General features: G+C 44.4%; 2 protein-coding genes, 3 long non-coding RNA genes and 1 other non-coding gene across 9 annotated transcripts in view; 2 read left to right on the top strand and 4 right to left on the bottom strand.

Moving 5' to 3' along the window:
• Msh2 (mutS homolog 2) overlaps positions 1 to 3,543 on the bottom strand; it is an 80,676-nt gene extending 77,133 nt beyond the window's left edge. The window contains exons 1-2 of one of the 2 annotated variants that reach the window (XM_087216419.1): positions 3,224 to 3,530; positions 2,408 to 2,511 (exon numbers count right to left, since the gene is read on the bottom strand). Coding sequence is in view for 1 of the 2 variants with exons in the window: in XM_004839408.3 (XP_004839465.1) it covers positions 3,224 to 3,434 (211 nt within the window). In the remaining variant the exon portion in view is untranslated. Of the gene's footprint in view, positions 1 to 2,407; positions 2,512 to 3,223 lie in introns of both variants that reach the window. The other variant, XM_004839408.3, reaches the window with a different exon arrangement.
• A 10,427-nt stretch (positions 3,544 to 13,970) lies between these two features.
• Epcam (epithelial cell adhesion molecule) lies at positions 13,971 to 29,026 on the bottom strand. The gene is given in 9 exon segments (NM_001310250.1): positions 13,971 to 14,413; positions 15,897 to 15,941; positions 19,113 to 19,313; positions 19,971 to 20,072; positions 20,866 to 20,929; positions 23,029 to 23,094; positions 25,189 to 25,429; positions 25,888 to 25,995; positions 28,910 to 29,026. Coding segments are annotated over 9 exon segments (945 nt in total). The 5' UTR covers positions 28,986 to 29,026; the 3' UTR covers positions 13,971 to 14,371.
• LOC147826982 (U6 spliceosomal RNA) lies at positions 21,188 to 21,291 on the bottom strand. The gene has a single exon (XR_015453311.1). It is a non-coding gene; the product is annotated as a U6 spliceosomal RNA (small nuclear RNA).
• Positions 28,909 to 50,216, top strand: LOC101706693 (uncharacterized). 3 transcript variants are annotated; one of them, XR_001183110.3, is made up of 4 exons: positions 29,218 to 29,377; positions 36,305 to 36,426; positions 36,766 to 47,126; positions 50,121 to 50,216. It is a non-coding gene; the product is annotated as an uncharacterized LOC101706693 (long non-coding RNA). The 3 variants fall into 3 exon arrangements; XR_204986.3 differs by lacking the exon at positions 50,121 to 50,216 and having other exon boundaries at positions 29,223 to 29,377; positions 36,766 to 36,938; positions 39,756 to 43,202; XR_015453121.1 differs by lacking the exons at positions 29,218 to 29,377; positions 50,121 to 50,216 and adding an exon at positions 28,909 to 29,047 and having other exon boundaries at positions 36,766 to 43,202.
• On the bottom strand, positions 50,159 to 51,014 carry LOC110347978 (uncharacterized). Its single transcript, XR_015453122.1, has 3 exons — positions 50,944 to 51,014; positions 50,716 to 50,858; positions 50,159 to 50,344 (listed from the first exon to the last, which is right to left on the bottom strand). It is a non-coding gene; the product is annotated as an uncharacterized LOC110347978 (long non-coding RNA).
• Positions 51,015 to 51,694: 680 nt separating this feature from the next.
• LOC110347977 (uncharacterized) lies at positions 51,695 to 60,721 on the top strand. Its single transcript, XR_015453124.1, has 3 exons — positions 51,695 to 57,530; positions 58,814 to 58,932; positions 59,364 to 60,721. It is a non-coding gene; the product is annotated as an uncharacterized LOC110347977 (long non-coding RNA).
• Positions 60,722 to 60,948: the final 227 nt, after the last annotated feature.

Here is a 60,948-nt window from a genome sequence, read left to right on the forward strand (position 1 = left end):
CACCGCACCTGCCTCAAAAGTGCAAGGTCCTGAGTTTGATCCCCAGTACCAAAAAAAAAACAAAAAGAAACTTAGGGAGAGAGAAATAATTGTTTGGTCAAAGGATACGGTAAAAGGCCAGAACAAATTGTATGAGGATTGAAGCAAGCAGAGATTAGCTGAACTAAAGGTTGGAGAAACACCAGGCTTGGTGGTGCACGCCTATAATCCCAATACTCGGGAGGCTGAGGCAGAAGGATCACCTTGAGTTTGAGGCCAGCCTAGGCTACATAATAAGTTTAAGGCCAGCCTGAACTACATAGTGAAACCCTATATAAAAAAAATAAAAAACAAAAAAATATTGGAGAAGCAACACGGGAAGTTGGTCTCCTGGTAGAAATGATATGGAGGGATCTTAAATTTGGTGCCATATTTTTTAGAAATATTCTCTTCTGCTCATCTTAAATTTCATATGTTTAAGGTACACAGTATGTTTTGATATACATAATCCATGAAAAATGATTACTACAGTCAAGCCAATTAACTCAACCATTAACTCAGTTACCTTTGGGAGAGAATAGCATCTAAAATCTACTTTTTTTTTTTGGTACCAGGGATCAAACTCAGGACCTTGCACCTGCCAGGCAGGCGGTGGCAACACTAAGCTAAATCTCCGGCCCTAAAATCTACTTTTAAAAGCCAATTTTCAGTGCATAATAGTAACTGTGATCTTCATACTGTACATTAGGTCTCTAGAGTTAATTCATTGTACTGAACCATAACTTCATCCCTTCTGACCTACACTCCCCATTTCCTCCCTCATCCCTGCCCCTAGTAACCATAGTTCTCTGTATCTGACTTGTTTCTATGTATCTGACATTTTGAGGTTTATATATAAGAGAGATCATACAGTATTTTTCTTTCTGTGTCTGGCTCATTTTGCTTAGCATAATGTCCTCAAAGTTCATCCATACTGTCGAGAATGACAGTACCTCCTTTTTAAAGATCAGGGGTCGGGGATGTAGCTCCGTAGTGCAGTGCCTGCCTGGCAAGCACAAGGTCCTAAGTTCAATTCCCAGTACAGGGGAGGGGGATTCAATAATATTCCATACAGAAATTTTACCCTGATGCAATCACCAGCTTTTGGAAAATATGGTACATTTTTGGTTTTGAGTCCTTCCCTTTCTCAATTTTTTTTTTTGTCAATTTGTAGTAACAAAGTACCCATCATTTTATGACTACTCAAATATTCAAATAAATATTAGGACAAACCTGAAAATGTACCTTTGGATTAAGGATCTAATGCAAGAAGTAGATGCTTGGCAATAACACATTACCTTGCTAATGTCTCCAAAAAGTTAAATTCATCTTTAACCACATTCTCTATGTGATCAGGATGAGGTGAATATTTAGGTTACACCATTCTGAGAAATAGGCCTGCAAAACACTCATTTTAACATAAGGGCAACTAAGGGAGCATTATGTTTTCTAAAAAACCTATGCTTCAAGAGTCCTTTGGGCCAGGGATTTAGCTCAGTGGTTTCACTGCCTGCCTCACAAGTGGAAGGACCGAGTTCGAACCCCAGTACCCACGCCCCGCAAAAAAGTCCTGAATGTTCATCCTACATTTTCTTCCCAATAAACACATGTAATACTTAGCATCCACAATTCCTTCCATAATCTAAATTAGAAAAATTAGAAGTATGAGAATTATTATAGGTGCTTAGAAAAATCAGATGCAAATTATATAAATATACACAATTTATGTTTAGAACAATTTACATCACTTTAAATGCTCACACTATTCTAATGTGAACACACAAATAACAGAGCTATGTGTACTTGAATAACAGGACTCATATAACCCCTTTAAAATAGGACAAGTTAGACCATCATTAACTATGCAGCCACCCTAAGTATTTCTGGCTGATCCTAACTGTTCCTATAGCTCTACACTTGTCCCCTTCTAACTCATCCTCCACAAGATAGACAGTGATCCAACATTCCACTGGATATTTACTTGAAAGTCTTCAAACCTCACTGCCTACAACAGAAAAAGTCCTTTGTGGGCTGGGAGTGTAGTTCAGTGATAACAGTGTGTGCTTGGCATGCAAGACACCTTCGGTACCATCGCTAGCATCATGCAAAAAAAATTTCTTTAGGGCTGGGGATTTAGCTCAGTGGTGCTATCGCCTGCCTTGCAAAAACGCAAGGTCTCAAGTTCGATCCCCCGAACCAAAAAAAAAAAAAAAAAAGACTAGAACAAATTCTTTAAATAAAATGTCTTTTGTGATCCTATCCCACCTCATTCATCATTTTCTACACCAACAATATCTACCTCCTTTCTAACAATCTTTCTCAGCAAACTCCTAGTCCTCCAAGTCTCTCATGTGGAACTTGGCATCTCATGAAACGCGCCTCAGTCTACCTTCTTCAGTCCTTGATCCTACTTCTGTGCTTCTTGACCAACTGGTTCCGCATTCACACTCTGAACTGTAATGACATCTGCATCGTTTTCCACTAGAATGAGCTCTGTGAGAGAAGGACAGCCTCTTTAGCTCACACGACCCTGCCTGACAGACACCACACTCTCGTCTCACGAATGAAGCATCTTTTCTCAGTAACAGCCGGGCTGCAAGAGGAACCCCCTGGACCAGAACCCCCAGCTCCTTAATTTCCTTAGAATGCTCTTCCCTTTATTGTCATCGAAAGGAAAACATCAAAGCCCGGGAAGAGAGAGATCAACGAGTACCAGCTAGAGCACCAAACCCACGCAGATTGAAAAGTCTGTAGCTCTCCGGGGAGGAAAGGTGCTGGCCAGGTGTGGCCAGGTGACAGACGCACAGAATGCCAAATTGAAGCGCCTACGGTTGGCTAGAGGTCCCACAGCAAGTAGGAAAACCCGACTTGAATCTGCCAGCCGGGCTCCAGGATGGGCGCCGGGTCCCATCTGCCTAGCCACAGTGTCGCGCGGGCAAAGGAGTGGATCTCCCGCAGGTGTCTCCTGCCCCCGATACTGTCCACCCTCCACTGTTCCCGGACTAGTTAGGGGGATTCGGCTGAAGGCGAAGATGCGGCGCCCTGACCGCCGGGCTCCGCACACTCCCAACGGAGACTGACCCTGAACTCAGGCGCCGGCGCCCGGGTACGGGCAGAGGAAGTGGGATCCCACCCCGCACCGCGGCCGCGCCCCCGCACTGCAAAGCCCCGCTGCCCGCCGCCCAGGCCCCGGCCCGACCCGCACCTGCCGGCCCCAGGTACTTGATCACTCCCTGCGTCTTGAACACCTCGCGGGCCGCCAACAGCGCGTCCTCGCCGTGAGCCGTGTAGAAGTCGCCACGGTCAAAGAGGCGCACCGTGGTGGTCGGCTTCCCCGGCATGGCCTGGAAGAAACGCACGAAGCCGATCTCGGCCGCGCTCTCCAGCTGCAGCGTCTCTTTGGGCTGCACAGCCATTTCGGAACCTCTTCACAGCCAGACTGAAGGCACCAGGCGACCCCGCACGAGGAAAGCTATTTCCCTCCTCCTCTCCCCGCGCCCGGCGGCGTCCGGCCTCTACAGATACACCCAATCACCACCCAGCCCTGCGCTCCGGTGGGCGGGAGTCCGCCGCGGCAGCAAATCAGAAAGGGACGCGGCCTAGTTTCCCGCGCACGCCAGGACTCTGTCTACTGCGCATGCCTGCGTCTAGGTCGCAAACTGACCCGCAGGCACGCATCCTTAAAATAGATCAAGTTTCTGGGTTTTCTCTGCTGTGCTGCTGACGACCAGGTAGGGGGTCGACTTGGCTCTTTGGTAACCAGGTGGCAATTCCCGCAAGTACTAAATTTCTATACCCGGAAGTGAGAGAAATCACAAAGAACCTGGAAAACAAAGGAAACTATCAAACTCGTGTCCCTCTCTCTTCCCTTTTAAGCAAACTGCCAATATTAGGATTTTCAGGGTTATTCTTCACAGACTCTCTGCTGCTCCCTACTAGCCAAATTCTCGTTTTGTCCACGATTGGTTCATTTATTTGTTTAAAAACATAGAGGCTGGAGATGTGGCTCCATTGGTAGAGCGCTTGCCTAGCACGTATATACGAGGTCCAGGGTTCAATCCTCGGCGCGGGGCGAGAAAAGAGAGCAAAACCATAGTAATTACGCTTGCAATGTGCTGTACTGTTCTTGGCTCTGAGGATCAATTAGCAAAAGAAAAAAGAAAACAAAATAACGAGAAAAATCACAGCCTTTGTCCTGCTTACATTCTAACAAGTGGATTCAGATAACAGATAACTAAAATGGTGCCTTAGAAGATGACTGAGGGGGTGAAATTCTTTTTTTTGTTTGTTTTTTGTTTTTTCGGTACCGGGGATAGAACTCAACCTTAAGCTTGCGAAGCAGGCACAGTGCCAATGAGCTCAATCCCCGGCCCTAATTCTTTTTTATTTTTAAAATGTATTTATTTGGTTTTGATGGCACTGGGGATTAGACCCAGGCCATTCAAATTGAGCTGCATCTCACGCCCCCCTCCCCGCCCGTACTGGGGATCAAACTCACGACTTTGCACTTGCGAGGCAGGCGGTGGAACCACTGAGCTAAATTCCTAGCCCCTTTCTTTTTTTGAGACTCGGTATCACTGAGTCGCTGAATTGTCCAGGCAGGACTCTCCTTAAACTTGCCAGCCTCCAGCCTCAACCTCTCAGAGTGCTGGGATTACAGACTTGCATCACCACACCTGGTTAAGGAAGTGAAACTTTTAAACTGCTGAGCAAAGACCTGGAGGAAGTAGGTCCATCCTGAGGATTTAACTCCCTTAAGAAAGGTATTGCAGCCGGGGATTTAGCTCAGGGATTACGTCGCCTGCTGTGTGTAAGCGCGAGGACCCGAGTTCGATCCCCAGTAACAAAAAGAAAGATAATGCATTCTCCTGTTTGGTTCACCCTTCCCCCACTCAAGTGGCCAAAATTTCAACCACAAGCAGGGGGTAGTGGCACAGGCCTGTAATCCCAGCATTCAAGAGACTGAGGCAGGAGAATCACTAGTTTGAAGCTAGCCTAAGCAATTTAATTCAATAGCAGAATCACCCCAAGGGCTTTTCAAATACGTTTCTCCCCCCCCCCCCGTGCACTGTAATTTCTGGAGGAATGTCTTCCAGTCTTTTTTTGTTCTTATTATTGTTCTTATTATTTTTTATTCTTATTATTTTGTTCTTATGTTGTTCACACTGGCCTTGAATTTACAGTGTAGAGGACAAGCCTCAAACTGGTGGATCCTCCTGCCTCAGGCATAAACTATCACCAAGCTCAGTTCCCTGTTCCAATCTATTCAAATACTGTAGCTTCCTGAGTATTCCGACAATTAGCTCAATTTAAAAATCATGGACCTGCAGGCTAAAATCCAATTGTTTTAGACAAGCAAAGAAAGTTTGGACAAAGTAACCGAAGACTACCTTTCCAGCCACATTCTCCATTCTCCACTCTGCCCCAACTGTGATCTGGAGCCCTGAACTTCCTTCCCTCTTAATTCAAGGCTGCTGCACCCTTGACCCTCAGCTCTGGATCGGCCATTTTGCCCTTTGTTTTGCCAAGTGGGTATCCTTCAGCCTTGAGCTCAAATCTCTCCTCTGGAAAGCCTGCTTAGTTTCCCCAGATGTAGTTACTTGCATTTTCACCTGATAATCTTTATTATATTTAACACTATATCAGTTCACTTACCTTTCTTACTAAACATTTGGAAAGATAGGGGTGGATACTTACTATCTGTTCATAGTTAACAATATGGGCTAACATTTGTTAGCATTTACTGGTTGTCAGATATATATAAATATATATATATATATTTTTTTTTTTTCTGGTATGGGGGATCGAACTCGAGTCCTTGCGCTTGCACAGCAGGCGGTGAAACCACTGAGCTAAATCCCTGGCCCTATCAGATATTTTTTTAAGTCATTACACGTGTTTGTTGTTTTGGGAAGTTATTGCCATTTCTGATAGACTTTAATAGGCATGGCTGTCTTGGCAGAGGACAGAAATCTTTAATTCAGAAGATAGCTAATGAAGCCAGGTATGGTGGTACATTCCAGTAATCCTAGCACTGGGAGGCTGAGGCAGGAGGATCTCAAGTTCAAGTCTAGCCTTGACAACTGAGCAACTTAGACCCTGTGTCAAAATTGAAAATACCAAAAAAAAAGTGTAAGAGATGATATCACTTGTCCAGACCGAAAGAAAAAAGGAAATTGGACTCCAGAGGCAGCAAAAGTGAGGCTTTTAATCCAAACTCTAGTAAGAGTGGTGCCCATACAGAGATAGGCCTACATGTGAGAAGCTCTGTGTTTTTATTCCTAACTTACAGGAGTCCATCGCCCATCTCGCATGGTCTGGGATACAGGCTCACAGTCTATCCCAGGGAATCTATTTCATCCCACACCTGTTGCTTACACCCCCATCCTGCTTTCCCTTTTTATCCCTTCTTCCCTCTATTTCTCTTTATAGTAATTTTTAGCCTGAAGATCCCCACCCCCCGCAGCACAGGGGATCCAACTCAGGGCCTTGCACTTGCCAGGCAGGCGGGGTGACGCTGAGCTACATCCCCAGCCATTCGAGAAGACTCTTATCTCTGGAGTGAGTCTTTGTACAGCCTGCACATCCTTGTCCAACAGGTTGGCCAAGCTGAGTCTAAGAATAAGGGCTTATTAGAGTGGTTAATGAAATATGGACCAATTTAAAATACTTTTACCTCTTACAAAAAAGGTTAGGGATGTAGCTCAGTGTGAAGTCCCTAGGTTCAATCCCTAGTACCAAAAACACAAAACAAAACAGATTTTAGACATTCTTTACTTTGTCTGCACTAGTAACAATGAACCTAACATACTTTTTTCTAGAAAATATCTTTGAGAAGAATCTTTGGCCTCTTTGGAGACCAGCTTGAAACTGAAATTGCCTATGTGCTTATAGTTATTTTGTCTGACAGGTTGTGTCAGCAATATCTTTTTTCCAATCACATGCACATATCAACTTTCTTCTTCTTTTTACGGTACTGAGGAGTGAACCCTATGGTGATCTACCGCTGAGGTATATATCCTTAGACTCTTTTTATTTTTTGTTTTGAGACAGCATCTCACCAGGTTATCCACGCTAGCCTGGAACTTGTGATCCTCCTGCCTTGGCTTCCAGGTAGCTGGGATTACCGCATGCACCACCATACTCACACACATAGTCACCTGTGATATAATAAATTTGTGTAAATCCATGTCAAATAGTTGTGTCTTTCTGAAGTTTCATGTATTTTCCAGTCCCACATGGGGAACTTAAATTTCTAAAAGTAACTACCAAGGAGCTGGGGATATAGCTCAACATTAGAGTGCTTGCCTAACATCCCTGAAGTTTTGATATCCAGACTGGGAAAAATAAAAAGTAGTATGATCAACTTGAGGCAAATAATTTTGGGGTCAGTGTGATGTTTGGGCTGGAGAAGGAATACCCTGGTGCAAAGAGAAAATATGCAAGAGACTAGAGGAACATTTATTTCTGAGAATTACAGCCTGGTGACTAAAACAATGGAGGTGAGAGACATTTAGGTCTTGGTTCATGGTGATGCCATCAGTGGATCCCAAGAACATGAGACAAAGTGGAGCCAGGAATGGAGTACAGTGGTAAGTGCTTGCCTACCACGCATGAGGCCCTGGGTATTCCCAGCACTGGAGGAAAAAACAGATGAAATAGGTTTGAAGAGGAAAATGATATCACTGAAGGCCAGTTACGTGACCTTAGAGTTTAGTTTTAAACTCAGGGTGAAGGACAGAAATGGGGATGGTGCTTCTGTTATCTAGGCTTAGAAGGCAACTAAGGCCAGGCAATGGATGAAATGCTCTAGGAGGAAAAATAGAATGAAGAACAAATCCTGGGAACATCATTTTTTTCAGAGCCAAAATAAGAAAATAACTAGGAGAAAGCAATGAAGATAGTTTATAGACAACAGACGGGGGCAGGTAGTGGGTAGACTTCACAGTGAAGGGCATTGTGAGAATTCATTGGCAATTAATAGGTCAGCCTTGACTTTAGCAAGAATAGCATCAGAAACTGTGGTGCTAAATCCTAGCTTGAGATGTTTTTTTAAATTATATGAAAAAATGTTTTAAGTACTTTGCAGTTTTGCTTTGGTTGAGTTCTGTTATATTTGAATATTATAGTTTTTTCCCTTGCACTGCTTTTCTTTGAATAATTTTAATTTTTGTATATGTGTGTGTTTAGTGAATAATAAAGTTATATTAAAAAAAAGGAAGGATATCAGAAGAGCAGCTAAAAGGCAGTGGGGTTGAAGAATGTACGGGTTAGTGGCTTATTCACCCTTTTAGCCTTTTCTGGGAAAGTAGATCTGAAGTTTTGCCAGCAGAGGGCACTGGAGAGGCACTGCAAGAAAACAGTTGGAGGATGCGCTTTAGACGTTTCTAGTTTAATGGATGCACCTTGAGACCACACTCTTAAGTGAAGTAAATCGGACATACATGTTTAAATATCGCATTGTTTCTCTAGTGTGAGAGACTGAAAGTGTAAATAAGGATGAAGATGTATAAAAGATACTGAGGAATGAGAAGAAAATGTTCAAATGAGAAGGAAGAAGGTGGTGGAGGGAGGAAAGGGGACAAGAAAAAATGGAAACAAGGCTTTTGTAAACAAGGAGAAGAGGGGTTGAAGGGAGGGGAGGGGAATGGGAAAAAAAAAGCAAGATATATCATGTACAGGTACAAATTCTCTATGATGAATGTTATCATTATGTATATCTAAAATGTACCAATAAAATTTAAAAAAAAAAAAAGAAAAGGTTGTTTCCTGGTTGAGGTGTGCCAGCCAGGCAGGCTCCTACGGTGCCCAGGCTGCTTCATCATCTGGTCCTTGCAGCTTGGGTGACGCCCCCAGCACACTGCCATGACTGCAGCAGACAGCAGCTTCCCTGGGTACCTCCCCCACACATGCACTGGGGGTGGTTCACAGAGGGCCTTGGGTGGCTGATGAGACCTCTGTCTAATTAGCTTTCTCCCAGTACCCTGGGGCAGGGGTCAGCAAACTTTCCCTGAAAAGAACAAGAGTAGGTGTCAGACTGTCAAAACTTCTCAGCTCTGCTCTTGTAGCATAAAACAGCCAAACACAATTTGTAGCTGTGCTCCAAAAACTTTGTGGATGCTGAAATGTATTGGTGAGTACTGAAATGTATTTGTGGATACTGAAATTTATACTGAAAGTGCCTCAAGAAATACTCTTCTTTGGATTTTTTCCCCTCAACCATTTGGAACTGCAAGTGCCATCCTCTTCGCCTGATCTATATAACAACAGGTGGAAGGGCAGGCATGGTGGTGCAGACCTGTAATCCCAGCACTTGGGAGGCTGAGGCAGGAGGATTGCTGTGAGTTCAAGGCCAGCCTGAACTGCATAGCAAGACCCTGTCTCAAAACAAAACAAAACAAAAAACAGGTGGAGGGGAGGCTACTTAGGAGGCCAAGGCAGGAGGATGGGATATTCAGGGCCACCCTGGGCAACTTAGTGAGATCCTATCACAAAATAAAGATAATAAAAAGGGGCTGGGGATAGTACAACACATGCCAGCATATATGAGGTCCTGGGTTCAATACACCGTATCACACACACATAAAGTTTTCTTTGCTGTTCACTGAGTCATGGTCCCCTATCCTCACAAGTCAAGTGTTGGCTGGGCAGAATGGGGGTGCTGCGTCAATCCTGGGGCAACCATTTGAGAATAGCTGCTGAGTCTGATTTTACAATCTTTAAAATTCTCATTATTTTTACTAGCTGCATTAATTTCTAGCATTTTGTAACAAATTGCCATGAGTTTGCCATCTTAAAAGAGCAAACACTTCTTACCTGTTTTCCATAGGTCAGGAGTCTAGGCTTGCTAATGGGAACTTTGTTCAGGGACTCATGGCTCCAGTAAAGGTGCTGCCAGGGCTTCCATCTCATCAGGGCTCAGGGTTCTCTTCCAGCCCCGCTGGTTGCTAGCAAAATTCAGTTGCTGTGGTTGTGGGACCGAGGCCCTCTGCTCCTAGGGCTCACCTCTGTTCCCAGACAGCCAATCCTCCCCACAACCTAAGTGTTCTCCAGGGCCATGAGGGAGCAACTCTTGTTTTTGCCCATCTTTTAGTTACTTTTGCAGTGCATGAGATTGAACACAGGCTTCGCTCATGCTCATCAAGCTTTCTGCCACTGAACTACTGTTCTGCCTTACCTTTGCACACCCTTTTAAGAGGCTTACCTGGTCAGGTCAGGCCCACCCAGAGTAATCTTTTAATTGAAAACCAGATTATTACAGATCTTAATTACATCTGCAAAATCCTTTCAGTTTTCCCACAAAATCTTGGAACTTATAGGCCAGCATGTTCACGGGTCCTGCCATGCTCCAGAGGAAGGGATTATACAGGTCATGTGCATCAAGGGTAGGAAATCATGGAATCCTGCTTACCATAGAAGGGTTAAAAAACAAGTAACTGCTTAAATTTAGCTTTCCTACTTTTAAAAACATTTTTTCATAACTAGTAGAGTGCTTGTCTAGTATGCATGAGGCCATGGCTTTGACTCCAGTATCTCAAAATTAGATAAACAATTTCAAGATTCTTTAACTTCATAGTGACAAATCTAAGCAACTGAAAGTAAAATGCATTTGCACTATAATTGTTCATTAAGATATGTACTGGCCAGGGATGTAGCTCAGTGGCACTGCTCCTGCCTCGCAAGCGCAAGGTCCTGAGTTCAATCTCCAGTACCAAAAAAAACCAAGATATGTACTGAACACTGCTGTACCTCAAGATAAAAATATTTTGCCAAAATGCCAATTTTTGTCTAAAACAGAATCTTAAGATTCATTTGGAATAGAATTTTTTTGGGGGGGGGGGTGTTTGAACTCAGGACCTTGCACTTGCCAGGCAGGTGGTAGAACCACTGAGCTAAATCCCTGGCCCTAGAATTCATTTTTCTATAGAGGCTTGTTTCATTTGGGGTGTTTTCTTTTTTATTTAAGCCTTGCTGTGTTACCCAGACTGGCCTTGAACTACTGAATTCAGCCTCCTGAACTGCATGAACTACTGCCTCAGCTCCCAGGTGCTGGGACTATAGGCATGTACCACTCTAGCATTCTGGCACACACCTGTAATCCCAGCAATTTGGGAAGCCGAAGAGGATTAAAAGTTTGAGGCCAGCCCAGGCAACTTTGTAAGATCCTGCTTCAAAGTAAGAAAAAAAAAGGGGAGAGGAACTCTGGACTTGATCCCTAGTACTTATCTATCACCACACCCAACTTGTACAGAAGTTCTGTATCACTGGTGGTGAACCTATGGCACGCATGCTGCAGCAGGCTATTTATATCTGTTATAGCTGTGCCTAGATATCCCCCAAAGCCTCATGCAGTCATAGCTGGGGCTTTTTCAGAATCTACAGTGTGACTAATTCATGGTGCAATGCTAAATTCAAGGGCACTAGGATTACGGGTGTGAGTGCTACCTGCTCTAGGTAGTCTGGATAAGATACAAGGGGCAGAAAGATGGTGTTAAGGTCCCTTGTTGCTTTTGCTGTCTTCTGCTGCCTTGAACTGTTGCCCTTCTGCCATGTGCCACCCTGTCTTGGACCCAGCTGATTATGGACTGAAACCTCTACAAACTGTGAGCTAAATAAACCCTTTAACTTTGGGTGTTGGGTATTTTATCTCAGCAATGAGAAAAGTAACTAAGACAGTATCATTGAAAGCCCTAAAGGGCCGGGGATGTAACTCAGTGGCCTCACACCTGCCTGGCAAGTGCGACCTGAGTTCCAGTCCAGTACGAGAAAAAAAAAAGTGAGCCGAGTGTGGTGCTGCACACCTGTAATCCCAGCATTCAGGAGGCTGAGGCAGCAGGATTACTGCAAGTTCAAGGCCAACCTGAACTACATAGTGAGACCCTGTCTCAACAAACCAAAAAAAGGGCCAGGGACATAGCTCAGTGGCATTGTGCCTACTTTGCAAGTGCAAGGTCCTGAGTTCAATCCCTGGTACTGAAAAAAAAAAAGCCCTAAAATTTTTGCCATCACTGCCCTATATTATAATTTTATATTAAACAGAAATGATTATGAGTGCTCATGCAGAACTAAATTTGTAGTTACCATTCAAAGCCTTTTTTTGGTTTTGTGTGTCCTAGGGATTAAACTTGGGCTTTATGCATGCTAAACCACTATGGTGTACCAACAAAGTATCTACCTCTGAGCTTTTTTTTTTTTAAGCTACGTCCCAGTCACCCCCCTCCCCATCCCACCCCAACTCCTTGCTGCCATTCTTTTTTTTTTTTTTCTTTTTCTTTTTGGTACCGGGGATCGAACTCAGGTCCTTCCACTTGCAAGGCAGGCACCAGAACCACTGAGCTAAATCCCCGGCCCTTGCCATTCATCTTTATACACTGGAAGATAAGCCCAAGGCCTTCACACTGAGCACATCCTCAGCCCTCCCCCTCCCCTTTTTCTGGTACTGGGGATCAAACTCAAGACCTTGCACTTGCAAGGCAGGCACAGTGCCACTGAGCTAAATCCCTGGCCTGCTTTTTTTTTTTAATTTTGAGACAAATTTTCATTAAGTCACAAAGTTGCCTGTGGTGGGCTTGAAGTTTTTTTTTTTTTTTTTAAACTTTAACCACTACTATTTATTTTATTTTATTTTGGGGGTATGGGGGATTGAACTCGGGTCCTTGCACTTACACAGCAAACGGGGAAACCACTGAGCTAAATCCCCAGCCCTTCAACTTTTGATTCTCTTGCCTCCACCTCCTAGAATGTTGGAATTAAAAGTGGACCCTTAACTTACAAACTCAATTCATTCACAAGGGCTGGTTGTAACTCAAGTTGGTCAACTGAAGACTCAGGCTCCCCTATGCGGCCTTCAAAGTATCTCTCCTGTATCCAGGCAGATCTCAGTGTCCTTAGAGACATTGGCCCAGGATTTCTCAACCCCATACAGGAAAGGATGTTATAATGTTCCTTCCAGAACTCTTCAAGGGTTAAATCTGTATCTGAGACTATCTGGAAGCACAAGCAGCCAGCATTTGGGTCTTAAGACTTTGTTTGTAAATTAAAACTAAAATTCTGGTCCTAACCCAATTTGTTCATTTGTCAGGCCAGTCATAACTTGAGGCTCTACTGTTTAGGCATACAAAATACCATGCTTTTTTTGCTACCGGGGATCAAACTTGGGTCCTTGCGGTTGCGGGGCAGGCGGCGGAACCACTGAGCTAAATTCCCAGCCCAACCATGCTTTTTTTTTGACACAAGGTCTCACTATGTAGTTCTGACTGGGCTTGAACCTGCTGTAGTCCAGGCTGGCCTTGAACTTGGAGTGATCCTCCTGCATCAGCCTTCCGAGTGCTGGGATTACAGGTGTCTTAATTACTTTTCTCTTTGCTTAGATAAAATACCTGACATCCAAAGTTAAAGGAAAAAAGGTCTACTTAGCTCACAGACAGTACAGCTGGCTCCAAGGCAGGGTGTCATGGCAGATAAGCATCACAGAGGAGAAACAGTTCATGGCAGCAGGCAGAAGGTAGCAAAGCAAGCAAGGGATGACCACATCTTTCTATCCCTTGTATCTCCCCCCGTCCCCGTACGGGGGATCAAACTCAAGACCTTGCACTTGCAAGGCAGACGCATGCCACTGAGCTAAATCCCCAGCCCTTCTTATGGTTTTTTGAGACAGGGTCTTGCTGTGTAGTTCAGGCTGGTCTTGAACTATGTAGCCCAGGTTGGCCATGAACTTGCAGTAATCCTCCTGCCTCAGCCTGCTGATCCTCCTAAGTCAGCCTCCGAAGTGCTGGGATCACAGGCATGTGCCACCATGCCTGGCCTCACAGCAGTTTTTTTTTGTACTGTGGATTGAACTCGGGACCTTACACTTGCAAGGCAGTTGACAGCACCACTGAGCTAAATCCCTGGCCCAGCAGTTTTTAACTTACTAAGTATATAACTAGGAAATTTGATCCAAAGTTAGGAAGTTCAGTTTAAAAATGTTTTATTTCATACTTCATAAAAAAAGTTTATATGTACAGAACAAGACTCAACGTAACTAGAAAGGCAGCTTTCAATAGCAAACAAGACAGTGATCTTTCAGACTCTAGTGTGGAAGCATACTGAACGCACTGTTCAGAATTACACATATTTAATTATTCAGTCCAAGTTCTGGGTTTTAACATATATAAGACACTTATGGTCAGACTTTAAGATTGATAATGCCAATTTCAAGCTGCTTATATTTTGAGTACAGGTATCTCTATTATAAATATATGATGTTAACTAACAACATGGCAATACTCAAAGATTTTTTTGTCCCATGTTCATGCATTTGTACTCCTTTTGCTAATTTCCCTTTTTGTGGTTAATCTTCAAATTACAGCAGTTATGCATTGAGTTCTCTATGTATCTCACCCATCTCCTTTATCTGAAAGAGAAAAAAGTATAGAAGAAATTTTTAAATAAATTTTTAAAATTTTCAATCTTTTGTTCATTCTGAAAAGCTTTTAAAAAACTAAAGTGAAAACAAGATGAATCTTTTTCACATTTTATAAAACGTTTAAATAGAGACTGAAAGTTTTATTACAAAGAAACACATATTGAGTGCATGATCCAAGCTGCTCCTTGAAACAAGATGGCCAAAGAGACTGGGGAAAGTAGCAGTAAGCTAGATCTTTAAGAACAGATTCATACTAAATGCGTGCTGTTTTTATACCTAGCAAGAACAAATTCACTATTATCAATCTTTCACTTTATAGGTGAAAAAATTGAAGTTCGGAATTAAAAATCACATAGTTACAAACAGAACTGAGACAGCGATGACTACTATTGTTGGGAAAGTTCTCACTATGTGGCAAGCACTGGACCAACACTTTACACAAACGATTTTGTTTAATCCTTACAATAGGCTGTACTATTATCTCCATCTTGCAGATGTGGAAACAAGAGGTTTATAGAAGTTATATTACTTGTTTAGCTGATAAATGGTCAAACTCATGTCTATATTGCCTTAATACCACATCAGCATTCTGCCTGTCTGTCACAGTTCGGTTCGGGGGTAGTCAGTCCCCTAGTCCTGCGGCCATCAAATCAGGTAAGCCAGATGATCTATAGAATGGGAAGAAAATGTTACTTTCAGGTTCTATTAGCTTTTTTTAATGTTCGTTCATATTTCTGTGTTTTTTGTTTTTGGGGGGTTTTTTTTGGTACTGGAGATCGAACTCGGTTCCTTGTGCTTTCGAGCCAGGCACCAGAACCACTGAGCAAAATCCCCGGCTTCTGTGTTGTTTATTTATTTTTTCTTTTTGGTACCAGGGATCGAACTCAGGTCCTTGCACTTGCAAGGCAGGCGGTGGAACCACTGAGCTAAATCCCTGGCCCTTCTGTGTTATTTTTTAAAAATATTAGTTAAGTGGCACATACACAATTGGAAATAAATACACATAAAATGGTTGAGTACGTAAAAAATGTTATCAATAAAGTTAAGGGCAAATGTGTTCATATCCAATTCTGAGTGACTTAAACACAGTCTAACACTGATTTCATGCCAGTATACAAGAAGTTAGTATGTGACAGATGTACTACAAGTTACGTTCATCCTAAATAATTCTTCACTGCCATAGAGACAACTATAGCACTTCATTAGTCAGCCTGAGTTTCTCTAAAGCAACTCCACTAGAGTATAAAAGATTCGATAAGTGTTGAGATTTATGAAGCATGATTCGATACCAGGTGGACCACCATGGAACTCATGCAGTAAGAGGTAGGTATAAGCTCATTCTAACACCAACCCTGAGACCCTGAGGACTGGAGCATAAAGGGGCTTCAGTATAACCGAGACCCATCAGTGTCCGATTACCAGAAGTAAGATATTAAACAGGGCCTTTTTATAATGTAAGTAATCCATTTACCTCAGCCTTCTCGTACTTTGCTGTTTTCTTCTTTCTGGAAATAATCTGAATGAAAGAAAAATGATTACCATTTTAAAACTGCTACTCAAAAAAGTTGGTCTAAATTGACATACATGCTTTTAAGGTACATATCTGAACAGTTTTAAAATCTATCTACAAACATTTGTTTCTTAAAATTTCACTACTAAACTAAAAAAATTCTACCACAACCAGTGAATTAAAACAAAATTACCTGCCGGGCATGGTGGTGCACACCTGTAATCCCAGCACTTGGAAGGCAGTGGCAGGAGGATCGCCACGAGTTCGAGGCCAGCCTGGACTACAAAGTGAGTTCAGAGCCAGCCTGAACACAAAGAGAGACCTTGTCTTAAAAAAAAAAAAAAAAAATTACCAGGCATGGTGGCACTCTCCTGTAATCCCAGCACTCAAGAGGCTGAGAAAAAGAGTATCACTTTGAATTAGAGGCCAGCCTGAGCTATATATAGTTGAGTTCCAGGCCAGACTGAAATACAAAATGAGACCCTCTCTCAAAAAACAAAAACAACAACCAAAAAAAAATCGTGAGGCCAGCGTGGGCTACATAGTGAGTTTAAAGCCAGCCTGCACTACAAAGTAAGACCCTGTCTCAAAAAAACAAAACAAAAACACACATGAAAAACAAAACAAACAATGAATAACCCTCAATGCAATTTAAGTGTGATGTGCTTCCTTTTTCCACACTTATATAAAAATCTGTAAACACATGCAGTATCAGTTTCATCTATGAATAGCCATATGATCATAGGAACCCTTCCACATCAAACATAGATCAAGAGCTGGGCATGGTGGCACACTCCTGTAATCCTAGCATTCAGTAGGCTGAGGCAAGAAGACCATGAGTTCGAGGTCAGCCTGGGCTAAACAGCAGGTTCAAGGCCAACTGTACACAAGACCTTATCTCAAAAAACCAAAAGAAGAAAAAAAAAAAAAAGATTGAACTTATTCAAAAAATTCCATATAGCATGGATACACGGCTCTTTCCTCATTCTTCAGGCAAAATACACTCTGTGCTGCAATACATAACCTTAAACATGCTTCCTCTCTGCACCTGTACTTTCATTTTCAAAGGACAATTACATTTATATGAATCTTCTGTGTCTGTCATTTGAAACTCCTCTTCTGTAAATTGTCTATCCATCCCTACAGCCATTCTGTAGGTTTCCTCAATATTACGCACGATATCCTTTTTTTTTTTTTTTTTTGGGTACCAGGGATCAAACTTGGGTCCTTGTACTTTCAAGCCAGGCGGCAGAACCCCTGAGCTAAATCCCCAGACCTATCCATTTTTATTTTATGCATCATGAGTTTTTCCTATTATATAATTGATTCTTTTTGATTTACAATATCTTTGCCATACAAAATGTTAACATGTTTAATTTTGGATAGGTGTGGTAGGACACACTGATAGTTTGGGTGAGATAGAAAGATCACTTGAGTTTAAGAGTTCAAGACTATGCTGGGGATTTAGCTCAGTGGTTTCACCGCCTGCTGCGCTAGCGCAAGGACCCAAGTTCAATCCCCAGTACCAAAAAAAAAAAAAAACAAGAGTTCAAGACCAGCCTGCGTAACATTCCAAGACCGCATCTTTAAAAAACTCAGCTCCTTGGAGGCTGAAGTAGGATGATCCAGGCCAGACTGGGCAACTTTGCAAGACTCTGCCTCAGAATATAAAAAACACATAGGGCTGGGGATTTAGCTCAGTGGCACTGTGCCCACCTCACAAGCACAAGTTCCTGAGTTTGATCCCCGGTACCGAAAAAAAAAATTTTAAAAGCATAAAGGACTGAGGACGTAGCCCAATGGCAGGCTACTCTCCTAGCATGTGTGAGGCCCTGGGTTCAAACCCAGTATACCTCTCCCAGCTCCCAAAAAGTTTTTCCTAGGGCCAGGGATTTAGCTCAGTGGTGCAGCCGCCTGCCTTGCAAGCACAAGGTCCTGAGTTTGATCCCTGATACCAAAAAAAAAACAACTTTCATGGGTTTTGGTTTCTTGCCTAACATGGTTTCTGCTACCACAAAGTTGTAAAAACATTTCTTAAATCGATTTCTCGAAATTGACCTTTTTTAACATTTTACACACAAGTCCATCTGGAATTCATGTTTGAGTATGAGTGCAAAGCCTTCCCATCGCAGTGCTCTGGACCTGTCCGTGACACAGTGCGACAACATGGTCACCCTTCTGGGGTCACACAGGAATTCACCTTCTGTTTCCTTCAGATGGAGAGACAAGTGCAGTAATTCCACTGATCTAGAAATTAAATTCCCACATACACTCAAATCTCTTTCTGAAGCTGGGATGGTGGAGCATGCCTATAATCCCAGCTCTTGGGAGGCTGAGGCAGGAATATTGCTGCAAGTTTGAGGCCAACCTAAACTACACAGTGAGACCCTGTCTCTAAAAACCTCTTTCTGAATTCTGTTGTGTTGATGAGATTTTCTGATGCAGAGCATGCTCACATTTCTTGGCTAAACCCCATTTCTTCAGGTGACACTTCCTTATTTTATTTGTTTGGGATTACAGGCATGTGCCACCACACCCGGCTTCACGTGATATCTCTAAAGCACTGCTAAATTCAATTTGCTAATCTTTATTTTAAAATTGTTTCAAATTTAGCACTTTTAACTTTTTTCTACACTAACTTAAATCTTGTGATCTGGAGCTGGGGATGTGTCTCAGTGGTACAGCACTTACCTGGTATTGCCAAGGCCTTGGGGTTCATTCCCAAAAACAACTCCACCTCCCTCAAAAAAATTGTGTCCTGTTATTCCATCTCACTGCATGCTTCGGGAATGCAGATGTTTTGCACTAACACTGGCAAGAGTGTTGAATGATTTACAGCAGAAAGGAGAACTGAAGGGTATTTGCTGCTTGTGGGTAATATATATAATTGGCCTGTGACATGTGCTCAGCTACAAGCTTTTTCACTCTTGCTTCCTTCCTCAAGTGCCTGTTATGTAAAAAGGAACTGGAAATGCAATAGATTAATTTGCTATACTTATTTAAAAAATGAAGATTTTGGGCCGGGGATTTAGTTCAGTGGTTCCACTGCCTGCCGCGCAAGCGCAAGGTCCCGAGTTCAATCCCCGGCACCAAAAAAAAAAAAAAAAAAAAAAAATGAAGATTTTGCTTCATTAATGTTTTGGAACATGAAACTGGTTTCCTTTGTTCTGTACTCACCAGCACAACAATTCCAGCGATAATTGCTATTATCACAACCACAATGACGGCAATAACACCCGCTGCTAGACCTTGCATTGAAAATTCAGGTGGTTTTTCATCAACATAGTAAATTAAAGTTTGACCAGGATCCAGATCCAGTTGTTCCCCATTTACTCTCAGGTCCATTTTCTTAGAACGGAACAAGGATTCACCTTTAACCTATGTTGAAAAGGAGTAAAACAATTTAAAATATTTAAGAAAAACAATCATGGCCACCTATAATTACAAACCCTGCCTCAAAAAAAGAAAAAAGAAAATATGAACCCAGGATCTTCCCACTGAGCTACATCCCCAGCCCTGTAAATCTTTTTTTTTTTCAGTTGTGAGATAAGGTCTTTCTAAGTGGCTAAACTGCCCAGGCTGGGCTCAAACTTTTGCTCCTCCTGCCCCAGACTCCCACAGTGCTGGGATTATAGGCCTGAGCCACCACACCTAGTTATAAAGGACAAACTTAATTGCAGAAGTGCCACATAGAAATATGGTTCATCTGTATATGGAGAATAACGTAATAAAAGATCTTGAATCCACTGAAGAATGACAGCTGAACGAAGAGTAAAATATGGAAATTTAAGCCAGGCATAGTGGCACATACCTGCAGTCCCAGCACTAAGGAGGCCGAGGCAGGAAGACTGCTGTGAGTTCAAGGCCAGCCTGAACTATATATCGAGACCCTATCTCAAAAAGCTAAAAAGAGGGCCGGGGATTTAGCTCAGTGGTTCCAGTGCTTACCTCGAAAGTGCAAGGTCCCGAGTTTGATCCCCAGTACCAGAGGAAAAAAAAAAAAACTAAAAAGAAAAAAAGAAAGTTTATACTTACATCTTTTTCAAAATAATAAGCCACATCAGCTATGTCCACATCATTCTGAGTCTTCAGAGAAGAATTTTGCATCAGATCAATAATGATAACATCATTCTCATACTGGGAAGGGATGAAAAATACAAATTAATATCAATATAATCAAAATTATATTAAAATATCATTAATAGGATATTCAGGGGTTTTTTTAATTTTTATTTTTTGGGGGAGGTACCAGGGATCGAACTCAGGTCCTTGCGCTTGTGAGGCAGGTGCCGGAACCACTAAGCTAAATCCCCGGCCCAGGGTTTTTCGTGTTTTTTTTTTTGTACAAGGGATCGAACTCAGGACCTTGTGCTTGCGAGGCAGGCAGCAGAACCACTGAGCTAAATTCCCGGCCTAGAATATTCAGTTTTTGATTTTCTATAATGTACATGCATCAGTGATCTTCTCCAGTAGTGGATAATTAAATTCATCACTAATTATTGAAAAATCTATCCAAGGTAAAAAGAAAGCAATGCAAACAACTATAATGCATTTTTTAAAAAAATCAAAGTGGAAAGAGTTAAGAAGGACTAATTGGGTAAAAACTAGCACCTTAACCCACAGTAATGGAAGAAAAGAAAGCCAAAAAAGGGGAGGACAAGAGCAGCATCCTAGAGTATGTGCAAAAAACAGTCACAGAGGGGTTCTTGTGGGTACAAAGACACGTGTTTTAGGGATACTAAGAGACACTATCTTTTCTACAAGGGCAGAACTGGGGTTTTCAAAGGCTATGATGGAAGAAAGGAATTTCACATTAAATGCCCAGGATTTAAACTGCTACTCAAATGCATTTAACCACTACTAAAATCACTGGCTAAATCATGCTACCCCATCAACTTCCTGCTAAATCTTATTTACCAAAAAATCTTACCAGAATATTTGTAATAAATTTTGGATTCAGCTGGTAACGGGTTGTGATCATCTCCTTAAGTGCCCTGTAAATAATTTTTTAAACCTGAGTTAAAAAATATATTTGTATCACACAACAGTCAGAAGCTCTACTTTTGTTTCAGGATAGGTTCTCAGTATGTAGCCTATATTGGTCTCAAACTCACCATCCTCCCGCTTCAGCTTCCAGAGTGCTGGAATAGCAGGTGCGCACCATCACACCAGGCTAAGAAACTACTTTTTAACAAAGCAGATAGCTCAAGATATAGAACTGTCATTAGTAAAGTTGTTTAAAATAATTCCTTTAAAACATAGACTGCTTCACAAATTTGCATATCATCATTGTGCAGGGACCATGCTAATCTTCTCCGAATGGCTCTAATTTCAGTAATGCACTGCCAAAGCAGAGCTGAAGTTGTTAAAATTTTTTTTTAGGGGCTGGGGATTTAGCTCAGTGGTTCCACCGCCTGCCTCACAAGCGGAAGGTCCTGAGTTCGATCCCTGTTTTTTTTTGGGGGGGGGGGTAACCGGGGATCGAACTCGGGTACTTCCGCTTGCGAGGCAGGCGGCGGAACCACTGAGCTAAATCCCCGGCCCTGTCGTTAAAATTTTTATGCCACTTTGCAACTAACATAATAAAAATCACTTTAGACTAGAATATTATATTGATACTAAAACTGCTGAGTGCCATTTCAATTAAAAATAGAACATTTTGCCGGGTGTAGTGGCACACTCCTGTAATTCCAGCACTCAGGAGGCTGAGGCAGGAGGATTGCTATGAGTTTGAGGCTCGCCTGGGCTATACAGTTAGTACAAGGCCAGCCTGAACTATACACCAAGACCCTGTCCGGAAAAAAAAAACCATTGCCATCAGTCCCTCTCAAAATACTTCTCCTCTCTTTGAACACACTTATCTCATCATTCTTGCCACTTTATTGTTTGTTTTTTGCTTTTTTTGAGATAGGGTCTCATTAAGTAGTTCAGACTGGCCTTGGAACTCACTGTGTAGTGCAGGCTAGCCTTGAACTTGTGGTGATGGTGCCTCAGCCTCCAGAGTTCTGGGATTACAGAGGTGTGCCACCATACCTGGCTATCGAATTCTTGCCACTTTCTGCAGCAGTTCTTAAAGTCCTCTTTCATGAGTATCTTTATGAGGTGTGATAAAAAATATGGTGAGTGCTACTGCCAAGTGCAATTTAATGAAAAGCCAGGCTCATAAAACATTATGTTGTGTCCTCATCCACCTTATTCACTGGATCAGGCATCGTGTGACTCCTGGCTCTTCTTCAAATTCAAAATGACCATGAAAAGTAAACGTTTTGAATCAGTTCAAAGCAGCCAGGACAACACAACCAAAGACATAAAAGAGGAGTTCCAGAACTTCTGTAGAATGTAGCAAGAACAGTAGGTGTGTTTAAAGTGAGGAATATTTAAAAAAATAAAAAATTAAAAAATAAAGTGAGGACTATTTTGAGGGGAATTAATTGTAATGCTTTTTTCACTACATTTTTTTTTTTTGGGGGGGGCGGGTGGTACCAGGGATCGAACTCTGGTCCTTGCGCTTTTGAGTCAGGCAGCAGAACCACTGAGCTAAATCCCTGGCCCTACAATATATTTTTTAAAAAATTAACATTCACCATATTTTTTATTACACATTGTAAAGTAAGTATACACATAAACACAAAGAGAAAATATGGCAAAATGTTAACTGGTGAATCTGAGTAAAGGGAATATACAGGAATCATCGTTGTGTTTTGGTTTTTTTTTTTTCTGAGACAGGGTCTCACTTTGTAGTTCAGGTTGGCTTTATGTTGACCCTGTAGGCAGGCCTCAAACTCATGGCAATCCTCCTGCCTCAGCCTCCCAAGTACTGGGATTATAGGCATGGACCATCACACATGGCTCATTGTACTATTATAACTATTTTTTTTTTTTTGATACCAGGGATTGAACTAGGATCTTTGCACTTTCGAGGCAGGCAGCAGAACCACTGAGCTAAATTCCCAGCCCTAAATCTATTTTTTTTAAAAAAATCTATTGACAGAAATAAGAAATGGCATTTTAACTTAGTTTTTCTAATGGTGCAGGACAGAAGATTTGAAAAGCAATTGTGCGAGGCTAATAGGATGCATGTAACTGTACTTACATCTGTAGGCTTTGAAGGTCGTAAGGCTGTTGTCTTTCCTTGTGTTTTAGTTCAATGATGATCCAGCTGTAAGTAAAAGGACAAAGATAACTGTCTATAACTGTTTTACACTGTTTTCCCAATAAGCTCACACTATAGTTCCCAATGAAAGACAGTAGAGATGACAGGACAGGGACTTGCAATAAGTGTGCCTGTGGTTTCTCCCTCACTCTAGCTCCCTTAACAGAGAACCCCTTTCTAATCCTGACCCGCTGGCCTCTGGCTGTCACACCTACGGGGACATGAAGTGAGGCAGAGTGGCCATGTTGGACTCTGTTCAAGTAAGAAGAAAAAAAGATCAAGAGAACAGAAAACTGAGTGAGGCTCCAGAAGATGGAACTGGAGAATAGGACACACATGTGTAAATACCCAATAGTTTCTCCAATGTGAGAAACTGAAAGTGTAAATAAGGACTAAAAGGTATAATAGATAATGTGAAATAGGAAGAAAAGAGGCAAAGGGGAAGGGGAAATGGGAGGGGTAGGGGAAAAGAAAGAAGGGAATGGAATTAATATGAGAAAAAGAAAAAGAAAAAATGGAAACAAAGATTTTGTAAATACAGAGGGATGGAGGTGTTGAAGGGAGGGCAGGGGAAGGGGGAAAAATAAGAACCAAGATGGATTATGTAAAGGTGCAAATTTCCAATGATGAATGCCATTATATTGTATACCTTAAATGTACCAATATAATAATAATAATAAAAAAAAAAGATGGAGGGCTGGGAATTTAGCTCAGTGGTTCCGCCACCTGCTTCGCAAGCACAAGGACCCGAATTCGATCCCTGGTACCAAAAAAAAGATGGAACTGGAGAGTGCACTCTTTGGGCCTGACCCTTCCAGTAAAGTCTTCTTTGCTTAGGGTGGCTTGAGTGGGCTTCTCATTTTTTTTTTTTTTTTTTGGTACCAGGGATCGAACTCGGGTCCTTGCGCTTGTGAGGCAGGCGACGGAACCACCGAGCTAAATCCCTGGCCCTCGAGTGGGCTTCTCACCATGTAGCCCCCCAGACAGTATCTCTCACCATTTTTTTTTTTTTTTCCGGTGCTGGGGATTGAATGAGGGCCTTACTACTACTGAGCTACATCCTCAGCAAGGTCTATGCAGTTCAGGCTGGCCTCAAACTCACTATGTACCGAAGGCTGGCCTTGAACTCACAATGATCCTTCCGCCTCACTCTCCTGAGTGCTGAGATTACAAACCTATGCCACTACACCCAGCAACGCCTGGGACCCTTTTTTTTTTCTGCACCAAGAATCAAACTCAGAACCTGGCACTTAACAGGCAGATGCTGCACCACTGAGGTACATCCTCGGCCCCTCACAGCTCACTTTTATTTATTTTTTGGTACCAGGGATGGAACTCGGGACCTTACTCTTGCAAGGCAGGTGGCGGGATCACTGAGCTATATCCCCAGCACACAGCTCACTTTTATTTTATTTTTTATTTATTTTTTGGTACCAGGGATCGAACTCGGTTCCTTGTGCTTGCGCAGCAGGCGGTGAAACCACTGAGCTAAATCCCCAGCCCAGCTCACTTTTTTTTTTTTTTAATTTTTATTTATTTATTTTTGGTACTGGGGCTCAAACTTGGGTCCTTGCGCTTTCACAGTAGGCAGCAAGACCACTGAGCTAAATCCTCAGCCCTCCCAGCTCACTTTTAAAACACATGAAGTAATCCCAGCACTCAGGAGGCTGAGGCAGAAGCTCAAAGTGAGCTAGAGCTAGCCTGAACTATATAACAAACCCATCTCAAAAGAACAAAAACACCCACTAAGTAAGTAGATATATATAAATAGCTTAAGTCATTCACATATATTTAACATTAATCAAACTGTAAAATACTGAATTGTTCAGTGAAAATATGAAAGGAAAATTTTATCTAGTATGCTACCATGTATGTGAAGAATACCTCTACATAGTACTTTCAGAATGTCCCCTGGAAGGTCACAGAATAAATCGTCGAAGGCAGTTCTATGGACTACCTGTGTCCAGGGAGACTAGACAGGCTTTCACTGCGCATTCTTTCCTTTCTTCAGAATTCTAACCCATAACCATATCACTACCCCCCGAAAACCTGAAGTGAATGAGAGAAGCATGGTGACAGTAACACTGACAGCCCACTCACTAGGTCCGCACGGTCTCGGAGCACTGGATCTCTGTGTCCTTGTTGGTCCTCCGGACGCCAGCACTATTCACACACCAGCATGTGGCTGTGCCATTGCACTGCTTGGCTTTGAAGAGCCCATGCTCATCACAGTCGGGATCGTACAGTCCGTCATTGTTCTGGATCGCTCCCTCAGGCTTCACTCTCCTCCCAGACTTTGAGTGAGTCATTTCTGCCTTCATCACCAAACATTTGGAAGCCACTGAAAAGCAAAGCTCAGTGTCAAAATGAGAAAAAACTGCAGTTTCATGTGCACAGGGAAACATACTTTTAACTCCTTACTTCCATGCCAAACATTATTTCATACTTCCCTCTTCCCACACTTGATTAGTTGAAGGAGCCTCAGATTGAGATTATTTTGACAAAATAATATGATTCTGATTTGAGCCAATAAGATCTTTCCAAATTCAAGGCACATCAATTAAGAAACTATAATCAAGGGCTGGGGATTTAGCTCAATGGTTTCGCCACCTGCTGCGCAAGCGCAAGGACCCGAGTTCAATCCCTGGTACAAAAAAAAAGAAACTATAATCAAGATAAATTTTTAAAGGGATGGGGATTTGGCTTAGCGGCACAGTGCCTGCCTGGCAAGCACAAAGTCAAGTTCAATGCCTAATACAAAAAAAAAAAGATAAATTTAAAGGCAGTAAGAATACTCACGAGTTGTGCAAATGACAGGATTCTGTGTACCATAGGAGGTACACTGGCATTGACCATCTCCGTTCAAAAAACAGTTTGTGGTCATCCTGTAGTTTTCACAGTCACATCCTAGAAAATTAAAGTTTATATATTTGAAAATGTGGATCCAATTCTGAACTCTGATGTCCCTGCTAAATTATGTTCTGATAATACTGCCCAAGTTAAAGGGACACAAAGCCTTTAAAAGTGGTCCTGAGTGTTTTTTCACCTGTAACTTAAGTGTTTCCTAAAGGCAGGCAGCTGTAACTTACCTGCCTGGCACTTGCTAAACAGTCTGCACACATCACATAGACACATGGTCTGATGTGTATGCATCCCAATTTTTTTTTTTTGGCAGTACTGGGGATCAAACTCAGGACCTTGCACTTTCAAGGCAGGCATGGCACCACTGAGCTAAATCCTGGGGCCTCCCATTTAAATTTTGATAAACAAGTTTGAAAAAAATGTTTGTGGACATTGGACTCAAGATCCTACATGTGGGGGCCGGGGATTTAGATCTGGTTTCACCACCTGCTGTGCAAGTGCAAGGACCTGAGTTCGATCCCCAGTACCAAAAATAAAACCAAAAAAACAAAACATAATGACAAAAGGGTCAATCTATCAAGAAGATCCTATATGTGTTCTTTACCACTGAGCTGCACCCTTCCCAACAGTGTTTGTAATGCAACCCTGCAAAGGTCATCACCGGCTCTGCCTCTTTGAAATGCCCACAACCTTCAGCTCTTTTCCTCCTCTGCCCTGTAGGTACACCTGCCTCTTTTCCAGAAAAAAAAATCAGCAGGTCTAATTCTAGGACCTTGAATTCACAGGTCCCTTCTCTCCTCTACCTTTTTTTTTTTGAGACAGAGTCTCACTATGTAGTCCAGGCTGGCCTCAAACTCACAGCAATCCTCTTGCCTCAGCCTCCTAAGTGCTAGGATGACAGGTGTGCACCATCATGCCCAGCTTTTCTCCCCATTTCCTTAACAGATACTTCCTTTGTAGATTAGTAGGAACATACTGACCTGTAGAAGATTTTATATCTTTCATTATACATACTTTAGACTGAATTTGAGGGTATCTTTATATGTTTCCTAATTACATCAAATTTTAATGTGATTTTTAAAGTGATACTAAACACCTATTCTAAGTATTAATATAATGTCAACTCAAGAGTTTTATTCTTTACTACCTCAAAAGTTCATTTTAACTTCAAATTGGCAAGATTATATCTCTCTTATCTGGGGATTTAGTCCAGAGCCTTCATATTGAGCTTTTTTAAAATTTTGAGACAGGGTCTAAGTCGCTAAATTGCCCAGGCTGGGCTCAAACTTGCAATCCTCCTTCTTTAGACTCTCATATCGCTGGTATTACAGGCTGGTACCATCAAGAGGAAAGAGTGCTTTTTATTTTTAGGGGGAGGTTTTGGTTTGCTGAGACAGGGTCTCGCTACGTAGTTCAGGCTGGCTTTGAACTCACAGCGATCCTCCTGCCTGCCTCAGCCTATAGAGTGCTGGGATTACAGGTGTGTGCCACTATGTCCCATAAAGAGAGTGCAATTATTTAAAAAAAAAAAAAAAAAAAAGAACACAAAAAAACCTAGCAGGACAGTTCAAATGGTAAAGGGAACAAGGGTGGGGGAAGGGAGGACAGGAGAAGAAAAAAAGAAAACACGGAAACAAAGCTTTTATAAATACAGAGGGGAAAGAAGGTTGAAGGGAGGAGAAGGGATTGGAGGAAAAAGAATCAAGATATATTATGTACCGGTATAAATTCCCTATGATGAATGTGTTCTTATGTATATCAAACATGTACTAATAAAATTAATTTTTAAAAATAGCATGACAAATCAAAGAATTTTTATATTGATCTTTTGTTAACTTATGTATCCTAAATTGGCTTTAAATTTCGTTTACACTGCAATTTTTTTTCTTTTTTGTACCGGGGCTCGAACTCCGGTCATTGAGCTTGTGCAGCAGGCAGCGAAGCCACTGAGCTAAATCCCCAGCCCTACACTGCAATTTAAGAGAAAGTATTTAGTCTCAGATTCAAGCCAGAAAATACGAGCCGATTAAACCTCATTACTTTGAAAGTGTAATGAATGTAGGCTTCCTCCTGTTAGTGCGAGTATAAAAGCTTTTCCAGAGAGTTTGGACCAACTCTCTCCACTTCTAGGTACCTCCTTACAAATTAATTAAAAGGGCCATAGCCGAAGGGTCTATTTCAGAATAAGAAGTGGAATCAAACGACTTTTTCTTTCCCTTTTTTTTTCTTTTTTTTTTTTGAGTGTCTTTGCTACATAGGCTAGGCTGGCCTTGATTCCACAGTAATCCTCCTGCCTCAGCCTTCTGAGTGCTAAGATTGCAGGTGTGCACCACAGTGTCAGGCTCTAAAAGTGTTTTTAAAGACTAAAGGAAATGGAAAATTCTGGACGTTATGCAGGCGGGAAAAATTAAAATACAAACCTACATGTTTAGGTTAGGACAGTGTTTAGAACAATGTCTAAAAGAAAAATAGACCCATTTATTAACTTTGGGAATCTCGAAGTGGTAGAATTATAAGATTTTTATTCCCTGCGGTTATCTTTAGTCCCATGTCCCCTACGATTAACCTGGCATTACTCATGTTTCTTAGCAAAAAGAAACCCAGGTGCGGAAGTGAGGTCCCGGGGGCCAGATTCCCGCGCGCAGGTGCGCGGAGTCCGCCAAGCCACCTGCTCCCGCCCGCTGGCACATCCGGGGCCAGACGGTCAAGGCGCGGCGCAGTCGCCTGGGAGGGATCTGGAGCCCCAAGTCGGTGCGCCCGGGAAGGAGGCGCGGGCCCTGGCCGCCGGACCCCAAGGTGACCACTCGGGTGGCCGCCTGCGCTCCCGTCCCTGGGGCCTGCCTGGGAGCGGCTTCTTCCCCGAAGCCCCGTCCCTCCCCTCTCCACGGTGCCGGCCCGGGCCCCCAGGCCGCCGCCCCCCCCACCCGGCCCCGCCGCACCTCCCGCTCCGAGCCCTCACCTTCCTGGGCCGTGCCCACCGCCGCCGTCGCCGCCAGGAGCAGGAGCCCGAACGCGAGGACCTGGGAAGGCGCCATGCCGCGCGCCGAGGGGCCCGGGAAGGCAGGGGTCGCGCAAGCCGTGAGAGGTGCGGACTCAGGTGCGCACTCGCCGGCGGGCTGAGCTTTCTGGACCCGGCGCCAGGCCAAGTGTGGACCTGCCCGGCCTGGCACCGCCCCTTGGCACCGCCCGCTGCGCACCTCGGCCCTTGGGGCGGGGCCGCCGAGTTGGCGCGGGCGGGGGCGCGGGGGCGCGGGCGGGGGCGCGGGGGCGCGGGCCGGGGGCGCGGGGGGCGCGGGGGGCGCGGGGGGGGCGGGCTGGCTCCAGGCACCGCTCCCGCCGCTTGGTTCTTCCCTGCGACGCGCGACCGGACTCTAGGTGGCCCTAGAACTTTGAAAATACTGAGACTTCTATTTTCCTCTGAAGAAAGGTGAGGGGACTTGGAGAGGAGCATAGAATATAAAGTGGACTAAAACAGAAACTGAACCGGCCGCACAAAGCAGGATAAAGAGTGGCCTTTGAACTTTACCATGTTTAATTGGATTTCTTTGCAACTAGGCAACGGGCAAAAAGACAGGGAGAGGGAGGGGGAGGGAGGGAGAGAGAGAATTTCTCTGGCTGTCTGAAAATAACAAATTAATGTGTTCTTTATAACTCACTCAATTCTTTTCTCTTTTGAATAAGAATTTTGGGAGATTGATGTAAGAAAAGGTGTTCCTTTGGAACCAGATGTTGGGAACCGAAATTAAGTTTTGGTTAATATTAGAGAAAATGTTGATGAACCAACATTTTATTAAAATTTAGCAAAGTAGAAACAAAGGATAATTAGTACAAATGAATTCAAAGGACAATACACTATTACTAGTCTTACAATTATCAATATTTGAAGCTTTCAGGAACTAAAAATATTAGATGTTGGGTTTGGTTTCGTGTTTTTTTGTTTGTTTGAGACAGGGTCTCACTGTGTAGCTCAGGTTGTCCTCAAACTCTGTAGCACAGTCTGGCTTCAAACTCATCTCCTCCTGCCTCAGACTCCAGAGTACAGGAGTTACAGGTAGATGTTTTTAATGCTATTTTTGTTAGGTATAAAACCTTATAACTTGTTTTAATTTGTTTATGTCATGGATGTAAGAATTCAAAATAGGCCAGAGATTTAGCAGCACCGAGCCTGGCTTCCAAGTGCAAGGTCCTGGTTTCAATCCCCCATACCAAAAAAAACCCAAAACAAAACAAAAAACCCTTTCAACATTAAAAAGAAAAAAGGGCTGGGGATTTAGCTCAGTGGTTCCGGCACCTGCCTCAAAAGTGCAAGGACCCAAGTTCAATCCCCAGTACCAAAAAAAAAAAAAAAAAGAATTCAAAGTGGGAAAGATGCAATCTTTAAAAGCAATTTTAAGATTCAACTAGATTTCCCCAGGCTTGGTGGTGCATTCCTGTAATCCCAGCGCTCCAGTGGCTGAGACAGGAGGATCATCAAGAGTTCAAGGACAGCTTGGGCTACAGAGTGAATTCAAGACCATCCTGGACTACATAGGGAGACCCTGTCTCAAAAAAAAAAAAGGGCCAGGGATTTGCACAGTGGTTCTGCTGCCTGCCTGGCAAGCACAAGGTCCTAAGTTTGATCCCTGGTACCTCAAAAAAAAAAAAAAAAATTCAGCTAAATATGATTAACTTTACAGATCCATGTCAAATCAAAGATTATGCTTTTGTTGAACAGTACTTTAAGTGTGCCATACTCTCCTGGTGAAGTATAAGCAAGTTTGTTAATGTAAAGAGAATACCACTCACAAATCAGGAACAAGTTAACCAGATTTTTGTTGTTTGCTGAATTTGGAACGTTTTCAGGAAGTTGAATTTTTCCAGTCCCTAAACTACACATACTTTTCTTGAGAATAATCTAAATGGTTATTGTGGCTTTATTTGCAAATTGTTCCATTGTCCTGTTTAAATCTGTTGCCTAATTAGGAAGACCTCATCCTCCTGTAACTTGACAGTTGTTTACTAAGGTGTTCATTATCATAAAGTGAACTGAATGAATAAGATGATTAAATATATGACAAAATGCCACACTAATCTCTGATTCATAGCATCTGAGTATACATCCCAGGTACTGTTTGTTTATTTATTTATTTATTTATTTATTTATTTATTTATTCTGGTACTGGGGATCGAACTTGGGTCCTTGCACTTGTGAGGCAGGTGGCAGAACCACTGAGCTAAATCCCCCGCCCTACTGTTTATTTTTTATAGCACCTTAATTCTTTCTCTATTTGCCATTCACCACTCAAAATTACTTTCATTTTATGCTTTGATTGTGAATCTTACGTAGTTCCAGCATCATATTTAAAACATTTGTTAAATTTTTTATAAGATTTCATCCCATGTGTATTCCTAAAATTATTCTCAAATTTTATGGGTAGTTGGTTTTAAATTTGATAGTAGACAATTTGAAAAATCATATTTGACTAAGTAAAAATATGACAAGATTAAAGCTGTAGTTAAACTTTTCTAACCCAATTACTGCAGTCCACCAAGTAAGAACCCAATAGAGAGGCCAACCCAAAACCAAAGCTGGATAGGAAGTAGAGAAACCAGTTAGAAAAGATGACATGGGTGGTATAAAGTGGTTGTTGACAGACTGGGGATGTTGGATATGTTCTTCTTTCCCTTTTTTTTTGAGTGGGGGCGGTTTGAGACAGGGTCTGGTTTTGTAGTTCAAGCTGACCTTGAGCTCACTAGGTAGCCCAGGCTGGTCTCGAACTTGTGGCAATACTCCTGCCTCAGCAGTGCTGGGATTACAGGCATGTGCTACCACACCTAGCTACTTGTGTTTTTAAAGAAAAATTTCCAGTGCATCTTTTTTTTTTTTTTTCCTGGTACCAGGAATTGAACTCAGAACTTTGTGCTTGCCAAGCAGGCACAGCACCAGCTACATCCTCGAGTCCCTAGTGCATCTAAATTGTCCAATTTGGTGAATTGGAGATTTAGCTTGGTGGTAGAGTGCTTGTGTAGCAACCTCAGGTTCAATTCTCAGCCCCCAAAAAATTCTTTTGAAAATTGTCCAATTTGGGGGGGCATAAAATTGTTTATATTTCCTCTATTTTTGAACTGTCTATAGAATAGACATATATGTCTTTTTTGTTGTTTTTGTTCCTGCTATGGGTAATTTGTATCTTCTTGCCTTTATTACCAGTCTAGCTATAGATATATGAATTTTATTGTTTTTATTGACTTTTTTTGCTTTTATTGGATCTCCTTTATTGTGTTTGTTTTCTATTTCATTAATTTTTCACTCTCTCCCTGCCTCTTGGTGCTGAGAATTCAACCCAGAATCATCTGCATGCTAAACAAGTGTTCTACCACTAAGCTACACCCCTAGACCCACTCCTATTTTTTATTATTTCCTGTCTTGTATTTACTTTGGATTTAATTTTCTCTTCTTTTTCTAACTTCCTAAGGTGAAAGCTTGGGGTAATTTTTTAGACTTTTCTTCCCTTGTAACGTAAGCATGTAAGCCTATATCACAGCTTTAGCTACATCCTCTAAATTTTGATATGTTCTTTTATAATTATTCAGTCCAAAATACTGTTTTAAGGTGTCCCAGCCTATGAATATACCACATCTAATTTATCTTTCCTCCTGTTGATGAACAACAGCTTGTTTCCACATAGGAGCTATGATGAATACAGTTCCCAAGATTTTGTTGTTGTTCCTGGGAACCTTTTTGCCTTTTTCTGGACACACGAATGCCTTAGATGAGATACCTCCACCAGGGTAGGGTACTCTTCATAGCATTGCAAGGAGATGAGCCTCTACTCACTTAAATCCCCTGGTTATTACCCTAAAAGCCTCCACCATCTCCAGCCCTCCGGTGAAGACAGCAGCACTTCCGATTGACAGCTGCTGCCTTAAATAACAGCATACCTTGATGTCAGGAATGTGTTTGACCTAACATCTCAGTCTTGCTGTTAAGAAGAGAGAAATGTGGACTGTGTGCACAGCATGCTCGGAGAACAGAAGGTGGTCGGTGGGGCCGGGATTTGATGCACGAGAGGGGAGGAACTTGAGGCAGAAGTGAGCTCTGGCAAAGCCAATCCAGGGAGAGAAGCAAGGGATAGACTTGTCTTGCAAAAAGATCCCTTTCCAGTCTCTTGTAGAGAATGAATTGTAATTGTGAGAGTGGAGAGGAACCCAGAGGGTACCGCAGTGCTCCGGGGAGACATTAGGGTATTTGAAAAGGGCAGGGTGTGTGAAGATGAAGAGAGACATCAGTGTATAAGAGATGTCGTTTTGGAGTTAGAGCAGATAGGACAGGCTAATACCAGTACGAGGGTATAAAAGGAGGAATCAGAGATGACTTGTAGATTTTTAGCTTCAGCAGCTGTGGGAGGACACTGGTGTCATTTGCTGAAATGGGGAGGATTACGGAAGGAAGGAACTTGGGAGGCAGTTTGACCAAGCCATTAATTATCCACAAATAGATGTCAAAAAAGAGCATGGCTGTGAAAGTTCAAGCCCCGAGGAGAGTCATCTGTAGTAGGTGGTATTCTACTCATCTGTTTATCCATTTTGTCCTGAGGATTAAACCTAGAGCCTCGAACTTGCTAGGCGAGAGCTGCTCTATCAACCCTGTTAGGTAGTACTGTATGTTTGGGCTTGGGGTGGGGGTTGTTTTTTGTTTTTTTGGTACTGGGGATCGAACTCGGAATCTTGTGCTTTTGAGGCAGGCAGTGGAACCACTGAGCTAAATCCCTGGCCCTTAGGTAGTACTGTAAAACTGAGGGAGTGTTTGAGGTAACTGGGAAGATAGAAAAACAGAAAGATGGGAAGATAGAAAGAGTTCGGGACAGAGCAGGAGGTATTCCCTCATTTACAGGGTGGAGGAGGCAAGAAAGTAATGGAATAGTGGCCAATAAGTAGGTGTAAACTGGGAGAAGAGGTTTTCAAAATACCCCCTGAAGCCAAGAGAAAAAGCAGTTTTGAAAATATAGTTAATGGGCCGGAGATTTAGCTCAGTGGTTCTGGCGCCTGCCTCACAAATGCAAGGTCCCAAGTTTAATCCCTGGTACCAAAAAACAAAAAAAAATATAGTTAATTATCTGTGATGCTATACACTGCTGAAAACCAAGTCAGATGGCATTTGTTTAAGTTACTTTGTGTATCTCTTCATGCAAAATACATTTATTCCATTGCTAGAGTTGCCAGAGTCCTAACAGTTCCAGCAGTGCTGAAAAGTCCAAGTCCAAAGTCTCCTCTGAGACTTATGGCAAACTCTTAGCTGTGAGCCCCTGTAAAAATAAAAAAATTAAACACTGACAACATAGAATGATTCCCATTCCAAAAGAGAGAAATAGAGGACTAGAAAGTAATGATACCAAAGCACGACTGAAATCCAGCAGGGCAAACATTATATCTTGTAGCTCCATGTCCAGCACAGGGACACACATGTGAGCTCCAGAGAGCTGGGGAAGCCCTCAGGCTCTTCTCCCTCTGCCTTTCCTCAGATGTTGAAGGTTGTAGGGTATGGTGCTGGGGATTGAACCCAGGTAGTGGCACACGTTAGGCACAGACTCTACCACTGAGCTATGTCACAGCTCAGAGAGTTGTTATTTTATTTTTTTAATTGTATTAGTATACATTTGCAGTATAAAATGACTACATTCATCATGGAGAATTGGTACATATGTATAACATATCTTTTTTTTTTGTACCAGGGATCGAACTCGGGACCTTGCACTTGGGAGGCAGGTGGTGGCACCACTGAGCTAAACCCCCAGCCCATATAACATATCTTAATTCTTTTTATTTCTCCTTCCCTTCTCTCCCCTCATTCTCTCCTCTCTCCATCTCTTGGTCCCCTTACCATCAGGGAGTTATTATTTTAATTTTTATTTTTGAATAATTTCATATTTATAAGAATTGCATATACAGTACAAAAAGTTTTCATGCCTTTTAAAATCTTACATGACCATGATACTTTTATCATAACTAAGACAGCAGATTACATATTTGTAATCCCAGCACTCTGGAAGGCTGAGGCAGGAGGATGACAAGTTCGAGTCCACCCTGGGCGACTCAGTGACTAGTGAGATCCTCTCTCAAGGTAAAAAAAATAAAAACCCCCCATGAGATAGTTCAGGTCACTGTGACAGGAAAGGAAGGGACAGGTTGTCAAGGAAGGTGTTTGCAAAAGCAGGATGAAAACACTGGAACAACCAGATGTAGTAGCACACACCTGTAATCCTAGCACTTGGGTGGCTGAGGCAGAAGGATTGCTGTGAGGTTGAAGCCAGCCTGGGCTACATAATGTACATAGTGAGTTCAAGACCAGCCTGGATAACACAGCAAGACCCTGTCTCAAAAAATTAAAAAACAAAACAAAAAAACTATACTGGGCTGTGGGCACTAAGTAGGTTTTGGAAGTGAAGAAAAGAGAGGGCTAGGGATTTAGCTCAGTGGCACCACTCCTGCCTTGCAAGTACAAGGTTCTGGGTTCAACCCCCAGTAGTTTAAAAAAAAAAAGAGAACTGGGAGCAGTGGTGTCAGATGGAGTTGAACTGTGACAAGGTGTCCTTGAGTATAGGAGCCTGAAGGACAGGAGGTGACAGCAGGGCTTCCAGAGAGCTGAGCGTTTGAGGGTGGAAAGAGAAGAAATCATGGCAAGTGGCAACCAATAGACCTACAGTAGCCTCTGACCCTGAGTGCCTACCCTGTTGGAGGAAGTAAAACAGCTTCAAGGAAACAGCACAGTGGTAAAGCTACAAGGAGACAGATCTGGAGTGGATCTGGGCCCAGTGGAAGGGTTTGGGAAGGGGAAGGCAAGGGGTTCCATCAGAGGAAAGGCTGGACTCAGGGGTGTCAGGACAAGCACCCCATGTTCACATTGGAAGACCAAGAGGGTTCATTCTTTCAGCTGCGCCTGAGGCTGATGGGAACAGGCTGTCTGGGCTGTGAGGGAGAGCACTCAGCTGCCACAGTGCAGACTTGCAGGAGTTGGTGGAGGTTAGGCCTTGGGTGGCTGCTCTCTCCTGCAGCTGTCATGGGGCTCGGAATGGCCTCTCTGGAGCACATGTGACGTGGGGGCTGTGGGGTAACTGGCCTGGCCTTTATAACTACCAGAATGGTTGAGTCATGATCATTAATAACTGCTTATTGGGCATCTACAATTTAACCATGGAACAAAGTTAAAGGAGACAAGAGGGTGGGGAAGGGGGAAGGGAGAGTAAAAATGATCAAGATGCCGTATGTATATGTACCAATTCCCAAGATGAATGTAATTATTATGTATCTCAAACACATAATGATAATAAATAAAAGACCTGAAGACTTAAAAAACTTTTTTTTTTTTGGAATGCAGTGTCCTTTGAGCCCACTGAGAGAAGAAACAGTTGGTTGCAGAGACTAGTCTGACTTAGAAGGAAGCAGAGTGTGACAAATAGAGCCGGACTTTCACCTTTGCCTTATCAGGATCAGAGCAGGGTGAGTCTTTATGATGGGTCATTTACAGAAAAGCCCAGAGCTTCTTTCAGATTGGCAGTGTTTGTGTTTAACATCTCTGAAGCCACTAAGTATATATGCCTAATTTTGAATAAATTCCTTGCCTGGTAACCGGATGGGGCAAACGGTGATACCTGGGGGTTCTCAGATCCTGATTGAGGGCTAATGAATTGGCCACTTGCCAGTTACATGCTATGAAAACTATACACCAAGATGACTTTCCTTTCTGGAATGATCTGTGCGTCCCAACTCCTGAGAGGTCCCTGGGCAATCAGGCCATAGGATTAGAATGAACTAAATGTCGCAAACTGAATTTCACAGGTACCCCTGCTCAGGATGAGTGACTTATCAGATGTCATAGTCTGACTGAGCCATACATGGCACATCCTCCCGGGACATGAAACTGACTCAGAGTGTACCCAGCTGATAATGTTCCTGCCAGTTTGGCTGTCCCCGCCCTCTAGCACTAAGGATCAGCCTGTGTGGAGGACAGAGTGAGTAAAAGGAAGAATGACTGCAGTGAATTACACAAGGAAGTGAAAGAAGAAAGAAACCAAGAATGTGGATGGAGGTGCAGGGGAGGAAGGACATGTCATATCTTTGTTGGTTCTATTTGCCTATAAGGGGGAAATTCCAGGAGGGAAGTGTTGTGAACAGATAAAGTAATGACCACATTTCCAATTCCGTGCAGGTGGACTAGCAGCTGATGAAAATAGTGGTGACAGTGCGATGCTAGAAAGACCTGTAGAAAGTAAATCTGCAGTTAGCACCCACTTCTCTGTCACCTTACAGAACTTCCTAGAACTCACCTAGCAGCTAACAGGCACGGAGTAGTCACTCACACAATTGGAGCAATGTGAAGAGCCAAGTTTTCACCGCTTCTTTCCTTCATCAAAAATGCCAGGAAATGGGCTGGGGATTTAGCTCAGTGGTTTCACCGCCTGCTGTGCAAGTGCAAGGACCCGAGTTTGATCCTTGGTACCAAAAAAAAAAAAAAAAGAAAAAGAAAATAACCACAGGTAGCCATTCCTGCATGTTGGTGAGGATGAAATGTAGCCAAAATGGGAGAGCTGGTCAAGGCATGACCACTAAGAATTACCTAAGCGGACTGGGCTTTCAGAACCAGTCAGCAGGGAGAGGAGTTTTTTTGTGATGTGTGGTACTGGGGATTGAACCCATGGCCTTCACATTGGCTACAGCCCCAGCCCTTTGTTTATTTTGAGACAGGATCTCACTAAATTGCCTAGATATAGACTATTTTTTAGATTCTTCCTGCCCTGGAGGATTTTTAGAGCCTTATTTCACTACTGGCTGGAAATCCTCCTTAGTAATTAATTCAGCTGACCATTTATAAAGAAAGAGAAGGGAACAGACAGTGTTTGGTAAGCACTCACAATGTGCTTTCCTTCACATCTCATATAATGTTCACAGAGACCATGAGCTAGATGCCACCTGTCTCCAGTGAGTTACAGAGGGAAGCCTGGTTAAAGTTCAGTAGTCCTGAGATCCCACTGCTGGAAAATGGTGTCCAGGAGCCTTAGGCTTAGGAGAGAGGACCCTAAAGCCTGGCTTCTCTTGGCGTACCATGTAGCCTCCCCCTGTCCACCCAGTAGTTTATGTCTCGTAGTCAAAACTCAGAGAAATGCAGTGCTTATTTGTGTATCTGATACACTCTGGCACAGCTGATTCCCAAAGAAGCTTGAGGGAAGTTCTGGTCTTTAAAGGAGCCTTCATTCTTCCCCGTGGGTGTCAGTCTTTCTACTGAAATGGCTATAAAGTGGTATGTACTTGGCTTACATCAGGATGAAAGGTATAAAGCAGCCACGCCCTAGTAACCATAGGAACCTTCCCAGTTGGCTTCTCCCCCTGGGGATTGCTGGAGGGCAGAGGATCTGTCCTGGTTGCTGTCACCACCTCATTCACCATGGGATCCTGCTGACAGCTGTCTCCCCTCCATTACCCTAGCTAACAGTTTATAGAAAAACACACTGCAGTTCTGCACTTGGCCCTTCCCAGGTAACATAGGCAAAGGTGTGTTTGTGTACAGATAACTCAGAATTCAGAAGCTCTACTGATTATGCATCAAGGACCATGCCACTGTCACTCATTCCCACTCAGTTGATCGATCGATCGGTTTATTCATTCATTCATTCTGGGGATTGAATGTATGATACACAAGTGCTCTACTACTGAACTACACATCCCCAGCCCTCCTACACCTTAGAAAAAAAAATTTTTTTAAATTTTGATATAGGGTTTAACGAAGTTCCCCAGACTGGCCTGGAACTTGTGATTCCTGCCTCAGATTCCAAGCAGCTGGGAATACAGGTGTGTGCCACTACACCCAGCTCCAAAGGATTCTCAAAGGCACTTCCAGTAGAGAACTTGTGTACAGGGCTGGGGAATGTAGCTCAGTGGTGCTGCACCTGCCTGGCAAGCACAAGGGCCTGAGTGGGGGGCGGGGAGGCAGAGACAGTGAGAGAACTTGTGTACATAAAACTCTGATTATCACAAAAATTGTTTCTTTCTGCCCCCTGCTCTGGTGTCCAAATCCATTCAGAAAGGGGTTGCTGAACTCTATAACCTCCCCAAGTGTCTTTCTGGGAAACTTAATTGCTTTTCTTTCAGGGATCAAAAGATCAGTAAAGATACTGATCTTAAAAAAACAAAAAGATACTGATCTTTTCTTTTTTTTTTTGATACTGATCTTTTCTTGAACAATTCTTATTTAAAAGCTTTCATGGGGGGCCGGGATTTAGCTTAGTGGCGCCACACCTGCCTCGAAAGTGCAAGGTCCTGAGTTCAATCCCTGGTATCAGAAAAAAATTTAAAAATAAAAATAAATAAAAAATAAAAGGGCCGGGGATTTGGCTCAGTGGTTTTGCTGCCTGCTGCGCAAACGCAAGGACCTGAGTTCGATCCCTGGTACAAAAAAATAATAATAATTTTAAAAATAAAATAAAAAATAAAAGCTTGCATGGGGCTTGGTGTAGTGGCACACACCTCTAATCCCAACACTCGGGAGGTTGAGGCAGGAGGATTGCTGCAAGTTTGAAGCCAACCTGGGCTACATAGTAAGTTCAAGGCCAGCCTGACCTCATTGCGAGATCCTGTCCCAAAAAGAAAAAACAAACTTTCATGGCAGACCAATGAGTAAGCATTTAGCACTTAAGCATCATTATTATTATGTTTTAATTTTTCATGCAAGTCTATTCTTAGCAACTTGTAATAATTTGGGCATGAAACTACAACATTTCAGCAATTTATGACTAGCTACCATATATGCATTAACTTTTTTTTTTTTTTTGTAGGGGACTGAACCAAAGACCTTCACATCGAGCTACATCCCCAGCTACATCCCTGACCAATTTTTAATTTTTATTTTGAGACAGGGTCTTACTAAGTCACTAAATTACTCAGGCTGGGATTGAATTTGCAATCCTCCTGTGTCACTCTCCAAGCATGCTGGTATTGCAGGTATGACCATCACACCTGGCTTAGGTCTTTGTAGTAGTCAGGGTTTGCAAGGGAATGGATTTAATACAGGACACATAATTTATAGGACTATTTTATAATATTCTCCCAAAAAGTCAAATGCAGAGGAGTGCAAGAGATCTGTCCACACACTAGAGACCTGAAGAATCCAGCTGAGGGCCTGTATCCCACTGAAATGTCCTGTACAACTCTAGCCAGAGGCCCAGAGCCCACGGCAATGTCTCATCCAAATCCTATCTTGGCTCTGCACCAGGAAGGGCCAAAGGCCAGTGGTGGAAGCTAGAAAGCCTGCACCAAGGCGGGCTGATGGATCAGTGCCACCAGGGTGAGGGATCTGGACCAGAGGCAGGAAGTGATTTTCATGGCAAAGATCAGAGCTCCCCAGAACAGCAGCCGTTGCCAGCGACAGCAAGGACCCTAGCTCCTCCGATAACAACAGCTGAGTTTGCATCAGGAAAACCAGCTGTGGCAAGCTTCTCCCAGAAAAATCAAATGGTCTTCCCCTCCAATTCTCTTTTTATGCCTTTGGCAACAATTCTCAGGCGCATCTTCCACACCCAGAACGATACTGATTCAGTTCCAGGTTGACCATTAATTAGGAATCTTCATTTTATTGGAAAGAGATGGATAATTCGTTCAATGATATTTGAAAACTAAGGTTTTTTCTTACAATTCTCTCTCTCACTCTGTTTTGTTTGTTTGTTTGCTTGTTTGCTTGAGATAGGGTCTTACTATATGGCTGAACTCACTATTATGTAGTCCCGGTGCCCCTCAAACTTGAGGCAATATTCCTGCCTCAGCCTCCCAAGTGCTAGGATTACAGGCATGCACCGCCATGCCTGGCTGGAAAAATAGGTTTTTTAATTTTAAAAAATATTTTTGTTTGTTTGTGGTGCTGGGAATCAAACTCAGGGCCTTGCACATGCTAGGCAGACATTCTGCCACTGAGCTACACTTACCCCAAAATGGGTTAGTTTTGTTTTTTTTTTTTTTGGTACCAGGGATTGAACTTCGGACCTCGCACTTTCAAGGCAGGCAGCAGAACCACTGAGCTAAATCCCCAGCCCTAGTTTTAAAATGCATTAAAGTCCTGATTCATGCACAGATATCTCATGGTTCCTCTTCTATGTGAAAGCCAAACAGGCCAGGGATTTAGCTCAGTGGTACCTGCTGCTGCCTGCCTAGAAAGCGCAGGGTTCTGAGTTTGATCCCAGGTACCAAAAAAAAAAAAGCCAAAGGCCAGGCATGGTGGCACGTGCTTGTAATTTCAGCACTTGGGAGGCTGAGTCAGGAGGATCACTACAAATTCACGGTCAGCCTGGGCTACATAAAGAGTTCAAAGTCAGTCTGAATGACATAGCAAGACCCTGTTCCAGAAAACTGAAAACAAAGAAACAAACAAAAAGTAAATTTCTTGACTAGGCTTTTCTCCCCCTGCACTTAACTGTTTTCCCAATCAGTGTTTATCAAATCAGCTGCAATGCTGGGACACTGGGTCTCTTTTTTTTTTTTTTGGTACTAGGGATCGAACTCCAGACCTTGAGCTTGTGAGGCAGGCGCCAGAACCACTGAGCTAAATCCCTGGCCCAACATTGAGTCTCTTAAGATGGCTAAGACAAAGGCCCTCTGCCCATAGCGTTCACAGGCCAGGACTCAGGCATGAAGCCACAGCTACTGGAGAAGGTGAGGAGGGCATAGGGTAGGGATCTCCAGCTGCCTAGAGAGCATAGGAATAGCAAGACAGTGGAGAGAAGAGGGAGTCCTGGGTGTGCTCAGGAATCTAGGAGGCTAACAGGAGGGAAAGGTCATTTGGATACAGCAAACAGCTTATGTCACGGTGTGAAATGGGTAAGACCCAGGAAAGTTTGGAGGGTGGAGTCAGCACAATGTAGGGGTTAGAAAAGAGAGCAATTGAGAGTGACTCCAGTTTCCTAGATTTGGTGACATGGAAAATGGTTTCATTTCGATAGCAGGGTGTGAAAGGGAGGGAGCAGGTTGGCCAATGGATTGGAAGGAGAAAACAAGCTCTTGTTTGATTCTGAGGTGCTTGTGGTTCACTGAGGAATAAATGTTTAGGACAGTGTTGGAAACATGTATCTGGAGCTAAAGAAAGTTGTAGAATGAATATATGGATAACATCAGACTCAATAATATCTCTAAGGTTGTAGTTAGAATTTTAAGTGTATATGAATTAATAATCCAGAAAGAGAAAAATAATGAAACAGGATTTCTGGAAATCCCAGTGTTTATGGAAGAAGTGGAAGAACTAAAGCCATTAGAAGACATTGAGAAGAAACAACTGGAGAGACACAGTGGTGTGCACCTGTAATTCCAGCTGCTCAGGGGCTGACGCAAGAGGATTGGAGGTGTGGGTCCAGCCTGGGCAACCTAGCAAGACCCTGCCTCAAAAGGAAATATGGAAAGGGCTGGGGATGTAGCTCATTATGAAGGTCCCGGGTTCAATCCCCAAGTACTCCCAAAGAAGAAGAAAGGAGGAGAAGAGGAGGGAGCGGAAGGAAGAGAAAGCAAGTAGAAACCAAGTATCAGGAGAGAGTGGGCCATAGGAATTAGGGTGAGAGAAAAGGAAGGCAGAGTTAAAAGAAACTAATGAGCCAGAGTTCAAGCCAAGGCAAGAACTAACTTGTCCATTGTGTTTGACCACCACACAGTGATGGCAGTTTTAGCAGGAGAAGTTTCCATGGCATGTTGGGTGGCAAAAGGCAGCCAAGGTGGGGACAGACAGGAAATGGAGTAGTAGAGACAGGGTGAGCAGCCTCCCGACCTTGGAGTGAATGCTGCAGGAAGATGCCCTTCTGGTCTCCACACACGGGGAAGCACCTGGGGTGAGGGAGGGAGAGACCGGAAGGGGACATGGGCCAGTGCCTGCAAGGAGTGCTCCTGCTGATGAGTCAGACCCGGCAAGGTCATCACTGGAGAGGCAGACACAGGCTATCTGGAGGCCTTCGAGGAGGAGGGGGGCAAGGACGAAGTGTGTGGGATGAAGAGCTGTGTAGTCAGGGCCCTGGGCACACCTGGCCCTGCTCTCTGCTCGCTCTGCACCCCTCCCACACCCCTCAGTACCCACTGCCCCAACTCTTTACACAACAGTCAGGGAGATTCCCACCCCCACCCCCACCCCCCCGCATGGCGCCATGGCTCTTAGGATGCAAACCCCTGGGCGCACGGAGCCCTCACCCAAGGGGGCGGTGCTCCTGGCCCCTCCCACCCTTTGCTCCCGCCCCACCCCTGTTGGAGGGTTCTGCCTCTTGGGTTTGTCATTCTACACCCTGTAGCATGGGCCTGGTTCCCTTGAGAAACCTCCTTGACCCCACAAGCAGGGCAGAGCCTCTGAGAGTCACAAGTAGCTCTCTTCTGTTGGTCTCGCATGTAATTTCTTTCTTTCTTTTTTTTTTTTTTTTTGTACCAGGGATCGAACTCAGGTCCTTGCGCTTGCAAGGCAAGTGACGGAACCACTGAGCTAAATCCCCGGCCCTCTTTCTTTCTTTTTGAGGCAGGGTCTTGCTCTGTAGTTCAAGGTGGTCTTACTATGTAGCCTAGGCTGACCCTGAACTTGGCAGCTATCCTCCTGCCTCAGCCTCCCAAGTGCTGGGATTATAGGCATCTGCCACCACACCCAGATTCATACGTGTAATTTAGTCTTGGGGGGACTATTTGATTAATAGCCATCTTTCACACCAGACTACCAGCTCTGTGAGGCAAGATCCAGGGCTCTGTCACCTATTATATTTCTAGCATCAAGGTAGACAATAAATGTGTGATGCAGGATTAATTGATTAGATAAATGAAAATCCTCATAGGAATACAGAGGTCTACAGCTGCAAGGGAATATTATGTTAAAGGTGAGACTTTGGCCTTAAAACTCAGGGTTTACTAAACTTGCTGGAAGATAAGTTAGGTAGAACTCTTGATGACATTAGCATAGGAAAAGACTTTATGAACAAATCTTCAGTAGCACGGGAGCTAGCACAAAGAATCAACAACTGGGATCTCATCATACTAAAAAGCTTCTGCACTGCAAGAGAAACTACCAACAGAACTAAGAGACAACCTACAATGTGGGAAGAAATATTTAGCAGCTGTAGCTCAGACAGAGGTCTACTATCAAGAATATATAATGAACTGAAAAAAATCAGACCTCCCAACTTCAAAGACCCAGTTCAAAAATGGGCATTCGAAATGAACAGGCATTTCTCAGACAAAGAAGTAAAAACAGCAAGTAAATATATGAAAAAATGTTCAACATCACTGGTCATTCGAGAAATGCAGATGAAAACAACACTGAGATTCCACCTCACCCCACAAGGAATGGCTGCTATCAAGAAATCAACCAATAACAAATGCTGGCAGGGGTGTGGAGAGAAAGGAACCCTTCTCCGTTGTTGATGGGAATGTAGATTGCTGCAACCACTGGGGAAATCAGTATGGCGATACCTCAAAGAACTAGGACTACAGGTCCCATTTGACCCAGCTATTCCCCTACTGGGAATCTTCCCCAAAGAATTAAAAGAATCATACCACAGCGATATATGTGCACCTATGTTTATAGCGGCACAGTTTGTAATAGCTAAAGCTTGGAAACAGCCCAAATGCCCATCGACTGGAAACTGGATAAAGAAGATGTGTTTTTTTTATAAAATGGAGTACTACTCAGCCATAAAGAATGAGAAACTAGAGACATTTATAGCTAAATGGATGCATATTGAGGCCATACTCTTAAGTGAAATAAATAGGACACACGTGTAAATACCGAATAGTTTCTCTAGTGTGAGAAATTGAAAGTGTAAATAAGGATGAAAATGATTAAAATGAATAATTGATAATTTGAAATAAGAAAAGGTCCAAGGGTTTGGGGATGGTGGAAGGGAAAGGGGAAAGGGAAGAAGGGAAAGAAAAAAATTATGAGAAAAAAAAATGGAATCCAACTCTGTGTAGATAGGGAAGGGTGGAGGGGGTGAAGGGTGCACAGGTAATGGGAGTAAAAATAAAAACTAAGATGCATCATGTTCTGGTACAAACACCCACTGATAAATATAAATGTATTTTATATCTAAAATGTACCAATAAATATATATATTAAAAAAAAAAAACTCAGGGTTTAGCTGGGCATGGTGGCACACAGCTGTAACCTGATTTCTTGGGAGGCTGAGGCAGGAGGATTGCAAGTTCAAGATCAACCTGGGGAACAGAAAAGGGCGGGGATTGGGTTGGGGATTTAGCTCAGTGGATTTAGCTCCCTGGCAAGCGAAAGGTCCTGTGTTCCATTGTCGGTACCAAGAACAAAAACAAAAAGGGCAGGGATGTAGGCCATCATTGGAGTGCTTGCCTAGTGTGCACAAGGTCTTAAAAGAAAAGCAGAAAGAAAGCCCACAAATCCAGCCAGCAGAGCTAGACAATACAAGGAATTACTTTATCCTGGGTAAGGGTAGCCTAGGGTCAGGAAGCAAAACAGACCTGCCCCTCGTCCTCCTTCCTAGTTTCTTACTCAAGCCTTGGTCTTTCCATTCCAACCAGGGCAAAGAGCAGTGATTCCAGAGTACTTGGATCCGAGCAGTGTGCTCCATCCCTGGATGCTCTCTGATCAGGAGTGATGCTTGGGCTGGGTGTGGTGGCACAAGCGTGTGCCACCAGCACTTGGGAGGCTAAGGCAGGATGATCATCACAAGTTCAAGGCCAGCCTAGGCTACATGGTGAGGTCAAGGCCAGCCAGAACTACATAGGGAGACCTTGTCTCAAAAAAAAAAAAAAAAAAAAAAAGGTGATGCTTTTTCAAGGAAGTAAAATTTTAGCATATTTGTAGTCCTGGAAAGAGATGGTAAAGATACAAAAGTGAGGGTAGTTGATGAAGCTATTGTGGAACAACAATTAGACTTACAAGGCAGGTGTAACCACTGAACTAAATCCCCGGCCCCACTTGGCCATTTTTAAGAGACTGGCCTTGTCAATGTGAATCCTCACTCTATTGAAAAGGATCCCTAGAAGAAAAAAAAAGAAAAGGATCCCTAAGGGCCCAGGATTTAGCTCAGTGGCATCATGCCTGCCTTGCAAGTACAAGGTCCTGAGTTCGATCCCTGGTACGGCAAAAAAAAAATTGTGTTCACTTCGGCAGCACATATACTGAAAAGGATCCATAAGATCTATAGGAATCTCACAAAAGCCTGCAACTCTAAGATTTGTCCATAAACCAGAGGAGAGCTCAGAGCAGTAGAAGCAGGTACAAGGTCAAGGTAAAATTTCTAATAAAAAGAACTGATATTTTATTCCTGTTATACAAAATTTAAGTTCACAGACTAGTCAGGAGATTTGACCAGTCATCTAGCTCATTTGTGTGTGTGTGTGTGTGTGTGTGTGTGTGTGTGTGTGTGTGTGAGAGAGAGAGAGAGAGAAAGAGAGAGAGAGAGTCCAAATGATGGAAATCTCATAAATGTGAAGCTAGAGGAGGTAGTTTCACAGTTCTCAGAAGAAACAGACCACACAGCCTTCCAGGGGCCTGGTTCTTTGTCCCTTCTTCTACACTGGTCATTCTCCTGCTTTTGCATTTTTCTAAACAACATCAAATAACAAAAACAATCTCCCGTCCCACTTTTGTCTCCTGGTGGCACCTGTTTAAGACAGCAGTGCATTTACCCCTCTGCAGAGGGGCAGCAGCCTAAGACAAATGCCTAGCCGGCTGCAGAGGGAGAGGCAGTTTTTCCAGAGATCTTTGGGCAGGCAGAGGGGAGCTCCAAAGGAGGGTTGAGGGCTCTAGCCGAAAAGTCTCTCCTCACAACGGGGCAGCCTGGAGGAGCTGGTGCCTGAGGCGTGGTGCCCATCTCCTTAGTCCTTTTGTAGCTTGGGTAAATTTTTAATATCTTCTGGGTGAGGTAAAACACCAAGGCTGAAACTCAGACCTGGGTGACGGTGGCATCCTCACCCAGGGGTGGTTTCTACAGCTCTTGATCTTTGTCCCCAGGTCTCCTCCCCTCTCCTTTGTTTCCTGGTCCCAGGGAAGCTGAGAGGTCATGTGGCAGGGGCTCCCTGCTGGGCCCAGGATTCATAGTGTTTCAGGACCCAGGCCCATTTTGCTTGGTCATTTGTTTCTGTTGTTGATGTGGCTGCACACCCACAGCTCCGGGATTCCTTCACCCTCCAACTCCGAATCCAATTTCGTAGCTCTCGGTGTTTTTCAGGTCAGTAGAAACTTTAAAAAACAACATTAAGCTACTCTATTGTTAATACAGAAAGGGAGCTTTGTTCTTCTGTTCCTCTCTAAAACTGATGCTCACTTATACTTCTCAAATGTTGAAAGAAAAGGATACTCTTTTCGTAGGAAATGTACCAGATTGAGGTGTCTGTAAAAACAACCAGTCTTGAAGAATCCTTCCCTTCTGCTGATGCCTGCTTTTAAAGGGCTCCCTCACCTACCACCAGAGTGACTGATTGAACCCACAGCATTATTTCCTGGGATGTTGAAATTGTGTGGCAAATATTTCATTAGTACCCTTCTTTTCCTGACTGCTATGTTAAATCTCGGAGTCAGTCTGGCTAATATTATACAAGAAACGGGCTCTTCTCGACTGTGCATGCGCTTCACCCAGGGCCTGGTCTCCCACAGATGGAATATTTGCTGAAGGAATGAATAAAGAGGAGTCTGGGAGAAAAGAAGCTGGAGATTTCTAAAATGGGAGAATTCCTACCCCAGATTTCTCAAGAATTGATTGCATAGTAAAAACATGCTCTTTATTCTTGGGGGGTTGTGTGTGGAGATTGTACCCAGGGCCTCATATATGCTAGGGAAAGCCTCTGCCACTGAGCTACATCCCAGCCTGTTTTGCTTTGCTTTTGAGGTAGGGTCCCACCAACTTGCCCAGGCTGTGATCCTCCTGCCTCAGCCTCCCAAGGACCCATCATTCATACCTGAAAGCTCTCTTAAGGGGTAAGGGGGCAGTCCAGTAGTGTTTTACTACTGAAACATGACACATGCAAGGCCCTGATTTTGATCCCCAGCACTGTAAAAAAAAAACAGACAAAAAAAGATTTTTATAAAATGATGTGCTCTTTTCCTCTTTGCTTAGCTAATTATTGGGGAAATATCTCAGACAAATCTTATTGGAAACAGAGGAAGCTTTAGGACCCAGGAGCCTTTAGACTCCAGCATTGCAAGGGTCCTGGCCTCTGGATTCCCCCAGCAGACTTAGTCATAGCCTGGGCCCTGGCTGTTCACAGGGTGAGAGAGCAGGCAGCACTCTGGGTTATTTTTGTCTAGGACAACTAAGTGATGTCCTATGCTCATCTTCAGAAGTGAGGGCCTGGGGCTCGGGTGGAGAGAGGCTGGTGTTCAGAACATCCTGACCACCACTTTCTACGCTAGGCTGGACGGAAGCCAGAAATATGTGGGGGAATGTTCAAGGCTTCCCCCGCAGACTCCAGGTTGAGCTCGGCCCTTGAGATCACACAGACCTAAGTCTCTGTCGTCCTGAGTTGTCCAACCTGACAAAGAAAAACAGATGCCTTGAGGCCAGGGAAGGCTCAACTCCAGGGAGAACTCCAACCAACCATTCTCAGAGGCTCCGGGGTTAGTTGCTGGGTGAGCTGTGCAGAGGGCGGAGGGAGGGGTGGGTGGCACAGTTGCACAAGGAAAAGGATCAACAAGTCAGAACTGGCCAGTGCTAGGGAGCTTGTCCCACCTGGTTGCTGGGCCCCAAGCCCATTTGTTCAGACTGATGCTGATTCCACTTTTCTAAAAGCTCCAGGTCCTTTTCAGGAGCCTTGACTGCTGGTGGTCCTGCAGCAAGCAAAAGTACACATTCTCAAGAAAGTAACTAAAAATATAGCCGGACATGGTGGCACAGGCTTATAATCCCAGCATTCTGGGAGGCTGAAGCAGGATCACAAATCTTAGCCTAGCCTGAGTAACCTAGTTATTAGGAATCATGGTTATTTTATCATTGTTTCTCTAAAGTGCACACTGCACCTGAGTGGTGGGTCTGTGGTAGAACATTAACTTCCACCTCATGAGCTATGCCTAAGAACTATGCATACATCACAGATAATCTAGCCATTTCTTCCCCTATCCCAATACAACTCAAAAGTCCTTCTCAAGCACACACATATATAGTTTATTCTGATCTCCTTGACCACTAACATTAGACAATCTTTACATATTTGTTAATTTATTTTACCCAGAAGGACTGTTTCTAGCAATGCCAAGGGCCCTGGACCCTGTCGAACAAAAACTTCACATCAGTCTTCAAACACTCTCTGCCCTCTTCAGACCTGGGATGGACGGACACGGGAACCCCATGCCCACGTTTCTAGACCCCTCCTCAGGTTAAAATCAAATCTAAAAATCTCAGCCTTCACTCTGACTTCTCTGGAACACATCCTCTCTATGCCTTCCCCAATGCACTGCATCAATAAACTTTTTTTTTTTTTTAAGGGACTTTTTTCTTTGTTGTTACCAGGGATCGAACTTGGGACCTTGCACTTTCGAGGCAGGGGGCAGAACCACTGAAATCCCCAGCCCAATAAACTCTTAACTTTTCTGTGTTTCTTGGCTATGGGTAAATTCTCTTTACCACCAGTGGCACCAGCCTCTCACACACCACACCTCACACAGGGCACTAACAACTTAGGGAAAAAGATACTAAAAATTTATTTGTCAGACCCCAGTGCTATTGACATTTGGGGCTGGATCCTCGTTAGTTTGTATGGGGGACTCACTATCCCGTAGGACAGCACTGTAGGATATTTTGTAGCCGTTACCCAGGAAACTTTCAGTTGTAACAACCAAAAATGTCTCTATACATCCCCAAATATCCCTGGCTGGCAACATTGCCTCCTATTGAGGACAAATCACCCTCTGTGAAATTCTCCCACAGGGCGGCCTGGTATTCAGTCAGAACAAACCAAAACAATCTGCTTCTATGAGCTTCTCAGCAGGCCTTCCTGAGTTCCACCTCTGACTTGGTGGAGTGGGCTCCTCCTTGGGCTCCAGGCTGTGGAGATCCCTACCCTGGGCTTGTTCCCACCATGCCCTGCTCATGGGGAAGAGGCAGCAGGGCCTAGTAAATATGCCCCAGCACGGTCACCTGCGTCTCAGCACACCAAGCTCCTCCACGAATGTCAAGTCTACTTTCAAGACTTTCACGGCCCCTTCTCTGGCTCATTTCTCCATGCCCTAGGCCCTGCCACCATAGAGGCCCAAGCAGGGCCACGTAGTGTCCGTTTCTGGCCACGCACACGGCGCCTGCAAATGCTAGTCACACATTGCTGCTTGGACTCCACAGATGGCTCCTCCTCCCGGCACCACCTCCGCTCTGACGAAAGGGAGTGCAGAAGAGCAGGCTCATGTTCGCTCTGTGTCCACGCCACATTCCTCAACCTGTGCAAAGGTGGCCCAGGTGAACTGCCAGGAGGGAAGACAGAGACTTTAAGCCCGAGAATCAGCGTCCCTATAAGCCAGGGACACGCGACCTTGCACCCCCGACCCTGCAGCAGGCAGGACCCCATTACTGGTGAAGGGTCTCCCAGACGTGTTCCTGTGGGTCTCCGTCCTGGGCCGGTGTCTAAGGGACTCATCGCCGTCCCTGGGCTTGGACTCCGCGGTCTGCGCCTCCTCCGCAGGCAGGGAAGAGCCCCAGCTCACCCTTCCCCAGCGGAACACACCGAGTCCCTCTTGAGTTTGAACCCTGTTACTCACACCTTGGCTAATGACGGCCTCTCCTATTACTCCTCGCGCGGAGGTGAACGCTATTAGAGAGAAGGCGGCTGACTCACCGGCTTCCCCAGAGGCCCCCACGCAGGGCCTCACACGCCATACCGCGCGCCTGCTCTTCAGGCTGCTCTCTCTGAATCGGTGACCTTTAAAATTCATCCTGGCCAGAGCCAGGCCTGGTGGTGCAGCCCTGCAATCCCAGCACCTGAGGCAGGAGGATTGCAAATTTTAGTTCCGCCTAGCAATTTAGCAAGACTCTGCCCCAAATAAAAAATGGGCTAGGAATGTACCTGGGTGGAAGGGCACCCTGGGTTCTGTCCCCAGTACCAGGAAAAAATACTCTGCCTGGTTAGGATTAAAGTCATTGAGATTTATGAGAAAACCAGTCCAACCGGTTTCCACCCACCCTGTTTTCTCTGGTGCGCTTAGATCCTGAAGCGTTTTGTTTTGTCAACTTAATATTATCCTGCTATCAACACTCACTTCACGCTGGGCACCTTGTAAAGACTGAAAGCATCAAGAAAAGAGAAATTTTAGGGACTGAATAAATTCCCCAGGGCTGCTGTAACAAATTTGGTGGCTTAAAACAACCGAGTGAATTCTCTATGGCTTTGGAGGGCCTTCTGTTTCCTCTGCGGGCTGGAAGGGTGCCAGGTCCTTGCTGCCACTTGCTAGCTTTTTAATTTAGAGACAGTGTCTCATTGTGTTGCCCAGGGTAGTCTCCAACTCTTGGGCTCAAATGATCCTCCTGCCTCAGCTTCCCAAGTAGCTGGGACTACAGATACATTCCACTGCACTGGCTTCTTCCCTCTTTTTATAAAGACACCATCGTCGCTTAGAGCCCGCTTAACCCAGAATGACTTCATTACCTCTGTAAAGTCCCTACTTGCCAGCAAAGCCACACCGGGGTGTGGAAGTAGCTCAGTGGTGGAGGGCTTGCCTGGCCTGCCCGAGGTCCTAGGTTCAACTCAGTGCAGGAGCCCCACTCACAGGTGTGTGGGGGTAGGGGGTGGGGGTGGGGGTGGGGTAAGATTTGAACAATTCTGAGCACCTCACAGATGAGATAGTTCTCCCTGGAAAGCTTTGAAACCTGCAGGGCCCAGTTCCTCAAGGAGAGCTGTGGGTGGACTGTGGAACCCAGGGCACCAGCCAGCAATCTAGAGACCTGCAACAGAAAGTCATGGTTCCATTTCCTCTCTCCCAGGGCCTTTACACTGAGCCACACCCCTAGCCCTTAGTGACTCTCTAAGTCACTGAGTTGCCCAGGCTGGACTTGAATTTGTGATCCTCCTGCCTCAGTCTCCCAGAGTGCTGGGATTGCAGGCGTGGGCCACCATGCCTGGTTTAGATTTTGAAATTTTTTGGCTGTTGTTTTTTCAAATATTTTCTCTGACTTCTGTCATTTTGCGGTGGGGCTATAATTATGTTAGACAACTTGATATTTCCCATAGAGTACTGTTTATTTTTCTTTTATCTCTATTTTCCTTTAGCTGATTTCTATTATTTTCTATTACCGTATCTTAAATTTAGTAATCTTTTCTCTCAGTGTCTAGTCTACTGTTTATCTCATCTCTAGAATCACTGTTCCTTTTTTTATATCTTCCACCCATTTTTACTTTGTTTTTTTAGATAATATCTCACTATGTAGGGACTCCCTATTTAGTCCAGGCTGGCCTTGAACTTCCCATCTCTGTTTTTTTGTTTTTGTTTTGTTTTTTGAGATAGGGTCTCCACTTAGTCCAGGTTCATCTTGAACTCACTATGTCATTCAGGCTGGTTTAAACTCTGTGATCCTCCTGCCTCAGGCTCCCAAGTGCTGAGATTACGGGCATACACCAGTGCACCCTGCTTTCTCATTGTTTTCAAGTCTTGGGGGTTTTTTTGTTTTGTTTTGGTTTGGTTTTGGTTTTGTTTGCTACTGGGGGACCTTGCGCTTTCGAGGCAGGCAGTGGAACCACTGAGCTAAATCCTCAGCCCGATACATAATTAACTTCCTTGGTTTTTTGGGGGGGTTTTTTTGGTCCCGGTACCGGGGATTGAACTCAGGTCCTTGCGCTTGCAAGGCAGGTGTTGAAACCACTGAGTTAAATCCCTGGCCTGTATCTTGTTTTTATTAGCGTGTGTTGGTTATACAGGTGAATGGGTTTCATTTCAGCAGATTGGTGCGTGCACATCACACACTTGTTCATCCTCCCTATTGTCCCCTTGTCCTGCCCTCCCCCAACTTCACCTTTGGGGGAGGGTTCAACGTATACTCTCTCTATATATATATCTTTTGGTACTGGGGATGAACTCAGGACCTTGTGCTTTCGAGGCAGGTGGTGGCCCCACTGAGCTAAATCCCTGGCCCTTGTACAATATGTTTTGATTATATTATCGCAGATAGGAAAGTAATTAGATATCTTGTAGGCAGTTAGACAGGGCCTCCCTTTAGGCACCAGCCCTCCAGGAGCCAACATAGCAAGGAGCCAATATGGACAACAATTGAGACACATTCACTGGTCGGCATTATAAAAAGAGGAGGCACTACTTCCCCTGGGGATAGATAGCAGTGATTGATATTCTAAATGGAAAATTCCTTGTATGTGACTTGTTTTCCGATTTGACCCTGATTAATCAATATTACCTGGGTGACTGTACTTGTAATCTTATTGGTTGGTCATGGTTTTGTCCTACCTCATGCCCACATTGTACATTTCCACTGGGTCTTATAGTTTTTGTACCCGCCTCACCACATGGCTTTGGTGTATAAAACATCTTTGAAAAGCGGGGTGAGCGGGCAGCTCACTTTTTGGTACCCCTTCTGTCTACTCTTAGACAGAAGCTTTCTTTCTCTCAATAAATTTTTCCTACTCTTAACCTCTGTTGTTCCTAGAATTCATTCTTCAGTTTTAGAGAACACGAACTCTCATTTTGGATATCTAGTAGGTTTGGGAGTTACATCTCTTCCCCCTATATCAATATCCCCAGCCTTTACTTGCCCTTTCATCCCCTCCTCCTTCCTTTCTTTGACTTCCATTTTCTTGCCATCTTTTTTGGATTCTACACATTAGGGAGAACATCCAATATTTGTCTTTCTGAGTCTGATTTATTTTGTTCAACATATAGTGATCTCTAGATCTACCCGGTTTCCTGCAAATGACAAAACTGTTCTTCATGGCTGAGTAATACTCTGCTGTGTATATACACCACATTTTCTTCATCTAAAAGCCCATTCCCAACCACAAGTACCCCGTGGTTTGGCCCACAGTTGGTTCTTCTGCCTTTCCTTGTTCTCAGACTTCTTTCTGGCTACTCACTGGCCACCGGTTCTCATGTCACAACATGCATCACACCTCTGTTTTTTTACCTTCCCTGTGTGTGTGTATGAGAATGAATTGTCATTTTTGTCACAGTTCCTTGCCTTTTTTTTTTTTTTTCCCAGTACTGGTCCTTAGACCCAAGCCTTCCCACTGAGCTATATCTCCAGCCCTTCTTTTACTTTGAGACAGGGTCATGCTAAATTGCTAAGTTGCCAATTAGGGCTTACACTTGCAATCTTCCTATCGCAGCCTGCTAGCGTGCTGGGATTACAGGTGTGTGACCATGCCCAGGTTGGTTTTTCAATTTCTGTTTTTATCAATATCCTAATCCCTGAGAGCTGTCCTGGTTTGGAACTGGATGGTTGTCCAGGTAAACCATCCGTCCTTAGTCCTATGGTTTCCTCCACACACAGAACTTGGAATGTTTTGGGCCAGGGATTTAGCTCAGCGGCTCCATGCCTACCTGGAAAGGGCAAAGTCCTGACTTCAATCCCCAATACAAAAAAAACCCTAGAATGTTTTAATTGCTTTAGTAACTCAGTGGGAAAACACTGGCTCCAGAATGAGGATGATTGTACTGCAGAATGCACACTTGGGGATTTCACAAAGTGGCCCTGGGATTTTTTGGCATGTTGTTTTGTTTTGTAGTACCAGAGACTGAACCTAGGCCTTCACACTAAACTACATCCCCAGCCTCTTTTTTGTTTTAAAGGGTCTCCCTAAATTGGCCAAGCTGGCTGAAACTTGTGATCCTCCTGCCTTAGGGTCCAGACTGCTGGAATTTACAGGTACATGCCACCATTCCTGGTGCCCTTAGGATTACTGAATCAAAATGTTTGTATTCCAGTGTGGTGAGGCATACCTGTAATTCCAGTGCTCTGAAAGGCTGAGGCAGGAGGATTGCAAGTTCAAACCCACCCTGGGCAATTTAGTGAGGTCCTGTTTTATAATAAAATTTTTTTTTTTTTGGTACCAGGGACCAAACTTGGGTCCTTGCACTTGCGCAGCAGGCGGTGAAACCACTGAGCTAAATCCCTGGCCCAAAAAATTTTTTTAAAGGGTGGGGATGTAGCTCAGGGTGAAGGCCCTGGGTTTGATCCCCAGTACCAGAAAAAAACAAGTCATAGGGCCGGGGATTTAGCTCAATGGTTCTGCTGCCTGCCTGGCAAGCGCAATGGCCCGAGTTCGATTCCTGGTACCAAAAAAAAAAAAAAAAGACAAGTTATAAACCGGAGATTGATGGCCATTACTAACGTTAAACAACTCTTTTATTATACAGAGGAGAACAGAAGTTCCTTCCGGTCTGTTGTTTCCGGATGGAACGAGGAACCCCATGACTTCTGCCCTTCCTTCAGGGCTCTGCGGGATGGAAGGAACGGGGCCCATAAATGGCTTTGATTTCCTAGTGAGAGCTGGTTCCTGTGTAAACATTGGAGGCAGATGTTTGTACTGAGAGTGTATGACAAGGTCTGACGTGGCTCCTCAGTGAACAAGGGTTGCTCAGAATCATGGGACTTTTCAAATAACCCACTTAAAGGCCACAGAAAAACACAGACAGGGAGGGTATCTCCAGGAAGGAGTGGGTTGGAACCAGCAGCTGTGAAGGGATCTGGGTTCCCAGGAGTTACCCATTCCATCAGGTACTGTGTCATGGGCCATAGACCGTGGACCCCACAAAGCTCGAGGAAGTAGAGAAAACCTTGAATTAGAGCTGGGGCAAGCTCCATGAAGGACCCTGGGTTCTTTAACATGGCCTCCTCAGGCCTTCACCAAGGGCAGACTGCACCAGAGCTGCTCAGGGGAGGGCTGTTGTCAACAGCAAAAGCAGCAGGGACTGCTGGGAATGGACACCAAACACCGCCTCTGAGGAGGTCACCAGGAGCCAGCTGTGAAGGAAACCAGGCTTGGCAGAGGGTTGCTTAACCAAACCCAGCCAGCTGTGCCCTGGCCCTGTGTTACCTGGTTAGAGTCAGCCGATGGAACATGTCCCTCCCTAAACCTAGGGGCCCCACTTTAGAATTCAATTCCTTGGGGTTATTTTCCCCTTGAGTCTGGACATCTCATCCTGAATGGTAAATAAATTTTCTTTTCCCCTACTAAGACTTCTTCTTCTTTTTTTTTTTTTGGTACCAGGGATCAAACTCGGGATCTTGCACTTTCTAGGCAGGTGGTGGAACCACTGAGCTAAATCCCCGGCCCCTTAATAGGGCTTCTAGTTGAGAACCACACCCTTCCACAGGAGAAGCAGAAGTAAAATATGAGGAAAAAAGGATGCGTGCACACAACTCTTTAATTCTCTCCAAGACCCGTGAAAGGGGACTGGCTCCCAGAAAAGTCCAGAAGGCAGAGAAAGGGACAAGAGGCATCACAGCATCACAGCCACCAAACACCAGCAGGTAGCTGTGCTAGTTTGAGCTATGGATGGCGCCAGAGTGTAGGAATTTCTCTGGCACCCGAAGGCAGATTCACCTTTGGCCTGGTTACAGGCACAGTTAGGCAACAGTTTGGGAGCTGTGGTTGTCACGCCTGGGCCTAGCGTGGGAATACAGGGTCTCACGCTAGAGCTGCTGGTGCTTCTGGGACTAGGGCCTCAGACTGTGCTGGCGTGACCGCCATCGAAGATAGGACTGAGGGCGTTTGTGCTGGGAAGGCTGCCTGCATCCTGAAATGTCTCTGGCCTGTGGTCACCAGGCCTGACATTCCTTTAACCTGGAACAAAGGCTTGTGTTGCAGAAAGAAAGAGTAAGCTTAAAATGGCAGGAAAAAAGAAATTCAAATCAGAGAGAAAGAGAAACGTTGTGTGTCCGTGTGTGTGTGTCTGTCCAGGATGGTGTGATTTTGCTGAAGGCCATCCCAATAAGAAAATCTGGGGTTTTTTCCCCTCACAGTGGCAGCAGAATCATTTCAGAATGGGTGTAGGGTCTCCCAGAATTAGGAAGCAGAGGAAAACAAGCCCTTAATGAAGGTGAGGGATGGGAGGGGGAATCCATTCTCTCAGAGCCTGGACTGTCGCTCGGAAGTGCGCTACTGCCCTCTGCTGGCCGCGGCGGGCATGGCCGCCTGAACACGAGAAGGACTTCAAGGCCTCTCCCCTCGTCTGAGAGGAACTGAAGGATGGATTCCTGTGTGAAGTGGGAGACAAATCAAAGGCGAATCATCTTCCACCACGCTCGGCCCCGCCCCAGGAATACACGTTGGTCTCTTTTGGACTCGAAAATAAACAGGTACACCTAGCTCCCCCAGCTGGTGCTTAGCAAGTGGGCCCGCACTGGCTTGAAAGTCCGAAGAACAATGGCTTCGAGCAGACTGGGGCACAGGGCCTCCTGCACCTCTTCCGGCGCGGGCGGCGAGCTGGCTCGGGCTGGAGCCACGGGAGATCTGCCGCGTGCTCGCTGTCTCCGGCCTACAACGCCTTAGCCGTTGAGAGATTTCCCAATCGGCCCCTAAAATCGGAGTGGACACCCTTCTACTATTTCTCTCTAGTTTTTTACAGCGTCTTACTGGGAGTCGACGACCCGCCGCCTTTGAAAACCTCCCCAAAGAAGCGTGGGTTCCTGTTCATCAAGTGCCTGGGGGTGAGAAAGGGAGCCGGAAGGGAGGAGACTTTCTCAGCACAACCCTCTAGTGACCCTTGGTTTTAAATTTCACCTTCGATGGAGGGGTTGAAGGGAGGGCTGGGCAAGGGTGAAAAATAAGAACCAAGAGAGACCATGTAAAGGTGCAAATTTCCAATGATGAATGTCATTATATTGTATACCTAAAATGTACCAATGATTAGAATGAATAATCAATAATGTAAAATAGGAAGAAAAGGTCCAAAGGGGCAGGGGTATTGGGAGGGGCAGGGGAAAGGAAAGAAGGGAAAGGAAAAATGCTGAGAAATGGAAAAAATGGAAATAAAGCCTTTGTAAATAGGGAAGGGTGGAGGGGGTGAAGGGAGGGCTAGGAATGGGGAGAAAATAAGAACCAAGATGCATTATGTAAAGGTACAGTTCCCAATGAGAAATGTAACTGTGTTGTATACCTACAAAGTACCAATAAAAGAATTTAATAAAAATAAATAAAAATAAATAAATTTCACCTTCAGGAGAAGCAGGAAGATGTTTCCTGGTTTATTGACCTTTCTCAGGGGCACAGTGGGAAACATGGCTCTGAATTCAGAGGATGACAAAGGCTAGCATATCCAAGTTTTGTTTGTTTATTTTGTTTATTTTTGTTTATTTTGCTCATCTGTGATACTCTCCTTGGTCTCCCTGTGTGAGACGGAAAGGCATTATTTCATGCTACACACGTGCTCATCTCTCTTTCTTCCTCTCAGCAGCTGTTGGCTCTCCATCGCTGCTTTCTTTTTCTTTTCCTTTTCTCTATCACTGCTTTCATCATTCTCTCTGCTGTAGTCTTTGGTATACTGTGTTACAAATCTGTGTCACTATAGTGGGTGCTTCACAGGTCTGTCAAAGCACATGGACTGTGGTGTCTGGGTTGACAGGCTACCACAAAATATAGTGCTAGGGAAGGTGAGGAGAAAGGTCTGAGAAAGAAAAGCACTCTGAAAAACCCTTAACCCAGCTGACAAGAGACTCAAGCACTCTGGCTTCCTTCCAGAGAGGGCTGAATGTACCGTGGGGTGACAAGAGGTGGCCCTTTCCTTCTCTCTTCTCCCCTCAGTTAAGATCACGCCAGTGCCCCTCCTCACAGCACTCTGGGTGGGTGGGGGCCACCAGGGTTCCTAACCAGAGTGCTTGCCTGGGGACACTAACCAAGGTCACCAACCACCTTCCATGCCCAGGGGCCACTAACTGGTGGACTCTAGGATTGTCCTGTCCACCCTCATACCTTTGTGTCCTTGCTTCCTCAGCCTGAGGGTCTCAGCAGCTCCTCCTGCATGAGAGGTGGAAGTACCACCAAAATCCTGCTGGAAACCCTGTTACTGGCAGCCCATAAGACGGTGGAGCAGGGCATTGCAGCATCTCCAAGGTAGGGAGGGAGGCTCTAGGCAAGAGAGACCAGAGCCAGGCAGTGATGGGGTGAGGTGGTGGGGGATGGCAGGCTTTTGAGAGCTGACCTTGGAACAGGTCAGGTTGTGCAGGCCAGAGTGTGTCCTGCTGTGCCTACCTTCCCTGAGCAGGGTCTCTAACCTACCTTCCAGACTGCTCACTAGCTCCTCATCTACTCTCAGATCCCATCTGCCCTCAAGGCTCTCTGGATCCCCCCTTCCTCTTTCTGCTCTTTAGTTTTCTGCAGCCCCCCAGCCCTTTCTGCTCCCCCACCCTCAGTGCTGGGTGCTCCTCAGTGCAGTCTGGCTCTCCTTTCTGTGCCTCCTCCGGTGACCAGCAGAACTTAGTTTTATGGGAATTGGTTGGAGGGGTGCCTACGCTTTCTGAGGGAGCTGGTAATTTCTCTCCCAGATGCCTTCTGGAAATCCTGCGGACATTTGAGCGGGCTCATAAGGTGACCTACAGTCAAAGCTCCAAGATCACCCTGATGAAGCAAGTCAGCACCAGGTACCCAGAGGTGCAGTGGGAGGGGGCGCCCAAGGGCAGAGGAGACTGAGAAGTTTAACATTGGCGGGAACAATGGGTCTCTGCACTGGCTTCTCTGTTGACCCCTGTGTTCTTCTGTATGCATCTCTGGCTTCTTTTTCATGGTGACCTCTTATGTCCTGACCTCTGACTGGTCCTCAGCCTGGAGAAGAGAGGCCGAGAGCACTTGGTTAGCTGGCAGAACCTGAGCCTCATTGCCATCATGGATGGGGTGGAGTGCATCCATACCTTTGGTGCTGGTGGGACCCCAGTCCACACATTTTTCCTCACCCCACCTGACCCAGCCAACTAGTCTACTATCCAAACCCTGCCAACTATTGGAGAGACCTAAATGTCGGTTCTGCCCTACTGAATAGGCATTTCAGTCACATGCTTCTTCCTTTGGGTCCCAACTCCGTCCTCCATCCAGCTATGGTGTCTCACATGGGTTACCCCTCACCTCACATCCACTTTCTGTTTCCCTCCCAGCCCCACTGGCAGCCTCCAAAGCCTGGAACTTTCCTTTCCTACAAGGCCCATCATTCTCTTTCCCTGTCTTTAAACTTCCCAGATTTCCGAGACATCTGTGGCTTTCTCATTGGGGATCACAGTGACATGTTTAACCAGAAGGATGAGCTCACCAATCAGGTTGGAGGATGGGACTTGGGGAAGTTGTGAGGATCACTGAGGTGCAGAGGGCGGGAAGCAAGGGACAAAGAGGAGCATGATGGGATAAATAGTCTCAAGAAGCAAATATGGATTAGAGATCACGAGGCTTTGGGGCTGTACAGGGAGTGTCGGAAAGTGGAAGGCTCTGGGTCTATCCCCAGAAACCCAGTTCCAGTCCAGCGACTTGCTACATCATCTTGGGGAAAACTCCACTTTCTTTTTTTTTCTTTTTTTGGCAGTACTGGGGATGGAACCTGGGTGCTCTACCACTCAACTACATCCCTATTCCTTTTTTTTTTTTTTTTTGAGACAGGGTCTCACCAAATTATGTAGGCTGGTCTTGAACTTCCTGGGTCAGTTTCTCACATAGCTGGGATGGCAGACATGCACCACTGTGCTCAGTTTAAAACACTGTCTATCTATCTATCTATCTATCTATCTATCTATCTATCTATCTATCTAGTGGTATTGAAGTTTGGACCAAGGGACTTTAAAAATTTCTGTTTTGAGACAGGATTTCACTACATTGGTAAGTTGCCCAGACTAGGCTCAAACTTGCAGTCCTCCTGCCTCAGCCTCCCAGAGTGCTGGGATTATAGGAAGGTGCCACCACACCTGGCTGAAGCACTGTCTTTGAAAACTCTGATTTTTTTCACCTGTAGTCAAAAGGGCTGTATTAGCTATCTCCTAAGGTTCCCTCCAGTCTGCAAGCCTGTGCTGTACAGTATTCTCATGGGAGGGCCTCTCCCACCCTCTTCTGCTCCAGGGTCCACAGTTCACCTTCTCCCAGGAAAACTTCCTG

This window comes from Heterocephalus glaber, unplaced genomic scaffold (genome assembly GCF_053883595.1).
Source record: "Heterocephalus glaber isolate CG9 unplaced genomic scaffold, H.glaber_assembly_v1.0 deba00001457, whole genome shotgun sequence".
Classification (NCBI taxonomy): Eukaryota; Metazoa; Chordata; class Mammalia; order Rodentia; family Bathyergidae; genus Heterocephalus; species Heterocephalus glaber.